The sequence below is a fragment of the Artemia franciscana genome, unplaced genomic scaffold, assembly GCF_032884065.1.
Source record: "Artemia franciscana unplaced genomic scaffold, ASM3288406v1 PGA_scaffold_32, whole genome shotgun sequence".
NCBI lineage: Eukaryota > Metazoa > Arthropoda > Branchiopoda > Anostraca > Artemiidae > Artemia > Artemia franciscana.
The window spans coordinates 2,313,788-2,374,735 of NW_027062665.1; the positions used below are offsets into that span (position 1 = coordinate 2,313,788).

At 34.8% G+C, this 60,948-nt stretch overlaps 1 long non-coding RNA gene across 1 annotated transcript; it reads left to right on the forward strand.

The window, feature by feature from the left end:
• The first annotated feature begins 29,005 nt into the window (after positions 1-29,005).
• On the forward strand, positions 29,006-59,767 carry LOC136041627 (uncharacterized). Its single transcript, XR_010621072.1, has 3 exons — positions 29,006-29,055; positions 56,386-56,572; positions 59,613-59,767. It is a non-coding gene; the product is annotated as an uncharacterized LOC136041627 (long non-coding RNA).
• Positions 59,768-60,948: the final 1,181 nt, after the last annotated feature.

Genomic DNA, 60,948 nt, shown 5'->3' on the forward strand with positions numbered 1-60,948 from the left:
CAGAACGAGTTTCAACTCCAGTTAGCTGTCTAACACCGTGAAACACAAGACTATCAAGTAATGATTCTTTTTCGCAAACGTCTAATTTAGTTTCAAGCCTGTGCAGTATTTCTTCTATTTACACAATTTTCTTTTTCAGCCCATTTCACAATTTCACAATTTCTCGAATAGTTGAAACTTGGGGCTAATTTCAAGGGTAGAAGCATCATAAATTTGACTCATAATAGCCTTAGTTGACTCCTAAAGTGAGTTTGAGCTAATCAGCTTTTCCTTAACTTTTTGAGGAATAGTGCCCATTAAATCATTTTTGGATTTATCCAGTTCAGCTTGAGTTGCTACAAGTTGCTGTTGAATCGGACTAATGCTGCTAGTTGATAAGGCTATCGAGCCCTTAGGTTTGCCTGAATCACTTCCTTTCAGCGCAAGTTACATTTAAACAGTCGAAAAATATCAGGCGTCGAAGCAGGCTCGTAAAAAGCTTTTTGTGTTTTGTAAAAGAATAGGACCTGCTTTATTAAACTACTAATTACAAAAACTATGGATTATTCATGGATTATTCATCATAAAATCAATAGTAGAATACAATATAGACTGGCTTGCCACGTGTATCTTTACTAGCTTTGACGATTCTTACCGACAAGAGAGGATAATCCTTAAATTTTGCAAGAGTGACTGGTTTAAAGACATGATTAAGACCAGAAATAAAATAAACAGCAAAAGACCTATTTAATCTTTTAACATTAAATTAAAAGATTTAAAATATTTTTAGGATTAAATTTAATAATTTAAGATTAAATTATTTAATTTAACTTATTGCTATACAACATTGTACACAATTTCAACAGTTGCACAATGAAATGGCAAACAATATAAGCTCGTTTTGATCTATAGAGGTCAAAAACTGAATCAGGATTGAATCGTCCATTTGATATTTGGTCATTGAGGTCACTGCGATACAATAAGTGCCCATTTACATATTATACTCCCTCAACTTCTCCCGCTGTTCGTGCATAATAATATTTATTTTAGGCCAATGAGAAGAAAGAATCAGTTTAACCTACCAATAAAAGGGTTCAGGGGTTAGCAGCCCTCTTATTATATAAGATATTTTTTCTTAATTTTGAGTTTTAATGAGGATCTTTACTTTCAAATAATACCTACTCAACATAAATAATTTTACATGAAGACTGGTCTGCAATGTTTTCGAGGAATCGGCACAGTCATCTAGTAATAGCTTGTAAGTGTACTGTTCAAAAGCAAATTAAAAATACTTCTGCAATATATGAGGGGAGTCCTACTCCCCTTAGTATCCATGTTTGTCCCGGGTCTAAATATATTCTTCCAAAGAGGGGGTGCTAGATGTTAATAATTTTTTAGACCAGACTGTTTTTCCGTTTACGAAAAATTAAGCAAGGGGAAGACGGGTTTTAATTTCGACAAAACAGTGAAAAAAAAGATAAAATATAAAAATAAAACCGTACTTTAACTGAAATAATAATAGCATTCCAAATATTTCGACCCCATGTCTGGGATCCTTTTTCAACGGAAAAAAAATTACAAACGACAAAAGAGAGAATTTTTTTTTAAACATAACACAAAAAAAACAAGACAACTAAACACGCACACACACACACACACACAAAAATAAAATGAATAAACAACGAATAAAAAAGAACAACCCATATTATAAGCAAAACTCCAAGCACTGATGGTTATTGTTTTTTTCTTTTTTTCTTTTTTCTAAACATCATTTCCATCATGTCTTATGTTGTATACAGCTTCAAAAGCAGAAATATTCGATAGAAGCCTCCTACGAGGAAATGCTACATGAAAGAACTCTACCGATAGGTAATGTAACCTCACGTACAGTAAAGGCTCTTAGGTAAAAACTTGACCTACTCGTTCTGAGAACACGTTGAGCATATCACAAGGAATTCTAATCCATCTTAAAACTCAACATCTCAGGACCGAAAAAGAAAAATTCGCTCAATCTGTCCCTCAAAATTTTGTAGGATGACGACCACCATCTGTACCAAGTGTGATGGGGCCATTAGTGCATCGCATCGAACGAAAAGGTGCATCCCATGTGGCAGCAAGTTATCAATTTTGACTAATTCTCCCATTTCTATATTCTTTCATGTGCAGCCAATACAGTGTTAAAAATTTATCTGGTAACTCTGCTCCTTTATTTCGTCCGGCATTCAAAGTCGGAGTCGTAAAGTTTACGTAGCGACAGTGTTTAGGCGACTTTTAGGGAGCGACAGTGATAAAGGTTAAAGAATGAATCTCGGGAATAAAAGTTCTTACCCGACTGAATTTTACCCAGCATCGTACTTTGACGCCTGTTTACTTTGCTATCGGCAATTTGACATTTGATATTTTTGCCTGTTTACTTTGCTATCGGCAATTTGACATTTGACAGCTTGCTAGATTTGACATTCCTTTCCACATTTCTCAGAACAATACTCAAATTGTAAAATTACATTTAAGTTCTGTGACAATTTAACTTAGCAAAATAGAGATTAGAAATTATTAACAGCACTGACAGTATTGGGTCTAATACCTTCATTAAAAAGTTAGAATATTAAAAGAAAATTTGAAAATTGTAGCAATGAATCTGCAATGCATTAAAATCATGTCAAACTTTCTCAGAACAAGGCATCTAATCAGCATATCTTATTTTCAGGATTCATTTTAACTCAAAATAAAGTTTAAAGTTTGTGCTAACTAAGCCTATGTTAGTTAACTAGGCTAACTAGGTACGCTAGTTAGCTTTAAGATCGTACGCCTGCTTGCGACAGAATTGTGTTTTCTTTATCCCCCTCCATTTATTTTACTGAACCTAAAAAGCACAAGCATTTATCAGTAGGGCCGTATCCAGGATTTTTTTCAGGGGGGGGGGTTACAAAAGGATTTATCAGGGGGTTTTACAAATAAAAACTTATAAAAACACATCAAAAATGAGCTATATTCATTTTTGTTACGTTTTTACGAGTCGAACAAACATTTTGAGGGGGAGTTTAAAACCCCTAACCCCACCGAAAACAGCCTTGTGTATCAGTTTATGAGTGAAATAAAGGAACCAACTCGCCAAGTACTTTTCCTTTTCGAAATCACCGTTACATTCCACTCTTATAAGCTTCCGTGCTCTTTGGCTCATAACGTAAGCTGAATTGGGTTAGGTTTGGCATGCAAACTAATCAAATTTGAATGTAATGCTGGTAAATCAGCATTTGCAGTGACTTCTTTATTAAATTACAAAAAAGGAAAAACAGGTTTATTTTAACTGAAATAAAGAGCGACATTAAAACATAAGACGAACAGAAGTTATTCCGTATATGAAAGGGGCTATCCCTTTCTCAGTGCCTTGCTCTAAATGCTAAAGTTTTTAATGGTTTTTCAAATTTGAGCTGTGAGAAAGATGCAACCTTTAGCGAAGAGAGTGAGGCGTTGAGAAGGGGATAGCCCCTTTCATATACGGAATAGTTTCTGTTCGTTTTAAGTTTTAATGTCGCTCCTGACTTTCAGTTAAAACAACCTGTTTTTTTATTTGAATTCTGAACGTTTTTGAGTTAATGCAGATTTTTAAGTTGGCTCAACATAGATGAATAATTAAAACAGAATTTGCATATCAATTTTACTTTTTTTGGCTGTATGGCTATCTCAAAATTTTGATCGGATTATTTTGAGAAATTAGGGGCGGAGGATCCTAGTGGTCCTCTTATTTTTTTGATCACTTAAAACGCGCACTACAAGTTCTAATTTTATTTACAACATTTTTATTAGTAATAAATATACGTAACTTACGAATTAACTTGTGTAAAGCACTTCTAGATTCGTATATTCTTATTACGTATATGAGGGGGTTTGCCTCCTCGTCTATACCTCATTCTTTACGCTAAAATTCGAAATTTGTTCCAGTTCTTTAAGAATGAACCCTGAATCACAAAGGGTTTAATTTGAATAAATAGCTCTTTTGAAAGTACTGAGAATTAGCGTAAAGAGGCAGGCATTGACGAAGGGACGAACCCCCCAAGTAAATAATAATATATGTTCGTTTTAAGATTTAATGCTTCTCCTTACTTTCAGTTGAAAAAACTTGTTTTTTATTTAATTTCTGATAATTTTTAAAAAAATGCTGGGAAATTCGGCACCTCTTTCATGGAAAATTCCCCATGAAAAATTTCTCCACGGAAAGATCCTCCCGCGTAACTTTCTCCGTGTCACCAGAAAAAAATCCAGAAAATCCACCATGTCACCAGAAAAAATCCCCCTGAAAACACTTGTATACTTCCTAATAACCAATACTATATGTAAGCAATAGGCAAGGTTCACAACTTGCAGTCCTTCCCCCCGGGATTTTAGGGGGATTACGTCATCCTCAAAGACATAGTTATTGCATTTTTCGACTACGCTGAACGAAATTACTGTCTCGAAATTTTGATTGGGTGACTTTTGGGAAAAAGTGAGCGTGGGATGGAGCGTAGCTGCCCTCCAACTTTTTGGGTCACTTAAATAGATATGTAGAAATTGGAATTTCTGTTCAAATGAGCTCTCTCCCTATATTCTAGAACCACTGGGTCGCTATGATCACCCCTGAAAAAAAAAAAACAAAAACAAAACACAAACAACCAAATAAACATCCATCCGTGACCTTTCTTCTGGCAAAAGATACAAAATTCGACTTTTTTGCAGATAGGAGCTTAAAACCTTCACAGTAGGGTTTTCTAATACGCTGAATCTGATGGTGTGATTGTCACTGGATTCTATGACTTTAGCGGATGTTTTTCCTTTTTTTCGAAAATAAGACAAATATTCTCAGGCTCGTAAACTTGATCAAACTTATCTTTTTGAAATCAGCATAAAAATCCAATTCTTTTGATGTATCTATTGTTGTAAAAATTCCATTTCTCAGAATTCCGTTTACTATTGAGTTGGGTCGCTCCTTAAATATAGTTTGTTACAACCAACTGTTTGATGGATTGCTACCTCTTTAATGGATATTTAGGTAAGTATAAAAATTAACCCCTAAGAACATTTAACACTTATTTCTTATGGTATGCTGTACATAGGACAATACCATGCTGTAATAATGCCCTTCCAGGCTTAATACTATAAGTAATTTCCGTAATTTTGTGTTTTAATTTTCCTCCGTGTTAAATTCTTTTTTCATGGTCTTACTGATGGAAAAAATGTCATCTGATCTTTAGCATATGTAATTATACTTTTTAAGGATTCTAAAATTTATTTTTGTACTTGTCTGTTATACTGCCTATGTATATAGAAGCTAAGTAGAACTGATTTCTTCGTTAATTTCTTTCAGCTTAGCATGAGACAAAGACAAGTGACAGATTAGATGGGAAATATATAATTTGGGCTATTTATTTGCACATTAGAGGGGGAGCGGCTAGGGTGGGGCAAAGTATTTGGACAGTGGGAAATTGGAAAAAAAAATTCTTATTTATAACATGCAGAATAATTGTAGCTAACACATTTTGTATGCAGACCCGCTATACTTTACCACCAACCCCATAATGTGCAAATATATAGCCCAAATTTGTTAGTAAAGTATTTTATGTTCATCATATTTTTTTTTATTTCATTAGGAAGGGGCGTCAGAGAAACAGGTTCTACTTTCTATTTAGCTTCTATATACATAGGCATAATATAAAAGGCGCTATAATGACAAGTACCTTTATTTTTACAATAAACGACAGTAAAAGAAATGTGAAATTTTAAAGATTACTTATACTTTTATAATTTTCAATTACTTATATACTTTTATGCTAAGCAATTAATTTTACACTATGCAATTACTTATACTTTTCTTATTATGTAAGTGTTCAAAGTTAAACTTGTGATTTAGCTGAGCTTGCAAAGCTTAGACCACTTTTATAAAAATAAAAATTTTGCTTTTCAACTCAAAAAAATTAACAGCCACTTATTCTAACTATTAGAAATATGAAACATTTTTATTTTTGCCGGAATGAGGGTTTTTCTTTGTGGCATCTCTTTGTAGACGCCATAACATATTTAAAGGTCTATTTGATTATTCAGGGAAGTCATAAATAATGCGTGGTCATTAAAATTTTTATCGTTAAAATAAGTGGATTAACAATTTTATATTTATTGATTGAAAATCTAGAATAATTTATCCTATTGCTTGGTTATTATAAATACTGCTATTATTTCTCTTGTCATTTTAATAAATTGATAGTGGAGTTAGGCAGGATCGCCACCCCTAGTGATTTATCACTATTTCTAGTTATTCCTTATATTGCCCAAACAAACAAAAAACTAAATTAGCACATAAATCACTAGATTATTGAAGAAAATCACTAAAAATCACTGAAAACTAGTGTTTTTTCACTGGGCAGGAGCCCTAGAGTTAGGTCCAATAAACATAACGAATAGGAGCTTCCTGGAAACAGAAGCTTCCGGTAATCGGGACCGGGTATTTTTTCCTTCCCCCGGGGGTATAAAACTGGTATTGAATGAAGTTCCCCGTCAGTCTTGTATTAGATTTTGAAAGGGATACAAATCGACTTAAAAAATCGATATGTCTCAAGGCTGTCAACAGGTAAGGCTCTTTGTATATACTCCCCCCTAAGAAATAAGGGGGTATTATAATTAAATTTAACCTATTATGACTATCTATAATAGATAAACCGCTAAAAGCCCAACATCCTCCCTCATAAAGTAGTTTTATCACCGATAAATTGATCTGACTTTTATCACGTCAAAGTTTGCTTTACTGTAAGAGCTAGATTCCTGTTAAACCGGTTTGAAGCATATACCAACAGCAAGATTTAAACACAACTTAGATAACATGTTTCAGATTTTGGGCTTAAAGCGAACAGCTGGTGTTGCAATAATTGTACAAAAAGGTGCATTTTTACCAGTGGGTAAACTAAACCCTCTATTAGTGCTTAACCAGGTCAAGAAGATCACAAATAAAGATGTTTTTATATAATTGACACGTTATTTTCTACCTTAAATCCTTGATTTTTGAGTGGGCGACCGAAGTCCTGTGTAATTCTATTTTGAACAGTCAACATGAAACATTATTTTTAGTTAATTGTCGAAAAAAGGGTAGCTTTTAACATCATTGTATGTTAAACTCCAACTCAAAAGTGAATTTGAAAAAATGAGTAACATTTTAACGAAGAAAGCGTTTTTTTTTTTTTTTTACTAAAATTAAGAGATTGTAGTTAAATTTGATAACACTTTTGAGCGAGGGTTCCTTTGTAGGAAATGGGCCGTGTGTCTTTTTCACTGTAATAATGAATTATAATATGAGCCCTTTTCCCCTTAATAAGCTCAGATATAACCCTAGGCTAAAACCTAAAAGTTGACCGTTAGTTTGATTTTTTTTTCCTCTAGAGTGCCCTATTTATTTTATATATTTCACAAAAAAATTGCTTCTTATAAACAGAGTAACCTAACTCTCAAAAAACTCTAGTCCAGCTACTTTCTGCTATCTTGGAAAGGAGTTAGTTTAAGAAAGTAACACTTTCAGAGAGGGGTCTACCAAGTTATCTTAGGAGGCTATTTGACGTTCATACCAAGCCTATTTTATCGCTCTTTAAGGAAATAACTGCAAATCAATGTACTCAGGTCCAAACGAAATCCTGCATTCTCAATTGATTGCTGCATTGTCATCTGGATTTCAAATTCTTGACCTAGAATTTCTATCCTCACTAAAATTCACAGGCAGCTGAATAATACCAAATTTTTTAGTGTTTTTCCATATCAATCTTTATCCTCGCAAAAAACACCGTCGGATATCAAGTCACTCTCTGTCTTGGATTTTCAAAATAAAACTAATTTGGGACCTGGCTTCACTAGCTCGTGGTAAAGGGGCTCATAACAGTTGGTATAGTCCAGAAAAGAGCTAATGTACTTACCGTTTTCCAAATCATCTGATAAACTTTTAGTTTTAACTTTTAACAATGATGAGTCTATATCCCCATAATAAACTTTAACTTGCCCCTTTTTCTGAAATTGCTAATATGGGACTGCCAGCGGTAATGTTTTTATTTAAAATGACACTTCTTTTTTCCTATTAAAATGGACTTTATTGGAGTCTATGATTGTGAACAGTGTGATACGGGGATATGAACTGATTCGGGTCATTTTTGTGGTTTGTCACACCGTCACAACGACGCTATTGCTCATACTTTCACACATCTTACCAAAAGCTGACTTTGCTTTAAGCCTTAAGATTTCTTTTTCAAGCTTTGTTTTTGCCTAAGATCGCTTACTGACAAAGGTATTAATAAAAGTCTTCATGTGTGGCTGTTGGTAGATTTACCAAAATCTTACCAAAAGCTGACTTTGCTTTAAGCTTTAAGATTTCTTTTTCAAGCTTTGTTTTTGCCTAAGATCGCTTACTGACAAAGGTATTAATAAAAGTCTTCATGTGTGGCTGTTGGTAGATTTACCAAAATCTTACCAAAAGCTGACTTTGCTTTAAGCCTTAAGATTTCTTTTTCAAGCTTTGTTTTTGCCTAAGATCGCTTACTGACAAAGGTATTAATAAAAGTCTTCATGTGTGGCTGTTGGTAGATTTACCAAAATCTTACCAAAAGCTGACTTTGCTTTAAGCTTTAAGATTTCTTTTTCAAGCTTTGTTTTTGCCTCAGATCGCTTACTGACAAAGGTATTAATAAAAGTCTTCATGTGTGGCTGTTGGTAGATTTACCAAAATCTTACCAAAAGCTGACTTTGCTTTAAGCTTTAAGATTTCTTTTTCAAGCTTTGTTTTTGCCTCAGATCGCTTACTGACAAAGGTATTAATAAAAGTCTTCATGTGTGGCTGTTGGTAGATTTACCAAAATCTTACCAAAAGCTGACTTTGCTTTAAGCTTTAAGATTTCTTTTTCAAGCTTTGTTTTTGCCTAAGATCGCTTACTGACAAAGGTATTAATAAAAGTCTTCATGTGTGGCTGTTGGTAGATTTACCAAAATCTTACCAAAAGCTGACTTTGCTTTAAGCCTTAAGATTTCTTTTTCAAGCTTTGTTTTTGCCTAAGATCGCTTACTGACAAAGGTATTAATAAAAGTCTTCATGTGTGGCTGTTGGTAGATTTACCAAAATCTTACCAAAAGCTGACTTTGCTTTAAGCTTTAAGATTTCTTTTTCAAGCTTTGTTTTTGCCTCAGATCGCTTACTGACAAAGGTATTAATAAAAGTCTTCATGTGTGGCTGTTGGTAGATTTACCAAAATCTTACCAAAAGCTGACTTTGCTTTAAGCTTTAAGATTTCTTTTTCAAGCTTTGTTTTTGCCTCAGATCGCTTACTGACAAAGGTATTAATAAAAGTCTTCATGTGTGGCTGTTGGTAGATTTACCAAAATCTTACCAAAAGCTGACTTTGCTTTAAGCTTTAAGATTTCTTTTTCAAGCTTTGTTTTTGCCTAAGATCGCTTACTGACAAAGGTATTAATAAAAGTCTTCATGTGTGGCTGTTGGTAGATTTACCAAAATCTTACCAAAAGCTGACTTTGCTTTAAGCCTTAAGATTTCTTTTTCAAGCTTTGTTTTTGCCTAAGATCGCTTACTGACAAAGGTATTAATAAAAGTCTTCATGTGTGGCTGTTGGTAGATTTACCAAAATCTTACCAAAAGCTGACTTTGCTTTAAGCTTTAAGATTTCTTTTTCAAGCTTTGTTTTTGCCTCAGATCGCTTACTGACAAAGGTATTAATAAAAGTCTTCATGTGTGGCTGTTGGTAGATTTACCAAAATCTTACCAAAAGCTGACTTTGCTTTAAGCTTTAAGATTTCTTTTTCAAGCTTTGTTTTTGCCTCAGATCGCTTACTGACAAAGGTATTAATAAAAGTCTTCATGTGTGGCTGTTGGTAGATTTACCAAAATCTTACCAAAAGCTGACTTTGCTTTAAGCTTTAAGATTTCTTTTTCAAGCTTTGTTTTTGCCTAAGATCGCTTACTGACAAAGGTATTAATAAAAGTCTTCATGTGTGGCTGTTGGTAGATTTACCAAAATCTTACCAAAAGCTGACTTTGCTTTAAGCTTTAAGATTTCTTTTTCAAGCTTTGTTTTTGCCTCAGATCGCTTACTGACAAAGGTATTAATAAAAGTCTTCATGTGTGGCTGTTGGTAGATTTGAGAACTCTATGAAACTTTTTTACCTTGAAAACATCCACCACAAAAGTAAGTTGTGTACGGCAATAAGCTTTTGTTTTGAAGGTTCCCAGTGCATACCCCATCCTCTAACAATGAAATACTATAGGGGCTAAGGGAATCCCTAGGCACCGGTCTATTTATGCACAGGAATTCCACCAATTTCCATTTTCCTCAACAGGTGGCAATGTTGGGGAAATAGAGAGCACAAAGATTTTCTAGCCATTTGTAATTCTCACACGGCAAAGAGAAGTGAGACATTGCCGACGGATCAAGGGAATTCATATCCAGGAATACCCATTCAGTTTTTCACCGATGCTTTGTGCAATGTTTTAGAAAGGGTATTAAGTTTTAGTTATCTAGGAAACTTAAGCAGGTGTAAAACCAAATTAAGGGATAGGCTACTATGCGTCTCCAGATTTTCAAAAGGGCGTATATTATCGAAAATTGTTGAGAAATATTGTCCAACATATAAATAGTAAACCAAAATGTGGATTCTTATAAGAATTAAATAAAAAACAAGTTTTTTTCAACTGAAAGTAAGGAGCAACACCAAAAGATAAAACGAGCAGAAAATGTTACTTATATGATGGGGCTGCCCTCTCCTCAATACCTCGCTCTTTACGCTTATTTTTTTTGAACATTTAGAAAAGCTTATTCTTCTAATTAAACATGTTTTTCAGGAGTCTAAGTGTGTTTCAGGAGTCGTTCTTAAGGAATTGGGACAAAAAGTGAAACTTTAGCGTAAAGAGGGAGGTATTGAGAAGAGGGCAGTCCCCCTCATACAAGTAATAAATGCTCGTTGTTTTAAATTTTGATGTTGCTCCTTACTTTTGGTTGAATTTTTTTTTAATTTATGATCGTTTTTAAATAATGCCGGAATATCCGGCTTCCCTCCAAGGAAAATTTTTCTCCCCACGGACAATCCCTCCATGGAAAGTTAGTCCCACGTAGAATACACCTCTCTCAGCCGGTAAAATTTCTCTTGGGCAATTTCATTTTAGCTGAAAAGTCTCCCCAGAAAATTTCTTGAGGACCGTTCCAGGTGAAAATTTTCATGTAAAAAAGCGCACTCTTAGCGCACTTTCATATGAGAAAGACTTTCACTTGGAAAGAATATTTTCAAATCTTGCGAGAACTTTTCCTCCGAGGAAAAGTTTTCTCACAAATAAACCGCCCCTTAATAGAAAGTTGCTCTCGCAGAAAATTCCCTCTGGACAATTTATCCCGAGAAAAACTCTCCCATGGCGAATTTCTCCCGTGACAAATCCCCCTTCCTACGGAAAGATGTTTCAGACAAATCCAACCCTATATAAATACCCCCCCCCCCTTGGACAATTTCCCTTAACATCTCCATGTATAAAATTGAGTCAGCGAACAGAAAATAAGACTAACAAAAAGAAATTCATATATGCGTTCTGGCGAATTTCCCCAGAGTAAAATTTCCCCTGGAGAGTTCATCCGCGGAAACTTCCTTCTCCATGGAAAATTCTTCCAGTGAAAAATCCTCCATCAGAAAGTGTACCCCCCCTCCGCCCAACCCCATAAATGTGTGCACACTTCCCAAAAATAAATACCATCCATAAACACTGGGTAAATTTTCTAACTTAAAGACCTCTCACCAGGGGCTCTGAGGGGTCATTCTATCTCCAAAGGCATGGCTATTGGGTCTATGCCGAACGAAATGACTGTCTCAAAACTTTGATCCGACGACTTTGAGGGGAAAAGGAGGGAGGGTGGGATGAGGGCTTGTTGCCCCTCAGTCTTTTTGGTCACTTAAAAAAGGCACTTTAGCTTTTAAGGTATGAAATGTTATTTCTTACCATTGCAAAAGACTGTGTGAATAAAAACTAACAGAAATTAATTAAACAAAGAACATTTAACATAAGAAGTTTCTCAAAGAAATGTAAAGAGCTACATTAAATCAAAAATTTGAAGATATAAGTTAAAATTTTTAACATAAAACTATCACAAATTACCATCAATAAACAAATGAAACACAAAACGAACAAAAATTGCAATGAATAACTAAGTCAAACCAAAATGCGCAGAAACCAAGAGGACGCCTCCCCATGCCTTGTAAGGAACAGCATATAATTATCACTTTACTGAAAACGATAAACATTTTAAACAATATATTTTGAAACTGTTCGTGGTAACGAACTGTGAGTAAAGACCGATCCGGCTCAATAGTAAACAAAACTCTAAAAAAATGAATTTCGATGCCAAAATACACATAAAAAGAATCAAATTCTTTTGTTGATTTCAAATATATAAGTTTCATCAAGTTTATTCTTACCCATCACAAGTTACGAGAATGAGAAAATTTTCCTTATTTTCGCAAAAGAGGGAAACACCCCCCTTAAAGCCATAGAATCTTGATGAAAATCACATCATCAGATTTAGCGCTTCAGTCAACCCTACTGTAGAGGTTTCAAGTTCCTATCTGCAAAAATGTGGAATTTTGTATTTTTTTTTTTGCCAAGAGAAAGATCACAGATGCATGTTTATTTGTTCTTCTTTGTTTTTTTTCCCCAGGGATGATCATATCGATCCATTGGTCCTGGCAAAATTATATCAAAACCATAAAAATGTGAAATATCGCAAGAGGGCTCATTCAAACGAAAATTAAGTGACCAAAAAATTAGGGAGCAACTAAGGCTTCTCCCAGGCTCATTTTCCCCCAAATTCATGGGATCACAATTTTTAAGATATCCATTTTATTCAAGATAGTCGAAAAATCTAACATTAGTAACATTAATCCCCCACAATCCCCGAGGGAAGGACTGCAAGTTATGAACTTTCCAGATTGTTTACATATAGTATTGGTTCTTGTGAAGTATACAGACGTCTTCAGAGGGGAATTTTTCTAATGGGGGTAGGGAGGGGGTTGGGGGAGAGGGGGTTATTTGGGATCATCTTTCTATGGAGGAATTTTTCGAGGGGGAACGGAATTTTTCCACAAAGAGATTGTTGGATTTCCCAGGATTATTTAAAATTCCATTTTAGAAATTAAATTTTTAAGAAACAAGCTTTTTTTTCAACTGAAAGTAAGGAGCAACAGTAAAAATTAAAACGAACAGAAACTATTAACTTTATGAGGTAGTTCGTCCCATCGTCAAGACCTCGCTCTTTCGCTAAAGCTTTTTTTGTACTTTCAAAACATCTATTTATTCAAATTAAACTGCCTTTGTGATTCAGGGGTCATTCTTAAAGAACTGGAACAAAATTTGAACTTTAGCATAAAGAGCAAGATATTGAAAAGGGTGTAGACCTCCCTCATGTACGTTATAATTTCTGTTTGTTTTAAGTTTTAATGTTGCTCCAGGCTTCCAGTACTATATATATATATATATATATATATATATATATATATATATATATATATATATATATATATATATATATATATATATATATATATATATATATATATATATATATATATATATATATATATATATATATATATATATATGTCAAAAATTAAAAAACATATGATTTTTCCATACATTACTTGAAATATACAATGTTTTCAGTAAAGAGCAAATTATGTGCTATTCCTTACAAGGTATGGGGGTGTCCTCTTGGTTTCTGCACGTCAAATATATATACATATATACCCCCTCATATATCTATCCTCATATATATATATATATATATATATATATATATATATATATATATATATATATATATATATATATATATCACGATGAAAAACATACTACAATAGGAGTAGTATTGTTCGGCAATATAACTATCTTTTTAAACATTATGGCAACCTAAATAAAACGTGCTTCATAAAAAAAAAAAAAAAAAAAAAAAAAAAAAAAAAAAAAAAAAAAAAAAAAAAAAAAAAAAAACAGTTGACTTGGCTCAGAGTAACACTGTTTAATACGATATATCTTCAAAAAACATAATAATTTACGCTTAAGTCAGAATATAAGGTTTTGTCACGAAAGCTGCCACCATAAAAGGATTCTGGCTTAAATTTAATATATTTAATGTATATCTGCTTTGCATATAATTACTTGAATTGACGTCAGTATGACGTGTTTTTTTCTAATTGCGCCAATAACTGTCTAAAGAACATAAATTGAAAGTTTTCACTCTAAGAATTTAACATTAAAAACAGTTAAAAACTCAAAAAGGGATTTCTCCTGATTATGTTTAATTTTACCTGTTAAGTTATATATCATTGACTATATTTCTACGTTAGCGAATTGTTAGCTAACATTTATAAGAATTTTGTTGTAAAATTAAATATAATGTTTACATTATATCTGTTTTAATTGGCTCTCCTTTTGCAGTAATGTTAGCTTATTGTAGCATTGTAGACATATATGCTTATAGGCTCTTTTTTTCAATTCATCTCTAGTTAAAAGGGTGATGCTAGGTTACTGTATTGTCTTTCAAGAGCGTGGTTACCCCTTAATTGGGTAATTCAAACTCTATTTTTAACTGAATTACCTTTTCAGTTTTTCACTATTTTTTCTCTATATGGTTTGGTTTGAATAATAATAATAAAAAATAAAAAAAATCAAAATTCTTTTTGGTAATGAATCTTAAGCAAAGAGCGCTCCTCAGTAACTGCGAAAGCATAAGAACCTTCGAAGTATTTGATCGAAACAATAAACATGAAATATTTTTTTAAACATTAATATCAAGGATCAGCTGTTTATAATGATTCCAAATATGTGCTGATGCTTGAGTTTGAAATTAAATAGCAAAACATGTTAGTACATAAAAAAGTTCGCATTATTATAGAAAATAAGAAAAACAACCTAAAAAGAGGGTGTTGCCAAAATTAAATACGCCATCAAATACAGCATGTCTGAGTACTCACGAGCCAATAGCCGAAGCCACTATAATAATAAATATGTAAGTTTGTATTTTCCTCGGAATGGATGCATGTTTTGTATTTTGAATTTATTAATTTTTTTTTCACCAGGAGTAGTTTCGTTGATCCAGTTTCTTACCCATGAGAAAGCTTTAGTCTTTTAATATTGTGAAGTTTAAAGCTGTCAAGTATATCGATTATACTCAAAGTTAAATTAGATATATTAATATTGTTCGGTAACATTCAACATTCCAGCCTATCTTAATAACGCCTGGGACTAGAAATTCTTTGTTGATTTTCTTAATCCTAGGTACAACACTTTGTCTTGAAAAAAGCTTTAATGGTTTTTTAATTTTTATAATTACATAGTGTGAAGGTATTAGATATAGTATTGTTTGATAATAGAATCCAAAAGTATCGATACTGCTCAATAATATACGTCCAGCCTTTTGCTATTGCTCCGTAAAACTGAGCAAAATTGATTTAAGATCAACCAAGTGTTTTCATAAAAAAAAGCTTTTTCTGAAAAATATCGAAGCCCTGAAAGAAAATTCAAGTCCCGAAAAAAACCTGTTCTTTAAAAATCTTAGTCCCGAAAAAGAAAAAAAAGATATATCTTTAAATTTATAGCTTTTTATTCAAATTAAAAAGCCGGAATGCCAAAACAGTATTTTGAAAATGCATTTAGTTTTTGAGGGGGGGGGGGTATGGGCAAGGAGTGAAAACGGAAAATGTTCAGAATCGAAAGAAATAAGATTTATCTCAGGGAGCAAACTCGGGATGCCTCTTGAATACTTTAGTTATACACTCCGTACATTTGAATATTGTCTTTTACTTTCCCCTGAAGTCCAGAATAATTTATGGATACAAGTCAAAAATCACCTTCTTAACAATCTTAAAAAGTTTTTAATAGCTCTTTTCGACCTGGCAGCTGGAATCTTCAAATTTTTATCTTAATAATTAATAAAGATTTGGTGCAAATTAGAATTCATTGAAATTTCCTTCGGACTGACCTTGCAAATGTGCTACGTACCTAGGTACTACTTACTAGGTACTATGTACCACGTACTACGTATCCTACGGTATCTAGATGACAGTATCTACTATAGATTTCTGAAAAAAAATGTGCTAATATTTCTACCTGAGTATCGTTGTCTCATTTATAAAACAAGCTTATTACTTCATTTAACAGTCTAGAAAGCTCTGAAAAGTGGTTAGGGGTGTTTTATCTGTCGTATTCATTATGCCTTATACTACTGTTACCTTAGAATATTGAAACAAACACATTCAAATCGTTGGCTCATACCCAGGCGTATGCACAGAAGTGCAAAGAGGGAATTGCCTTTCCATTTCTAAAATAATAATGCCTGATAAAATTTTCAAGATTTTGAAGAAGGACTTACAAAACTCCACTAGATAACAATCCATTCCCATGCGGTGGACAATAAAGTCGGCCAGCGCTGGATTGGCCGGCGGCCGGGAGTGAACTGATCTCTGCTCGACAATTTGGGACCTGTTTGATCCGGCTGACAAAAGCAACTTTATAGCAAAAAATATACGTCTTTAATCCATAGACCAAACCTGTCATCACTTTTTTGCTTTTTTGGTTAACATATGTTCAAAAGGAACAAGTAATTGGGACCACACGTCAGCGGTAATACATAAATGGCATTGAGTAGAAACAAATACTTTCATTAGTATAGATAATTGTTTAGTCAGCTAAACCCTCCTTATAAAGAATCCTTATTTTATTTTTGTTTTTAAGCAGGACTACGGTTTTGCCTTTGCTATTTTTAAGCATTAAATGTTTCAAATGACGTATATATTCTGGAGCTAACCTCGATAAATTGGTGCTGCTGCATAAACTGATAGGAAAAATTCCAAATAGGAATAAGATTTTTAGTATTTAGCTGGATGCAGCTAAGTTCATATTCTGTCACATTGAGTGCATTATGAAATAATCGTGGATAAAAAATCAAAAATTCAAAAATCTAAAAAAAATTGTGACTTCAAAAATCTAAAAATAAAAAAAGAATTATTGCACAGAAGAAAATTTTGACGCTAGAAAAAAAAAGATTTGCTGTTAAGCTCGGTAAATTTAATTGACGATTTTAGAGGGCCAACAGTGAAGATGACTTCGAAAAAAAAAATGTCGACAATCCTGGATGCTCAGCGTAAACTTGGAAGAATATCTTTGTGTTACTGAATCTCCTCATTTATTAACCATTTTCAACAAATGAATACTGAAATATGAAATATTCTTTCTACAAACTGTCATTAGCACATAAGTGAAATAATTCACTTTATTTAAGAGTTTTTAGCAGGAGTTTCACAATTTTTTTTTTACAGTTTTTTCACACGAGGAAAAAAGTCCATGTAACCCAGGAACTGCGTATAGTAAGAGAGCAAACCTAAGAACAAATTCAAGAAAAATTATGTTTTTCCTAATCAACTCCAAAACAATATGTTAATCCTGGATATATAAAGTTTACTCAAAAACATGGTTATTGAATACAAGTTTTAGACACAGACTTATTTGGAAGAAAGAGAAATTGCTGGATATAAAAAGTGTTTGACTTTCAAATATATACGTACTTTAGAGCAACAGGCTATTTTGAATCTTAAAATGGACTTTTTAAACTTACGAAGAGAATTAACACAAGTTAAGTGGGCGTATGCTGAAGTTCTCCAGAAACTACCCTCCTTTGGAATATTTGGATTTTTACGTTTTTGGTAATTTTTTTTTATTATTTCTTCATAACTGGTCTGCTATTCAGTTTTGCTGATTTACTAAATGTTCCCACCTCTCTAAACTTGAGAATTTACAGGACTCATGATCAATAGCAAATGCATATATGGCAGTCCTCATTCTTGAAATTCAATTGCATACAAATGTGCCACAAATGCAAATACACTGAAAACACAAAACAATAAAGGAGTTTTTGTACAGTAAATTTAAACCATTTAAGGACACTTTTTATATTATGAAAATACAGCATTTTAGGGAGATTTCACGATTATTTTGTTGATAAATTCAAAGTAAGGCCACCTTGACTGTGTTAGGACAACAAACTAGCTTAAGAATTTGTATCGTAAATGGAAATTTTTATTATACAGAGACAATAAGCGGATTTCCACAGTTCATGGTTTATTTGTTCTTCATTTCGAATGACACTTCAGTGTGTCTGTATACTCACTTTGGACTCCCAAATCAATCTTTTTTTTACTTGGCTTTTGTGTTTTCAGTAAAGTTTTTTATACCTAGTTTTCTATAATCCTACAAACATAAGGAGATGTCATCAGCTGGCTTATATGTCCTAGTTTGGACATTTTCGTTCGTTTTAACTTCCAATTTCGCTCTTTACTTCCCTTACTTTTTTCCAAGTAAATCTTCGCCTGTTTCTCGTTAAAACATTGTTAGTTACAAATCTCAGTCTCCCACTTGCTTGCAAAATCTGTGGAAAGGGTAGGTCATAAATTTTTGAATCATTATTTGTCTCCAATTGCCTTCAAATGGAAAACAGGACTAATACACTATTCAAATTCCCCGTATTGCACGATTGTCTGCTTTAGTTCTACCCTAGGATGATAGACTACCATCAAGAAGTGCAAATACTCATTCTTATACAACTCTGAAAAAGTTATGCCAGTTTTCCCCCTCACGGAGACTATCTAGCTCTTAAGCCTTTCATCACAAAGGGATTAAAAAAGATTTATAGGTTAAATCCCCCTTATTCATCCTGCATAGCTATGGATTTTTTGAACTAGGAAGAAAACGTGAGCTCTTCTTGATTAAAAATTAACTGCACACTGAGAATTAGACTTTTAGGATTGGCATCTTACATCGATTTTCTTGATATTCTAGAAATAACTATTTTTTAAGAAAACTTACAATTTTTCAAAACTTAAGCATAATTTTCAGTGTCCGTCATAAAATTTTTGATATTACACCGTATAATCTGACTTCGAAACAAATAATTTCTTATTATCTATTTTTAATAGGCTACCAATACAGCTTTGTACTTTCATAGTCCCTATCAATCAGTTCTGACTTCTGGGTCCAAGTTTACCTTCCCAGTATAAAAAAATACAATAATACGAGAGGCATTCCAAACATATGGGGAATTTTTTTCAAGGAGGTAATGGTAGCCGTTTTCTATGACTATAAAGAAGTTGTGCTTGGAGACTTTTTAGAAGGTTGAAGGGATTACTGGATTCCCCTAAATTATTCTTAAAGGATGGAAGTATCACTTCCAAGTATCAGAAGTCATTTATCATTGAAGGAGTCTATGTAGAAAAATTAATTACAATAATGAATGTCGTAAATCCATTGTATATTGAAGGATCAATTGTAATAGAAAAATTAATAAAAACTTGCAAATTTCTGCTTATTTTTTTAATGCTCTTACACTATCAAACGTCTCTGTTGGTCCAATTTAATCTATTGATATTTGTAGGACCATAATTACGTTAATCTACTATGGAGGCTTGGAGGAGGAGTATAAGGGAGGTGTTCTTCTAAATTTCCAGATGATTGCTTTGTACCATAATTATTGCAAAAGTACTGTTTTATACTTCCATGCTTTTCCACATAAGAAGTGGCACCAAAAGTTTTGTTTTTGTGCTATATTACGCTTACACATGGCAGGATAAAAAGCACGTAAAAATGAGCAGCAGCTTTCAAATAAGCCATTAAACATAACTCTAAGAAGTTCTGGTAGCCCACAAACTCCAGTTTTTGCACTTGAGACATTTAGTACCGTTTTTAGAGCCAGTTGGAGCTTGCAGATGATGAAATTTATAGTAGGAACATGGATACAAGCATTAGCTTTTATTTAAGCTATTAAAAATCATTCTACGATGTTCTTGTAGCCCACTGACCCCAACCCTTGAGAAATGGCGCAAAAAGTGCCATTTTAGCGCCATATGGCACTTGCAGATGCTGGAATTTAAAAAAAGCACGTATATTTGAGAAATATCTTTTCTCTTAGCTATTATGCATCTTTTGGTGATGTTCAGGTAACCTGCTCATCCTGGTTGAAAAAAAAACGGGAGATACATCAGTGCTAGCCATGCGAAAAAGTGATTGTGGACTATGATCTCCCTTTATAATGTTTTTGACTATGCTGATTCTACTGATTCCACGTAATTTTTAAGGGGCTTAAAACTTTTCTGAAATAACCACAATTTTTTTTTGCAATAGACTTTTACTTTTCAGATAAACCGAAATAACTATTGCTTTTCCTGAGTTACTGTGAAATGGTAGTTTTTTTTTCACTGGGTAATTTTTTTCTAAGTGTTTCTTTTAACCTTTGGTTACTATTGGTCTCCATGATATATCTTTTATCCGAATTATTGATTTTTCGTTAAATTTTTCATTTCGCAAATTGAGTAATCGATATCGGGACAATTTTAAGTGGACTGCTATGATAAATACATTTTCAACAGATAGAATACATGCTGCTTCTTTAATTTTTGGCTAATCACTACTGAGAGTCAGAGTTTTGAAGACATCTTATAGTCAAATGCGAGGAACAAAGAATTTTTTTTTCTTGGTGTTTCTTTTAACTTTTGGTTAATATGGGTTACCATGATATATCTTTTATTCAAATAATTGATTATTTCGCTAAATTTTTCATTGCACAAATTAAGTAATTGACATCGGGACGATTTTGAGTGGACTGCTACGATAAATACATTTTGAGCAATCGACATCGTGTAATCGACATTTTGAGGAATCGACTTCGGGACAATTTTGAGTGGACTGCTATGGTGAATACAATTTCAAGTGATAGAATACGTGCTGCTTCCTTAATTTTTGGCTTATCAGGATTGAAAGTAATAATTTTTGAAGAAATTTGATAGTCAAACGCGAGGAAAAATAGCCATGGTATCTTCACACACAACACGATCCAGACGATCCATTTACACAGTACGATCCCCACAATACGATCCAGCAGAGTTATTCCTTTATCATTATAAACATCAAAGGAAGGGTAAAACCGAGGAAGAAGAAAAGTAGCCTTCACTACCCTATTTTGGAATCTTTGAAGTGAGCAGAGAAGAGGTTTGTTAGTACCACCCCAACTTCATAATAAATAAACTTTTAACATCTGGGAGAATAAATTAGTTATTCCGGCGCAACATTGAAGACTGGCAGAGCAGAAGGGAGTGCTTACGAGTTACATGGGGCTTAGAAATGACAAGAAAAAAACTGTCAAGATACACACCAAGAAATTTCATCATAGTAGCATGCAGTATCACATCGTTCCCATAAGTTTGGATGATTGGCTCCTGTACGCCTCTCATACGATAAGGGGTCTTGAAGCATTCAACAGCACATTTCCGGCTGTTGGGAGATGGCAACCACCATTTGAAAATCACCAAGCTTTTACTTTATCAAGAAGACCTTGTTTTACGGCAGTGGCAGATGGCAGGTCCACTGCAGCAATAAAAAGTTATCTTCGTCAGCATAAAGAATAGCGTGCAAAAGGCAATGAAAACTATCAATAAGATCATTAATATAAATCAAAAACCTAAGTGGTCCAAATGCAAAGCCTTGTGGGACATCTTTCAATGTTGGTAAAGTAGAGGAAAAAGTACCATTAATTGAAACATACTGGTATCTCCTTGAAAGACAAGACCTAAACCATTCAAGTGGGACTCCATGCTCTCTAAATAAAGATACTACCTGGAAACTTAATTTCAAATGACTTATTTCTCGGTCTGAATTTTCTTAAAAAGTGTTTCATTAGTTTAAATATTTCACCGATATAAAATGGTTACTATTTTAATTTTACAGACAGTTAACAACAGAGACTTAGCTGTAACTGCAACTTTTTTGCTTATCTCTAATCTTGGAAAATAGGCTAGTAGTTAAGTGTAAAGTCAAAATTAAATTTTCATGGCAACTGGCACAAAACGAAGGGAGGTTTGTATTGAGACATCGATTGGAATATTTGCATTTTTTTATTTTAAATAGTGTTTTGTTTCTGAAGAACATTGCCCTCTGTCTTCTTTCTGATGTGAGCTAGGAATTCTCCGTTAAATTGAAATATTTGGTTGAAGCACTCACCTTAAAAATATGAAAATGGAAATGACGATCCCACAATAATTTTTTATTGTTCAGCCCCCTCCTCTCTAGATACTTATTGGAGGGGCTCCCTTTTTTTTTGGTGGATGACTATTATTCTCGAGGCATTGATAGAGGAGCACCAATTTGAAGTAACAAACCAACCAAAACGAATTGTAGTTACAAACTGTAAGTAAAGAGCAACCCTTGTTAAAAGAAACCAAAATCTAAGAAACACTGTTTGGTTACAATATATGCAACAACATAATTCATATAGGTTACAAATTTGAGAAAATTTGTTAAGAGCCTTAATTTTGAAAAAAACATGAACGAAGTCATATATATATATATATATATATATATATATATATATATATATATATATATATATATATATATATATACACTTCAAGATCGTACACATGCCATATCTGCTCCAGTAGTGGTTGTTTTGTTTTAGAATATATGATGCATGCGGAATTACACAAGAAATATATTTTTGAAAAGAAAAATTAGATGATTGTCGTTATGTTTTTAATCGTTTTTTTCTCTACGGCCCATGTGACATTAATAAGTAATGTCACACCACTTACTTACCATGTAATGGTAAGTAATTAATTACCAATACATGGTAAGTAATTATCATGTGACATTTCCAAAAGATGTTTGAAGCAATTTTATATTACCAAGTGGACAAATTAACAACCTAGATTGTCAAATGTGACGAGACCAATCCGAGTAGTTAGGGTGAATGGTATTGAAAAGTGTCAAAGGTAATGATGAACGGAAATGAAGAACAAAGAAATATAAAGTGAGAATACCAGTGTCAGCAATAATTGGCAACAAGCCGAAAACACAAGTGAAAAACAAAGAAACATTTGGTTCGAAGATAAGCGGAATCAAGAATCAAAAACAAAAGTGAAAATTGCCTAGAGGACAATTGCACATCATTGATCATTTACGCTGAAAAGGAAAGTATTATTAATTAAAGGAGCAGTGACTCCTAAAGCACTGCAGAACTAGAGTACAGGGCCCCTTCAACAGTCCCTTTATTAAGCTGAAAGGAATGCGTTATTTTACAAGTATTGAAGAAAACCTCGCTAAAGGAATGCACCACTTTCAGAACCAGCAAGACCCTAGCCTTTTCTCTTTATTAAGACAAAAAATTGCTATTTTCAGCTATTGCTATTTTATGGCCGAGGGGGTCTTCAAAGCCCTCAAGACTATCGAGAGGACCCTGGTTTTCCCCCTCTATTATTAAGCTGGAAAGAAACCTATTCATTCTTAGGATTGCTAGTACCATCAAACCTCCCTCTATGAGTAGTGAAAAGGTTCCCCACGCAGAAAAACAATAATTTTTCACCGCTAAAACATGTTCACATGTTTTAAGGATGTTTATTATTTTTTATGTATTGGGTTGGTCTCTGGGGCTTACCCATGAGGCCTCTAGATGTCTTATGACTCACTTGGTTTTATGTTGTAAATTTAATTGTGTCTCAAAATGGTGCGCGGAGGATGGAAATGGTATCGTATGGCACGGGATTCGTTTTTTATTTATTTCTGCCAAGGCTGGTTAAGATAACTATTTATTTTTAATTTTTGTGCATATTTAGTGTTGCTTGAAGGTAGCTCAATTGCATTCGAGCTATACTCTCAGCCTTGAGTTACCTAATATTTTGTATATATTGGTTATATTAAAAGAACCTTGAACCTTGAACCTCCTGAGGGCCCCTTATTACTGCCTTGTAGTACGGAAGTGGCCTCATTCCCCCCGCTTTATTATGGAAACCCAAAAGGACCTTGGTCTTTGTATTGTCGCGTGTAGGTGTTTGCTACCTCATTGAATGTCTTCACCTTTTACTGAGAGCTTCTTGCTCAGAACTTTCCTGAAACGCAAATCAAATTTTAGTTTTTCATGAAGTAGGTGTACCTAAAAAATCATCATTTTATCATAATTTAAGAAAGTTTTAAATTTGTTTTCCTAAAAAGAACATATATGGTTAAAATGCATCTTAGTTTTCGTCCACCATCAAATGGGCCCATACGTAGGAAAAATGCGGTTGTTATATGGGACTGTGGAGGGTAAAGACTAGCAAAAGATTTGTAACCCTTTGCTCTATGTGATATTTGAACTTTAATAGGAATTAAAGGGGTCTCCTCCTCAACCTTATCAAGTGAGGTATGGCAAAAGTGGAATATTTGACGGAAAAATTTGAATTGAAAGATATCACAGACAATAAATATTTTCTTTGTCTTTATAAGCTTTTTTTATTCTTTCTATAATATATTATAGTAGAAGAAAAATATTCTTTACTGCATGGAATCATCACTAGAAATGAATCAATTTAGCTAACATCTCTTAGTTTTAGCGTAAATAATATGTTTTTTTCCCTTGAATTTTCACTCCTTTTTCACAGTTAGCTAATGGCAAATAGCGCTTACTTGATCTATGCTCTCCTTCCCTGACTAAACATTGACTAGTTAAATTTGACCTAATCACATTTTATTATGAAAATAGTAACCATAACCAGCTCCAGCCGTCTCGCAAATCAAAGATTTATTGTAGAAAAAAATATCTCATCAGTTTGATGAGAAGGATATTTATAAATTGTGAACCACTTGTTCAGGTTAAGCGCTAATCAAGGGTTTAATTTAGCAGACAAAATGGATGCCCCCCCCTATGTAATTGTGTAAAACCAGCTATTTTAGTGCAAATATTTAACCCTATGTGAAAATGACACGTGCCCACAGCAATTAAGGTTTACCCTGAATAAGGGACAGATGGTTAACATATTGGGAGCTTTAAAATGTGTAAGAAGTAATGAAAAAAGTGCTTTTAAGCAGACAAGGTTTTTTTTAGTAAGGGATACAAGAAAATTAGATAAATGTATCACTGAGAGAACCATACAATATCAGGAGGGCATGGGGTCTATTTTTTTAATTACATATAGGGAATTGTGCTAACTCAAACGAGCATACCGTCCCCCATTTTATGGTTGGGGTATCCTTAATATGCATAAAGGCCTGCTTGCATATAAGCAGAAATCTAATTCTTTTCAAATTTCTAGGTGTGTGTGCATCCATTTAAGAAAATTGACTTGTATGTCCCTGATTTAATAAAAGACTGATAAAAATGCTCGTTTGATACCCAATTTTATACCCAACAAGAACAAAGGAAAATACCCAGTCCCACTAAAAGAGGAATCTTTTGTTGCTAGAAAATCAATAGACTCGAGACTGTATAACGTTTCGTCCCTTGTTCCTGGAATTAGCTGAAAAATCCTTTATTTGCCAAAAAAAGTCTCTGTGGGTGAAGCAAAAAAATATTGGGTTATGATCAATTTGGACCATGTCCCTACTTGGGGCTCTGAAGGTCTATTCCTGGCCTTCGCAGGTTTTTAGACAATCAAAGAAAAAACTATGACGCAATATCTACGTTTGCATCTTGACTAGTTGATCCCCAAAGCTCCCCCCCTACGCTCCTAGCTTTTTAAACAATCAACGAAACCATTACGTAATTCATGCGTTTGCACCTGGACTAGCGGCCCTCTGAAGGTTTTTACCTGGCCCTCGTAGGTTTTTAAGCAAAAAAAAAGTTTTTATATGGCGTCTACCTTTGCATCTTGACTATTAACCTCGAACTGTAACTAGTCCTATTACGGTACATCCAAAAAACATTTAAATAAGGAAAAAACGTCCTATTATGTAACAATCTGCTCTCCTATACCATTATATAACGATGACACCAGCTGGATGTCGTCAGAATGGTGGTGTATGTGTGTTGTCGGAATAGTGAGATGTGTGAGTTGTCAAATAGATTGACCCCTCACTACTCGTACTAGAGAGCCCTAGTGTTGAAGATTCAAGCTCTTATCTGCAAAAATGTGGCATTTGACTGTTTTACCAGAAGACAGATCACGGATCTGTGTTTATTTGTTTTTATTTTAACAGGGATGATTGTATTATAATAATGGTCTTTGGAGATCGGTAGAGGGGTATTCAAGCGGATATTAAGAGTTCAAGTGCCCATTTGACCGACCAAAATATTAGAGTTTCACCCCCCCCCCGCTAATTTTCTCCCCAAAGATGTTTGGTCAAAATTTTAGATTTACATTTTGTTCAATATAGTTGAAAGACCAAATTACTATGTCTTTAGATGTAAAATGACCCCGAGATGCCTCTAAGACATGAAATTTGCCCTTTGCTTACGTATAGTCTCTGTTATTGGGAAGTATACATGTTTTGAGGGGGGTTGTGCTTAAGGTGGATTTCTATAAGGAAAATCTGTCTTGGAGAGAATAATTTCATGGTTGTAAATTTTCCAGGGGAAATGTTCAACTGGGGGGATTTTACTGAGTTACTATTTGCAATTCTTTGTAATTGTCTTATATATTGTTTGCCAAATTTTTCATGTGAAGATGTTCCAGGGGAATTATCCAGGGCCTATTTTTCGCGCTTTTTGATTTCCAAGAAATACTTTCCACGGAAGGGGGTATTTTCGGAGTGTTCGAGAAACCAATTAGAGGTTAAAGTCTAGCGTAAATGAAAAGATTCTAAAGAGAATTAGTCTGGTTGAATCGTCTTTACAGGGAGGGGGGTATTCTCACCAAGGATGGAACTACCAAGAGAGAATTGAACGAGCGCGGGGGGGGGGGTGTTATTTACGTTGGATGGAATTTCCGCGGAGGAATTTTCCGTAAGTAGGAGGGGCATATATCATGAAAGGCCAGCCAGATTAACTGGCATTATTTGAGCACTGAAAGAAATTATTCCATGCATGGAAGATTGCATTCTTTTAGTATAAATCCTACAATGACAGAAGAAACAGTCGAGGAAGCTGCTCAAAGAGTTAATTAAAAGAGAAATTTTAGTATAAATCCTACAATGGCAGAAGAAACAGCTGATGAAGCTGCTCAAGGAGTTAATGCCAAAAGGCTGCGGCTAATAGAGAAAGTAAGAAAAGAAAGCGTGCCAAGGAATCACAAGAACAGCGTGAAAACAGGCTTGCGTCTCAAAGAGAAATTACCAAAAAAATCGTGCCGAGGAATCACAAGAACAACGTCAAAATTATCGCTTGGCATTCAGGTACAGCCCCGTTGATGATTATAACTTGAATAGATGTGTTCAAATCCAAGGCCTTGAAATTTAATGGTGAAACAATGGGAATGTTTTGTACATCAGGAAAAGTTAAACTTCCTCAGCTTGCTGCACCACCCGAGCCATTGAAGACTTTATGACGTTACAGACCGGGACACCGGGACACAAGGAATATAAATGACGACCGGGACACTCAAAGAGAAATTACAGACCGGGACACAAATGACGACCGGGACATAGGGAATATAAATGACGACCGGGACACAACTACAACGGGGACGCTGGAAGGGCACAGAGGGGATATATAAATGACGACGGGGACACAGGGAATATTCGATTAGTAATTACCATCAACAAAGCTCAAGGGCAATCATTAAAAAATGCAGTATAGATCAGAATACGGATTGTCTTCCCATGGACAATTATATGTTGCATGTTCAAGAGTTGGTAAACCTGACAATCTATTTACACGCGCAGACAATGGGACAGTGAAGAATCTTGTATATTCGCAAGTTTTACGTAGTTAAAAACATCTAACTAATACCTAGTTACATATAACATAAGGAGTGAAAATAAAAATTCTAGTTAAATAGAGTAAAATAAAAATTCTAATGTAATGATGGTAAAAAAAAATAACTTACAGATGAAATGATCTTTTTTTTATCATTTAATAAAATGCGTCATAGAAAATAATATTTACATTGCCATACGATTCTAACGAAAGAAAAGAAAAACGTTACGGGGTACTTTCAAAATCAAAATTTTGATGTGTTTGGGACGACAGCCAAAAAAATAGTTTTCTTCAACTTGAACTAGTAATACAGTTTTATGAAATAAAACAGAAAATTTGAAAGTATCTCTGACTTAATTATATAATGCCTTTACTACTTTAACAAATCCCATCCCAATTTTAGAATCAAGCAAATGAGGGCAATTAAAAAATTTTAATTACTCATAGGAGCTACGGATCACCCAAATACTCACTTAGTACTTACATTTTTACATCATCAAATGCATCTTTTCGATTTCGATGTATAAGATTGATATTCATGGCAATATATAATACTCAATTCAATTCAATTTATTTATAACCTGTCAAAACAAAAAGGGGCACAAATACCCTTAAAGATAGAGTACAACATAAGGGAAAAAAAGAAAATAGAAGAAAATTTGTAGACTGAACAAAAACAAGTAAATTAAGAACATAATCAAAAGATCCATAACGTAATACAATCATGATAGAAAACACATATTAATCTAAAAATTATAAGAATCATACCTCAATCGTAAGATATTAAAAATTGAGAAGACCAATCGTTATTAAGTTTATTGGCGAAAGATTTAAATCTTTTGCTCTTTTATCAATAATTGTAGATGGGACGATGAGTTCAGATTTTTGAGACGAAAAATAGTTACTAGTTCAAGGGAGCATATGTAAAAGGAATTTAGCAAATTTATAGTAAATCCAGTGAACAAGTTTTTTTGAAGCAGAAAATAGTTGCCAAATACGAGACAAAGCAAAAAGATGAAGCACCGTTAGACTATTGTAAAGTTTAAAAAGATGGAAACAACTAAGGTGTGTGATACTAGAAACAAGTGACGCATAAGCTTATCATTGTCTGTTTTTTCAAGATTTTGGATGACAAGCTTAATAGTTTCTTTAATTGAATTTCAAGTGGGCATTCCTAGGTAAATAAGGTTTTTAGAGAGAGGGGGGTACAAGTTTCAGTAAGTTGGAGGGATTTATCATAGCATATTTTGAGGTTGAAACCAACAGCAACAGTTTTATCCACATTAAAACTTAAACCAACCTGCTGATATTCTTGTTTTAACTTCAAGAAAGAGCTTCACAACCGGAGAAAGTACGACTCAGATTCAAGATATCATCAGCATAGGTAAGTAAAGACACGTATATTATTATATTACTATTATTAAGACAAATAATTGAATTGCTGCCTCATAGATCATGCTTCTCAGAGTAAAGTAAAACTTCCAGCCGATGGTAAAAAAATGCAACTTACATATTAAATTGTTACCTTTATTACATAGATTAATGTAAATACCATCCAACAGTTAGAATCGTGCATACCAGGGTAATTAGAAAATTTTAATTACTCATGGGAACCATGTATTAACCAAATTACATCACTCGGTTATATGTACTTCTTGTATTAAATGATATATTACGAAATTGACGAAAAGTTCTTTTACCGTGGTAAAGACAGTACTTCAAATTGTGCAGATTGATTTATGTTTTTGAATAACACACAAATTTACTGACATGAAATTGTTTGCAATAGCTTCTGGTGGTCCGCCCTGTTGCAAGAAATTAATAAAGTTTCTAATAACATATTTCTAGGCTACAAATCTTGCTGAAGCAATTAATTAATCATTATTATTTAACCAACCTGCAAGTCAAAAATGATAGCTTGGGCTAGCTTCCTCTATTATTGTAATTTTACAGTTACGATCAGCTATTGCTTGGTAATCCTCGTGCTGCATTACTGTAAGGGCATATTACTGTAAGGGCATATCCCGTGCTACATTACTATAAGGGCATATTACTGCAAGGATATGCAAAGGCATATACAGGGTATTTGCTCGAAAGAAGGGTGTTTTAAGAAAAGAAACTTTAAAAAACGTTTAAAATATTTGCACATATGCATTTTTGTCACGTTCTTAAGAGTCAAGCGCAAAGTTTGGAGAGATCTTAAACCCTGAAATCCCCCTCCCTTTTTGGATGCGACCATGACAGTAATTTTAACAAGGCGATGTATTTTTCTTAGGAACTTAGAGGGTGATTTTAAAACTTAAAACGAAGTGAAACGGTCTTTCAAATCAGGGGGATAGCACCCCTGCTGAAGTGTGACTTTTGAATTTTTGAGGAAAGGAATGTCTAATACAAGAGCAGTATTATAAAGTTTAACAACATTTATTGATTAAATCAAGGTCGCAACTACATCTGCTTTCTAGTAAAGAGCAAACCACGGCCCATATTAACCGAAATTTCAAGATCATGTTGAAAAAATTGCAGAGCAAAAAAAATTACTATCTTTAGCAAACCCAAGAATGATAACTATTATTTCGATTATTCACAACAGTAAAATGTTACTTTAAAAAGAAGTTTCAAAAAAGAGCGGGAAACCCTTCGAAAGCAGTGTCAAATTGAAATGAAAATTATACCACTGGGATTATCATTGCCAAACACCCCCTTTAGACAAATTTAAGCCCCCCCCCTCTCAACCTTGAAAAACATGGAACATGGACTGTTCGCATGGAAAGCACTAATGTGTCCCCTTTTCTTTTTTCTCCGTCCCTATTGGTTGCACTGGAACATCATAGAGAGCTGTTTCATGGTACATTTGAGTTCATTTTACATCGGCCCTCTTTTTATCAATTAGGGTTGATGACAGTAGCCACGTGACAGTCAAAAATTCCACTTTGGATTACATTTCAGCAGTGGAAAGGCTGGAAAGCAAGAAAAAGGTATAATCCTAATTTTCATTGCGGAAGACCTTAAAACCGAAGCTCATAATACCCTATCTTGCATAAATATCCTCCCAGCCCCCTTAATATGTTTAGTAAAGTGTCTACTGACTATAAGAAATGTGCCAATTCAAATGCTTAGGCCTGGTAAGTGGCGTTAATCCTTGAAAATTTAAGGGAGAGAGTAAAAAATATATTTCAATATTTGGGGGGACAGTCAGTAAACTGAAAAGAAGCAAAAATGACAAAAACAGATATTTCAGTAAGGATCTCTGTGAAGTCGTCTTCAGTGCTAAAAAAGCAAAAAAAAAGTTTCGTTCTCTACTCAATACCTCGCTCTTTACGCTAAAGTTTAACCTTTTGTTCTAGTTGTTTAAGAATGACTCCCGAATCACAAAGGCCGTTTAATTAGAATAATAAGCTCTAATAAAAGTTATAAAAAACCTTAGCGTAAAGACCAATGTATTGAGGAGAGGGTGAGCCCCCTTATTTAACGAATAATTTCTATTCGTCTTAAGTTTTAAAGTTGCTCCTTATTTCAGTTAAAAGAACTTTTTTTCTAATTTAATTTCTGATCGTTTTTAAATGATACTGAGAAATTCCACTCCCTCCCCCCACCAAAAATTCCTCCATGGAAAAATCCTCCCAAGGACCGTACCCCCCCTACACTAGAAAAATCTCCCTTGAATAACGTCTGTATACTTTCGAATAGCCAATACTATATGTAAACAATGAGCAAAGTTCATAGCTTGCAGCCCTTCCCCCGAGGAATGTGGGGAATCAAGTCATTCTCAAAGACACAGCTATTAAATTTTTTGACTATGCTATACAATGACTATCTCAAATTTTTATCGGGTTCCATTGGGGGGAAATGAGCGTGGGAGGGATGCCTTTAGTATTTCTGGTAATTTAGAAAGAGCATTTGAACTTCTGATCTCCGATCAAATGAGCCCTCTCCCGATCTTCTAAGATCAGTAGCTTGATACGATCACCCCTGAGAAAAACAGACAAACAAACAAAAAACAAAAACAAGAAAATAAAATCTGTCTTCCAAAAAAAATGCGAAGTTCTTCATTTTTGTACATAGGAGCTTGAAATCTCTATAGAAGGGTTCTCAGGTATGCTGGATCTGATGGTGTGATTTCACTAAGATGATTTGATGTTTTAGGGGGGGGGGTGTTATCTCTCTTTTTCAAAAGAATTGGTAGATTTTCTCAGGCTCGTAACTTTTGATGGGTACGATTAAATCTGATGAATTTTTCATATTTCGAATAAGCATTAAAATTTGATTCTTTTGATGTATATATTTTCATCAAGAATTTGTTTCTTAGAGTTTCGGTTACCATTGAGCTGCATTGCTCCTTGCTTACAGTTCACTACCACAAACTATTTGAAAGTACCATTTTTCAATATACTGGGAATAGCTTGTGGGCTGGAGGTAAAATATGTAGATTGAGGCTATGAAGAATAAGGGAATAGCAGAGGGACTTCTAATTGTGTAATGACGAGAGGGACAGATAAAACATTTATATCTTCAGTCCACCTAAACATCTTTTCAATTTAACCCCAATTCTAATTGAGATTTAATTAACTTTTGTGCGCTGATTTAAAGCACTTGAGCAAAAACAAGCTGCCAGATATTCCTAAACTGAACTAAAATATAAAAAGTTTTAACTGGAAACAAAAAAGATTTATTAAAAAAAAAATAATTCAAGAAGATTAATTTTCAAAAAAAGGAGCTTTTCAGAAAAGTAATATGAAAATTTTCTTAGCAAATTTTCCGATCCACCATTTTCCACAAAAAGATTTTGTATCCTATCCACCTAAACTGTTGATACTTTTTGCCAATGTGGAACTAGGATTTATTTTTGGTAGAGTAGCGACGTAAACTGAAATATATTTATCTATGGTATGACTGTGAGAATTGAATTGGAGCATTTAGTGGCGTCTGGGGTGAAGTGACCATAAAATTTTGATTTGGATAAATTTAGAGACAATGAATGCATCCATTTTACCAAAAACACTTGCCTGGAGAACAGCCCAGAAGATCAAATTAAAACTTTTGGATTGTTGGGGGGAGTGTGAAAGTGCCAGTGTGCTTTAATTTTTCCAAAAATTAGTAAAAAAAAAGTAATAGTTGCCTTTTTAAGTGACCAAAAATTGGAGGGCAAGAAGGTCTCCTCTACCACCCTTTTTTTTATCAAAATCGTACGATAAAACTATTAGAAAGCCACTCAGCAATAAAAATTATTATGCAAATTTTGTTTAAATTATTCTTATGCAGTGAGCCAAAATCAAAACATGCGTTAATTCAAAAACAACCAGAAATAAAAAATAAAAATAAGTTTTTTAACAGAAAGTAAGGAGCGACATTAAAACTTAAAACGAACTGAAATTATTCCGAATATTAAAGGAGTTATCCCTTCCTTAATGCCTCGCTCTTTACGCAAAAGTTTTTTGTTGTTTTAAAAAGTAGAGCTGAAAGAAAGAGTCGAACCTTAGCGTAAAGAGCGGGGTGTTGAGGGGGGACAGCCCCTTTCATATACAGAATAATTCCTGTTTGTTTCGAGTTTTAATGTTGCTCTTTACATTCAGTTAAAAACTTGTTTTTTTTTATTTAGTTAAGATCAAGGTTTAGAACGGCTCTTGAACCAAGCTTTTGATTGAACAGAAATTCCTGGATAATATCCTCGAAAAAAGCCTTATTGGAAAATTTTTAAAAGATATCAATCTGTGATGAATCACAATGGAACAAAAGAATAAATATATATCAGAGGAACCACTCTGCTCCCTTTATTTCTGACGCTTTCAACTCTTTTATTTGCGACTTTAAGTTTTCTCGCTGTGGTGTGGGAAAGATGTCATTCTGACAACCTGCGTACTTGGTATGTCTTTAACTGAGGTAAATATCTCTCTCAAGATTCCATGAAAATTCAAACTTAATACTTTAGCAGTTCTTGAGGAATTTACTTACTTTTGACGACCGGGATGCCCGTGGTGTCTACTGATTTGTTTCAACATCCTCCACAGCAACCCCTTGATTTTTTAACTTAATACCCTTAGGCGTTCCTGGGTAGTTCCATCTCAATGTTCTTCCGTCATTGAGATATTTTACGCAGCCATTTAAGACCCATAATGAAGACAGCATGATTGGATTACGTTCACCATCCTCTTCAACATTCTCTGAAAATTTTAATCAAATGTCGTAGCTGTTCAATGGGATAATACAGATGCGTTCTTTTGATAATCAGGATTATCAAATCCTGATTATCATCAATACTTTAATCAAAAGTACCTTTTGATTTGATTTAACATCCGCCTCAAAATTCTCTGACAGTTTCAATTTAATGCCCTTACCATTTCCAGACATTTATTTGATACCCTCTTTTCATCACCTGAATGCACATAATGCCGTTTGAATTAGTTCAACATCTTCCATAACAATCTCTAAAATCTTAAGGTCAATAGCCTTAACCATTTATGATAAATAGCAGATAACTCCTTTTGACAACCTGGATGCACTGAACTCTTTTAATTTATCTAAAAAACAGTAGTAGCAGTATCTGTAGTAGAAGCAGCGAAAGCAGTCACAGTAGCAACCGGAGTAGTAGAAACAGTAGTCGCAAGTAGTTCCAGTCGTAGTCACAATAAGTCGCAACTGCAGATGTAAGCAGTGGCAGTTACAGCCACACTTAGTCGTATTCTTAGTTGCAAGTAGTGGATATTGCAATTGTAAGTAGGTGCAATCACTATCACAAGTTGTCACAATTGCAAGTAGTCACAGTCGTAGTCACAATAAGTCCCAACTGCAGATGTAAGCAGTGGCAGCCACTCTTAGTCGTATTCTCAGTCGCAAGTAGTAGATGTTGCAATTGTATGTGGTTGCGATCGTTATCACAAGTGGTCGCAGTTGCAAGTAGTCAAAGTTTTAATAGCAAGCAGTCTTTGGCATTCATGGTCACAAGTAGCTGCAGTCAGAGTAACAAATAGTCACAGTCAGAGTAGAAAGTAGTTGCAGTAGCAGTCGCAATAGTAGCAGTTTCTTTATATCTGTCAATTTAAAACCATCGCACATCTTATGCTAACATTGCGAAATACACTTACAGCTGCGCTAAAATACAATAGTATATATATAGTGAGAAAAACTACTTTCTTTGTCAAGATAGTATTATAACGCATGTGACCCTGTTTATGTAATTCAGACGTCTTAAAAAACAAATTGCTGAATCATGTAAATTTCAAGTATAATAGGATTGATAACTGCAAAAAAAAAAAAAATTCTGGCTTGAAATTGCGTACAGTAATAGATTTTCGCAATTCATTTCAGCCAAATATTCCCAAGATAAAATATAGTGGTTACACAGTAGTAAAAACCTATTTTCATTGTCTAGCTAGTCTCATAACATAAATCCTATTTTCTTATACGCATTGGGAGTATAAAAAAATTACCAAATCATGTAGAAGTTCAAATATTACAGAAACATCGGTGGAAAAAAACTATTCCAGATTGAATTTGCGTTATAAAAATTTGCCACTCATATACAGGCACAAGAATATTTACATTGTAGAAAAAATAAACACTTTTACTTTCGTATTATTACCACAATGCAAATTCCATTTATTTTTTGTGTATCTTGGAGGTCTAAGAATTAAACTGCTTAATCATGTCGAAGTTCAAATATTACAGGAAGAATAGTTGCAAAAAATATTGTAGCTGGATTTGCATAAGAAATTTTTGCAACTCATTTGATTCATATAATTTGTAGTTATATTATGTACAGATTTTAAGAGCGCTCCATGACAATACATTTTAGTAGCCTAGTCGTTGTACAAGAAGTAGGGCAATACTACATGACCTTTTTATTCCCTTGGGAGACCAAATTTTTCAATGGCTGTTGCGAAAATTCGGTTTATAGATGTATCGTAAGCTGATATGGGTACATGAAACTATTTCTGGGGATGGAAGGGTTGCTGGGCTATTTCCTGTATTTTATGCCCTATTTTATACCCTATTCAAGGATATAGGATATTTGCTATATCCTTTATTCCCATTACCCTAACATGAATAAAGTAGGGGTGCACTTTTTGATCTAGAACAGGACACTCTCCTTGCAGGGCCGTACCCAGGATTTTCGTTCGGGGGAGTGGGTTCTTACAAAGAAAAGTCTTTCCATGGACTTAGTCTAACGGTCAACCGTACAGACCGTTAGTCCACCCCTTGCAAACGACGAAGCGTCCACTAGGCATCCTTTTATATCTTTGAGGGTTTTTTTTCTTTCTTTTCTTGGTATAGCATTAGCAAACCAAGTATTTATGTACATCTTTGTGATACCTTGGATGTGAAGGAAGATTTGTTTTGTGAGGAAGAATTAGCAACACTACTAAAAGGATTAAAAAGTAATAAGGCTGCAGGTGCTGATAGTATGATAAAAGAGTTTCTGAAATATGGCTCTGAGGTTAGAAATAAGCTACTGAAGATTATGAATATGATTTTTGAAAAAGGGGAAGTACCTAATGATTTTAGAAATACCTTACTTAAACCACTGTATAAGATAGGTGACAAGAGTGAGTGTCATAATTGTTGAGGCATTAGTCTGGTCTCTGTAGGTAACAAATTACTTATTAAGATGATACTTTTTAGACTGAGAGATGCTGTAGACAAAGTTTTAAGAGATAAACAGTGCGGTTTTAGAAAAGGTAGAGGATGCGTCGACAAAGTTTTCACTCTTAGGTCAATAATTGAGAAGTGCCTTCTTTGTCAAACACCTTTGGTCCGCAGTTTTATCGATTAGGAACAAGCGTTTGATTCTGTTGATAGAAGAGCTTTAACAAAGGTCTCATCCTTATATGGTATACCAAACAAATAAATTAAAGTGACTAGTGCTATGTACGAGAATAATACTGCTGCTGTTAACGTATGAAATGAGGCTAGCAACTGGTTTTGTATTGAATAAGGATTTAGGCAGGGTTGTGTTTTATCCCCCTTTATATGGATCATTTGCTTGGAATTCGTCTTAAGGAGCACAGGAAATGCAGTTGAAGACCACAGAATCAAATGGGGAGGAAAAACGCTCCTGGACTTGGATAATGCAGATGATTTAAGTATATTAGATGAAAGTGTGAGTAAAGTGAATAAATTTTTAGATGTTTGACGAGTTCTGGGTGCTAGAATATGTTTGGAAATTTATTGTTAGAAGACTAAGCCACTAAGGCTAGGAATAAGTGAAGATGAAAAGGGGACGTTGGGTAACGAAAAGATTAATCAGGCGGGCAGCTTCACTTACCTTGGTAGCATTATTAGTAAAGACAGTGGGAGCAGCAAAGATGTTAAAAGTAGAATAGCTAAGGCTCAGGGTGTTTTCACAGTTAAAAAAAGTTTGGAAGAATATAAATATAAATCTGCAAGTCAAGAGTAGAATATTGGAAGCTACAGTGATGACAGTGGTCAAATATGGCTCTGAAATATGGGCGGTCAGAAAAGTGGACGAAAAGTAACTAGATGTTTTCCAGAGAAATTGCCCACAGATTGTTCTGGGTATCCGGCTGACTGACCGTATTTCAAACAGTAGGTTGAACAAAAAAAGAGATTAAATCCCACTTTCTAGGGTTATAATGAAAGAAAGGTTGAGATGGCTAGGCCACGTTCTGTGGATGAAACATGACAGATTGCCGAAGATTGTCCTTTTTGGCCAACCCTCTGTGTCTACGCGGAAAGCAGGTCATCTTCGCCTGAGGTGAAAGGATGTCATAAATAAGGAAATGGGAACTTCCTGGGAGGGTGTAAAGAGGGAGGCCTTGATTAGATTAGGTTGGAGGTGGAGCGTGTGTAGCCGTGTTGATCTCAGGCGGCTTAATGCTGCAGTGAGTTATTATTATTATTAGCAGTAGTAGTAATAAATGTACAGAGCCGAACAAGGGTTTTTTAAAAGTAAACTAACTTCGGTACCTACATGCAAACTAACGCTTTTTAATCTAGCACAGCATCCCCTTCTTGCAGTGCCCTACCCAAGAGTTTTGCTCAGAGGTGGGGCTTACAAAAAATTATTTCTGTGGACTTAGTCTGACGGTCAACTGTGGAGACCTTCAGTCTGCCTTTTGCAATCGAGGACGTGTCCACTAAGCATACTTTTTTTTTATCCTTGAAGGACTTTTTTTTTTTTTTACAGTTTTGCATCAGAAAACCAAGTATTTAAGTATTTATGTGCATGTATCTACAGAGCTGACCAAGAGTTTTTGTCTATTAAAATAACTACAGTACCTACAAACCTAAAACTAAACGACAATTTTTACTCCCTGAAAAAATGTCTATGTGAAAATCAATGTCTCTATGGATGGCAACTTTGACTAAAACGCTCAGCCTTTCTCGTATCGTTAAATTTTTAGCCACGTTTTTAACTATCTAAGTATAGAGAACATTCTTTCCTGAGTAGCAGTACTGACAGGCAATGCTGCAAAGACAGTCAATAGAAGAGAAATATTTGTAAGAAAAAAAATGTTAAGTCGCATTCGTGAAGAGAAGATACAGAGCAAGAAGGTATTACTATGATAAGAAGTTTTTCACATTTGCTATGCCAAAACACCAGCCTCTTGCTGCAAGCAGTCTGGCTCGTGGAGGATATCGCCAAACGGCTCAAGGAAAGACTCCAACTTCATGGTTTTGGGATCACTTGATATAATTTTCGAATGGACAAAGATGCTGAGATGAGGCATCAAATTTTGATGAGTTCTAAACGTTACTTAAGCTCCAATATGAAGGTGTCTAGAAAAGGAGTGAACAGTGACGTTCTATATTGCAAAAGAAGATCAGTATTGTCAAGATGAGATTTCCTCCCACCTCTTGTTCTTGGGCGAGTCATTTCAAGCCGTAAAGTAGTTGCAAAAGAGTGAGCTTGGTAGAAAAGAGGAGCAAATGCGGAAACAGAATCTTGTCGCATTGTCTTTCCTCTAGAAAGAACAGTTTTTATGTGTCTACAAGTGGCAGCCAAGACGCAGTCAACCGACTGAAGAGACTTGCACAAAGGCAGCGTCAGGCAGAAAAGTTCTTTTACGACATGGATACGCATTACGATCTGTGACTTGTTCATGACACCCAGCATTTTTAAAACTTTCGCAGACATTTCTGCGTTGCTGTTCTCCTCAAGAGCTTCGACAGAACGTAAAATTTGCTGGTGAAGCTCAAGAAAACGCATAACCGGATTAGGCGCTGTACCAATTTTATTTTGCAGAGTCCGGCCAGGCTCTTTCGCAAAGTCAGCTGGAGTTTATTGAACTTTTCTTTCAAATTTCTGGTTCTGAGTGGCAAAACACTGCAGAATATACAAATTTGCGATAGGGTCCAAAAGATATGCTTAAAAGCTGGAATAGGGCAAACAGATGAAATGACAAGGTTAAGGCTTTGTGTGCTACAGTTAAAGTAAAGTGCCTTTGGATACTGATGGCGTATAACGGCCTGAAGGCCACTTAGATGGCCACTCGCTGCTACCGCACCATTATACCCCTGGCCAACCATTTTGCTTAGGTCAATGGTAAGGCTTTCCAAAATATGCAGAACAGCCCAAGTGAGACCTTGTCCAGATAGATCCATAACTGGGAAAAAATCAAGAAAATCCTCGTGAAGATTTCCAGCAGAGTTGTGGCAGACGGAAAAACACAGCTGATCCATACTGAAAACAACACGCCGTTTCGTCAGCAAGCTCCAAAAATCAAGGTCTTGCGTCTCCTTTTTCGACAATGGACTTTTGAAGAATTTCTTCACAAGTGGCAATCAGATCATTCATTTGCTTTACAACCCCCTAAACATTCCCTGATTATTTCAAATTGTTACACTTAGCCTCAGTAGTAGCCGAAGCAGTAATGATAGTAATAGTAGCAGAAGTAGCAACAGTAGCAGTAGTAGCAGTATGTATAGAGTGTCTTTTGGTTAGTTCAACGTTCCTCGCAACATGCCCTAAAAATTTCACAAAAATACCCTTGGCCTGAGTAGAAGTAGTAATCTTGGCAATCGCAATAGTAGTAATAGTGGTACCAATTACAGTGCCTTTTGGTTTGTTCAACAGCCCCCTCGACAAAATCTTTGTCAATTGATCATACGCCTCATCATTCCTTAAAGTTCCAACTTAGTACCTTCAGTCATTCCTGAGTTTTCCCCTTTTACAACCTGTTTGCGTATAATATGTTTTGGTTCAGTTCAGCATTGTCCACAACATTCTCTGAAAGCTTCAATTGAATGCACTTTATCTTTTAGAACACCAAAGGTAAAAAAAAAGTCATCTTTACCCATAACAAATACTATGTATAAACAATTGGCAAAATGCATAGTTTGCAGCCCTTACTCTTTGGGCCGTGGAAGATTAGCATCCATAACATCCCCAGAGGACAAGTTACAGGACGTTTCAACTAGGTTGAACAAAATGGCAAATTCAAACTCTTGTTTGGATGTGTTTGGAAAATTAATGGGCTTGAGAGGGGAACTGCATGCCCTCCAATCGCTTTTGACTCTTATAATGGGCACAAGAACTTCTAATTTCCAATCGAGTGAGCGACTTTATAAATTTTCTATAATACTACTATGCTGCCTATAATACTGCTTATATGCCCCATTGAAAAATTTATGCATATTATTTTTCTTTTTTTAGTTAAAACTTCGGCTACGAGTCCCCTAAAAGTTTCATCTTAATATCTTTAGCTTCAATAATTACAGCAATCGTAGTAACAGTATTAGTAGTAAGCGCATGTTGCCTTTTGGCTAGTTTAAAGTCTGCCACAGTATGCCCTGAAAGTTTCCGAGGGGTAACCATCTAGGGAGGGAATTATCGGGGAGGGGTATTATACAGAAACTTTAAATGTACAAACAAATGAAAAATCTCATTAGGCTGCTTGACGGGAAATTATCTTGATACTGTAAATACATAAACAACTAAGAGATTTTTGTTGAAAATCAAACTCGAGACCGTGCACTACCAGGGTCTTATCCTAACCTGAATGGACAAAATTTAATGACAAGGACCGCTAAGAAACTTATATTTAGGCACAATATAGAGTATTTGCATATATAAATATAAATTAATTCAACTAGAAATTAATCTAGCTAGCTTATCCTGAAAATGTGAGGGTTTTATTTATCTGTCGAGGCGCCCAAATGGCTCACGGATTGCAAAATGACGTGGCATCCTTCCGTCCACAATTTCAAGTAACAAAGCATCAATATAAAATCTATGGAGCTTCAGAAACATTTTCTGCTGCCAGAATTTTTTTTCACGTTTAATTTTTTTCTACATGGATATTTTCTTTGCCAAACTAAACACCGAAAAATCCCAGGTCAAGGTTGCAAGGCTTTAACTGCATCCGAACTGAATAAAAACAATTACGGCTGCTCTGTAAATTGACGCTGTTTTTACCATAGAGGGAAACACCTTTATTTCTATTAGGCCTTCATTCTCCTCTTTGGGTTTGGCCAGGATAATCTTAAAATAAAGATTAAATTTTATTTAATCTATTCTATTTGAAATAAAGGAAGGGAGGGGGGTGAATTTTCTTTTAAGGAGGCCATATCGTATGGCAATCCGTGAGGCAATACTCCAACTTAATCCTCAAAGTCGCTACTCCAAAAATAGATCCAGCTTCCACATTGGTAAAAAGTATCAACGGTTTAGGTGGATTGGATATAAAATCTTTTTGTGGAAAAAGGTGGATCGGAAAATTTGCTAAAAAAAATTCCTGTCACTTTTTTTTAAATTAATCTTCTTAAATTAATTTTTATGTTTTCAGTTAAAATGTTTTTATATTCAGGTTAAGGTTATGAATATTTTCTAACGTGTTTTTGCTCAAGTGCTTTAAATCAGCGCAAAAAAGTTAATGAAGTCTCATTCAGATTTTGTCCCTCGGCTACACCCTTCTTCTTCACCACCTAAATCTAAAAAATTCCACTCCAGCCCACAAGCTATTGCCAAGATACTGAAAAATGTCACTTTCAAACAGTTTGTGTTAACGAACTGTAAGTAAGGAGAAAGGCAGCTCAATAGTAACCGAAACTCGAAGAAAAAAAGTCTTGATCACAATATGTACATCAAAAGAATTAAATTTTTATGCTTATTCAAAATATGTAAAATTCATCAAATTTAATGGTACCTATCAAAAGTTACGATCCTGAAAAAAATGTACCAATTTTTCTGAAAGAGGGGGAAAACACCCTAAAAACTTCAAATCATCTCAGTAAAAATCAAACCCCAATATTCAGCCTAACAGAAAACCTTACCATAGAGGTTTTAAGCTCCTATGCACAAAAATGTGGGATTTTTTTCTTGAGAGACAGATCACAGATGGGTATTTATTATTGGTTTTTGTTGTTTTTTGTTTGTTGGTTTTTCCCAGGAATGATTGTATCGAACCATTGATCGGTATGAGGCTCATTTGATTTGAAGTCGAAAATTCTAGTGCCCTTTCTAAGTGACCAAATATATTAGAGGTCAGCTAGCCCCCTTTCCACGCTTATTTTCCCCAGTGTCACCCGATCAAAATTATAAGATAGCCATTTTCTTAGCATAATCATGAAATTTAATAGCTATGTCTTTGAGGATGACTTGATCCCCAAAGTCCCTGGGGGAAAGGCTGCAAGCTTTGAACTTTGCCAATTGTTTACATATAGTATTGGTTATTGGGAAGCATACAGACGTTTTCAGACGAGATTTTTGCAGTGTAGGGGGAGAGGGCGGGGGGTGTATGGGGGTTAAGTGTAAAGAATTTTTCGTGGACTAAGTTTCCGTGGGGGAGGGAATTTCCCATGGGAGCGGGACTCTTCAGCATCATTTGAAAAATGATAAGAAATTAGATAGAAAAAAATTTTCTTATACCGAAAGTAAGGAGCAACATTAGAACTTAAAACAAATAGAAAATATAACGTATATAAGGGGGGTTGCTCTCTCCTCAATACATTGCTCTTTACACTAAAGTTTTTATAACTTTTAAAAGAGCTTGTTATTCTAATTAAAGAGACTTTTGAAGTAAACTCGAACAGGGCAGCAGCTGGGGTGTATCTTCTGCTCTGTTCGAATTTACTTCAAAAGGTTAGTTTTTATTGTTTATTTATTGAAGAAGACTTGGCAAAGATCTTTACTTAACTATCTGCTTTAGTCATTTTTGCTTCTTTTCTCTTCAATGTCTGTCCCCCAAAATACTGAAATATATAGTTTGCCCTTTCCCTTAAATTTTCAAGAATTGTTCCAATTGTCCAGCCTGGGCATTAGGACTGGCCTATTCCTGTTAGTCAGTAGGTAAAATAAGAACAATAATAAGGGGTCCGGGAGAGTATTTATGAGGGACAGAATATTATTAGCCACAGTCATAAGGTCTTCGGAAATTAGGAAATTTCCTAATAAAAAAAAAATGTTGAAATCAACATGGATTTTCAATAATTTAAAATCGTTAGGCTATCTTAGAATTTTCATTCTATAGCAACGTGACCCTTTGTGTGGCAAATCGTAATCTGGTGCCAAAAAATGGCTGAAAATACTCCTTTGCTTTGATACAATTTTTTGGTGTTTAATAAACGCACTAGCACTTTTTATTGCCGATTGAATGAGTCATCATCCGACAAAATGAGGAATTGAGCTATTTTCTGAGGCCGCATATTTGATAACGATAACCCCTGGGGAAAAAAGTAAATAAACACACATACATGATCATTCTTTCTATGCTAAATTTGATGCTGCAATTCCTGTTAGTGCTGTCTTAAGGGTGTTTTACTCCTTTTCTAATATCAGGTAAATTTCCTCTGGCTCGTAACTCCTGATGCGTGGCTTTAAACTTGATGAACCTTATTTTTTTGGATTTACAAAAAAAAATAATTCCTTTTAATGTGCATTTGTAACCAAAACACCTTTTTTTCTCATAGTTTTAATTACTATAAACCCAGGTAACTCCTTGCTGACGGTTCGTTACCACAGACTATATGTTTCTAAAGCTCTTCCTACTAGTTGGTTAATTGTTTGGAAAGGCTAAGTAGTAACCCCTCCTCTAGTCCAGTTTGCCCTCCTTCTCAAGCCCAGGGTGACAAAAGGGAGAAGGAGCTTGTTGCTGCTTGAGAAACAGCAGAAACGAGAGTTTACCGGGACCTTTATTAAATTTAACTTCAACTAGATAGATCTCAACTCTAAGTTGGAACGAAAAAATTTAAGATGGAGGAAACTCTTTATTTTACATAAGAAAGTAAGCTACTTTCTTTTTTCCTTCCCTGTTATGATTATTGGACCCCCAATCGTACAAAAACGGAAAAAAATTAAAAGAAAAAAAAATAGACAGTATATATAGTACAAATAGTACTTATCGTAAGTATATTATAGGAATTATAGGCATAATATTTCAAAATCCCTTTTTTCATTTTTTTTATTTATCTTACATAAGGAATTGTTTCACGAGAAATTATCTCAAGGGAAAGATTATCAGGCTTATCAAAGCTAAAAAAAAAAAAAATAAGTGAACTAATCAAAAGTAATATTGAAGAAAATATGAGAGACATTGTTAAAGCAAGGATAATTATGGAAGGAAGGATACAGGATGCTCCTCCCCAGCATACGTGTCTAAAAACCCTGCCATAACTGATTATTATTATTATTTATGGAATTATAGTGGCTTCCACCCAGACACATATGGAGAAGAAAGATCTTTCAGGCCTATATCTTCCCCACCTCCCAAAAAATAACAAGTTATTGGGACTCCTATAACTTCTAATGTTCCAAATAAATTTGCCAAGTTTTTGTTTTGTTCGAAGTCAAGCTCCAAATAAAATTTATCCCCTTCAAATATATATTCTACAGCTGTCTGTGTTGCTTCAGCAATTGTCGTCAGTGTTACCACGCGGTGACAAAAAACACTAGATTTTAGCAATTTTCTGGTTATTTTTGGGATTTTCTTCAATAATCTAATGACTTATGTGAAAAGTTAGTGATTTTCTTTTTTGTTTAGATACTATAAGAAATCACTAAATATAGTGATAAATCACTAGGTGTGGCAACCCTGTTGTTAGAAGACCATTATACTATTTTAATTAATTAACATAAAGAATAAAAATTTCAAAAAGAACCGTTAATACTACCTGTCGGTACAATTAGCAAGTCACCGTTGCAACACTTTATTGCATTTGAAATACCGCTTCTTATCAAAACTTGCAGGTCTTCCGCAAACAGTTACTAAATAGGCTGCACAAAGAATAAAATGCATAATTTTTACGCAACATGGTAAATAGAGTAACTGCAAATAATTCCAGGCCTTTTCAAGTTGGCCTATTTAATTTCCAAATTTGATTTTTGTTCTCATTCTGAAAAAAAATGACTTGTGTCCCGGTTCTCCTTTGTGACTGAGACTCCCTTCCTAACTAGCCGAAATTTTTTTAAGGTCTGAACGAATTTCAATGACAAATTTCACCGAATATCTGGAATTGTAATTCCAGGTATGTGCATATAAAGGCTTTGAATCTCTACAATGGAGTTCTTTGATTGTTTTGTTGTTAGGGAGGGGGGAGATGCCCCATAAGACGTATTTTAATGCCAAAGCATCCCGACTCTCACTGATCCTTTAGATAAATACAGAATTGGTTCTAAGGGAGAAACGAGTGGAGGATGAAGGTAAGAGATGATATATAATTCTCAGGGCCTTATACAGATCTATATTTGGGAGAGGATTTTTATGGGAAGGAAGGTACAAAAGAAAACATTGAAAACTTATCAAAAATGTGAAATTGATATCTAATCCCTCTTAGTTTCCGGGAATATTTCTGGTCTTCGCTGTAATTGTGAAAGTAGAGCGTAACATTAAAATCCAAAATGAGCAGAATTTATTCCGTAAAGGAGAGGGACTGCACCTACCTCATCCCCACTTCCACCTTATGGTGGCAGAAACTTCGGAGGATGCTCCTCATTACGTCGAAATTCAGAGTTCTAGTCCTTTTTTTATCAGTCGAAAGTGATTGTAGACCTACCGACCGTGGTAGGGGGGATATTTTCTGGGTCGTATTTTTTAGGGGTTGTTTTCCATGGGTATTTCCTGGGGGGTTAATTTTAGGGTGGAGGGGGAAAATGCCATCTCAAGAGTGAATATGATTTTGATATCATGCAAACTTTTGGTACTTTGTATAGTTGTATTCTATCAAAAAATATGGTTACTATTAAATCACTCTGTAAAAATTTTCACCAGAGAAATAAGAAAATTTGTTGTTTTGGATTTGCAAGAAGATAGAACTTAAACATTATTCACATTTTGCTTAACTCTTTTCATGTTCATGTGCAGAGGAGGGAAATTGAACAACCCCCCATCCCTTCCCCATATAATATTCGGGTTTTATGGATTTCCTCCGCGGCTTTCATTTATTTCGTTAATTTGGTACGTTATTTTCTTTAGCATGATCCTACTCTCAGTTCCTGTAATTTTTATAATTCAGCTGTTAGACATTTTTTTTCGTTGAAGGGGTCACTCTGCCTTCCAACTCCAATTACCTCCCCGCCAAAGAGATTTTAGCGCTGGTCGAAATACATTTTCATGATTAAATTCCTCAAGAGTAGTTGATCATGCTTTTGATATTTGACCAGGAAAAGATATAATACATCGCTAAGCTTAAAAGTTAAAGAAAAAAAGAAAATTGAAATTCGAGATTCGAATACAACAAATAATGGAACGCACACGAGCAATAAAATATATGCAGGTAAAATTTAAACAAATTTAAAATTTTGGTGAACGTTCCTAAGGTACATCTGCAGAGGACTTAATTTTAGCTACTCTCCTTCCTTTACCCAAAAATATTGGGATTCAAAAGATTTTCTCCGCGACTATTATTTATCTAATTTTCTTTAGTGTGACCCCTACTCTCAATTCTTGTCATTTATGTAATTCAACTGGGTTTTTTTCTTTGAAGATGGTAGGTAACTTTTCCCCTCTCCCTTCCAAACAATTTCCATTATTTGCCCCGCAAACAGAAAAAAGCGCCGATTTAAATTCCTTTACATGACTTAATTCCTCAAGAATAATCGGTTAGAATTTGAATATTAGAACAGAAGACATATTTTTTCGCTACGATTAAAAGTAAAAAAAAATAAATAAATAAGAATTCCAGAAATACCAAATAATAAAACTCACACGAAACATACAAGTATGTTTAGGTAGTATTTAACATTTTGCTGAACCTTGTTCGGGAGCAAGTACTGAGGAACAAAATTGAGTCACTACCCCTCCCTTTTCTCAAGAAAATTGGGGCTAAAGATAACCTCTGTGACTATAATTTACTTCATTTAGTTGGTGTCATTTTCTATTGTTTAACCCCTACTCTTAATTCCTGTCATTTTTTAAATTTATTTGTTTTGTGTTCATTGTTCAGAGGGGAAAGGGGTCTTTTCCTCTCCCTTCCAACTCAATTTCAATTACCTACCCGCCAAGCAGATAAAAGCACTGGTTGAAATACATTTACATGACCAACTTCATCAATAATTATTGGTCATATTTAAATATTTTAACGGGAGGAGACATAATGTGTCACCACGATCAAAAGTAAACATGAAAAAACATCCTCTAGAGACAAAGTAACATGGGTTTTTGTTTTCTTTTTTGCGTCACTTTCACTTTAGTTGAAAAGAAACATTACTTAACCACTTATGATAAAATTTACTTCAAATAAATTTGTGGTCTTTCTGAAGGCTTTGAAGTGCCGACAAATACCACTAATAGGAATCAATGTTTACCTAAATATCTGTTGTGGGCGTGACAAATTTTTCCCATTAACAATTTTAGAATCACCTGAAAGAGGGCAAATACTTCTGCTGGCTTTAATCTTACACTGCCAAAGCTGTGAAAAGGGTATCAACTCGGAAGGGGAACGACACCCCTGAAAGTCTTTAAAATCTTAGAAAAACATGAATTTATCCCCCCCCACAATATAATCGGTTTTTTCTGGAAAAGAAAATGGAAGTTGAATTTAGTGTGCCACCAAACTAACTCATCAATTCTAGTAGAATAAAGACAAACGCTTTCAAATTAGGTGGAATAGCTATATCAAACGTCGTTTCTCACTTTTTTTTTCCATGTTCGACTTTTTCTTTGTATTTTTCTTCAGTTTTGATTTCAAATTTTATTATTTTATTTAATTTGATTTGGTTTATTTGTAAATTGCATATAATTTACGCATTTCCTCATATTCTGAGCCACCATCATTATTATTTCGGCCCTCTATGATACTAATTTTGAGGTAACATTAAGCTATAAGTTAAGCTATCTTTAATCAAAACTAGAATACAAAATAATACAAATTCAATAGGAGGTATTATAATTAGAAATAAAGGAAATATTCCACTACTAACGCAATAATAAATTATCAATAACTTTTAAAAAATAAAAATCTCATTATTTACTTAAAACCCATATGTTTGTTTAAATATGTTTCTGACGATGCAAGAATATGTATTAGGCCACCTCCCCTACTAACCCATTTTATGCATAAGAATATATAACATATAAACTAAAAATCGGACACAATTCACAATATGCAAGGAGAAGTCATCTGATGCGTATCTGCCAGAGAAAAAACCACGATAAAAAATAACTTTTGTGGAGAATTTATAAATAACATCCTAACCACCCGAAACATCCATACCATGTAGAGAAAATAAAAGATAAACTTTAAAATTGAGCTTTGAAGGTCATTTAGTTTATTAATTAGCTTGGAATTATTTTTTCATTTTATTGTCCAGTTTTGTGTTGAATTGGAATATCATGGTCCGAAAGAGTAATACCAAAAATTTTATTTTGTCAGTGAAAACCGGAAAAGAAGAAACATCTGACCAAGAAATATACTTGAGTTTTTTTTTTTAGTTTTCCCACATTGCTAGAATTTTATGGGACAACCACTGCAAAATGGTATCAAAATGAAATTTTTTTATCAATGCACACGCAAAGATGCTATACATAGCCACTCTCTAGTCTCTAAGTTACAATTATAATCAATCTGATACCTTAGGAAAAAGGCTGAAGCTTTTCCATCTGGAAAAAAAAATAATAGACTGGCTAAAATTAATCGTCATGTGATTAGTATCCGTCCACAAACAACTGCACTCCATTGATTTTTGCGTTTTTTGAACCAGTTTGATAAAATTCTTATTAACACCCGATGACAGTCTCCCCTATAAAATCCTTTAAATGTTTACCGGAGTTCGATTCTGAACTTGGGTCATGCAGAAAATTTCTGAGGGTAAGAGGCTATTACAGCGACTAACTGGTTTGATCAAAAATGAACTATACATTTTTGATTTGAAAAATAAATAAAAGATTTGAAAAATAAATAAAAATAAATAAATAAAATAAATAAATAAATAAAGAGATCCATTAACGAGCTTTGGGTCACACTGTAAACTTGTTTTATTTAATCTCCTAGCTTCACACCAGTAATTTTATCTTTTTCTGTAGATTTTCAATTCTTCTAGGCTAATGTTTTAGCCTATCACAAGTTCAGCCAAGTTTTACAACGAATTTGACTAGCAAACCATATTTTCTTACCATTATTGGAATCATTTGAAACTAAAAACATTAATCATAGTTGCAACAAAACCCAAACTAAATAGTATTGTTTTTCAAAAACGGTGAGAAACTAAACACTGACTATAATAGGCACAAAAGAATTTGCCCTGAATCTAGGTGGCACTAATCAATTTTGAAACTAATACAGCCAATTCGACAGTATTTTCCTACGATTATTGGAATCATTTATCATAGGCAGCACAATAGCGCTCCAAGTGCAGTGGGTACAATGTATTTTTTTTTATCAAGGTACATCGTATAGAAGGACTTGAAGAGGAACCTCCAAAAGGAGCTAATTCAATTTGAAATTGAAAGTTCAAGTGCCCTTTGCAGAGTCAAAAGTGATTGGAGGGCAGCCAGCCCCCCTTCCATAACTATCAATTAAACAGACATATCCAATCAGATATTTTAGAAGGCCATCCCCTTCCGCATAGTGGAAAGGCGCAGTAACTATGTCTTTTGAGATCTCCCCCCCGAGCCCTCATGCCAAAGGCTTTAAGTTATGCGATTTGCCCATTGTTTACACATAGTATTTGTTATTGAGAAAGGTGGGTATGTTTGACCTTTAGTGTCCAAGAAGTAGAAAGACAACCAGGTGAACCTTTTACAGAATATTGATGGGAGGTCTGAGGGGAGGCAAAAGCTTTGAAAATTAAATCAAATCACGTTGTCTGTACGGGTTATCAAAAGGATGTAACTGAAGGATGACTGAGTTTATTAATTTAGAACTTAAAGGAAATAATAAGGTGAGGGTCAATTGTCTAAAAAGGCATTATTTGCGCGCTCGTACTACTACTAGTGCTACTACTACTATTACTGCTACAACGACTACACCTACTAGTACTACTGCTATCACTACAACTACTGCTTATGTAGCGAGCACTACCAAGGTCGAGGGTATTTAACTGAAAACTATTGGCAGCCTAACAGCACTGTCTAAGTAAAGAGCGATATGGGAACAATGTATTATTCATGTTTTTTCACTAAGACACTTCGTATATAAGGAATTGTCATAAAAAATCTGAACAGATTTCATTCGATTTTATTTTAAAGGTTCCACTTACCTTTTTTAAGTATCGAAAGGGATAGTAGGGTAATCATCCCACCCTCAACACCCATGCCCATCAATTCCCCATACACATGCAATCAAAATCACGAGTTCACTACTTTGTTCAGCATAGTTAATAGTTCAAATAGCCATGTCTCTTCGGATTCCAGCCCCCACAACCCTCAGGGCAAGGGCTGTAAGCTATACAATGTGCCCATTGTTTACATATGGTACTCTTTATTGAGAAAGGTGGGTATTTTTGACTTTTAGTGTTCAAAAATACGAAGGACAATAAAGTGAAGCTTTCAGAGAATGTTATGGGGAGTGTTGGACTAAACTAAAAACATGTTATGCGTATAAGGCTTATCAAAAAGGCGTAACTCAAGAAAGACTGAGTGATTTAAGTCGGAACATTCTGGAAAAAATAAGGGAGATAACCAATGGACCAAAAAGCCAATATTTGGACGTTAGCTTTGAGTGTTTGCCAAGAGATACTGCAAATTTGTATAAGGATCCTTGTTTCTCGTGGCAACCCCTTTCAAGGAGATCATATAGCCTTCTTGGTCAAAACATCTAAATATTCCCTCGTATCTATCAAGAAGGACATATAGTTCTTCAATGTCTTCATTAAAAGACACAAGTTTCGGGATCAATGGTCTGATTAGGTTGGTTGGTGACTTCTGAGATATGGCATCATCTCTACCACTATTGAGTGAATCGATTCACTGCTAGTCTAGACTTTAAGGGGCCACACATTCAGACTGATTTTTGTTTCGAAATGCTCCAGCAGAGCTGACTTGCTTCCTGACTGACGTACAGTCAGTCTGGCTTCTGAGATATGGCATCATCTCTACCACTATTGAGTGAATCAGCTCCAGCAGAGCTGACTTGCTTCCTGACTGACGTACAGTCAGTCTGGCTTCTGAGATATGGCATCATCTCTACCACTATTGAGTGAATCAGCTCCAGCAGAGCTGACTTGCTTCCTGACTGACGTACAACATTTTGATAAACAGTAATAATGTCAAATATAAGAGGTGCATATGGCAGAGACTCATGGAAAATCATGTTCTTTAGAAGGTGTCTCACCAGCAATGTCAGCAATCGCTAAATCTCCTTTGATAATTTGAAATTCAACATTGATGAAACAATTTACAGAACTAAAAGTTTGGGTTTTCATTTTCTACTTCTCCAAATCATTTTTCATGATCTCGACTTTCGCAAAAGCAGCTTCGTATTTGTCTTAGTACCAACCAAGCGCTCTTTTTCCAATTCCAATCAGTTAAGACTTGTGGATGTTGAACAAATCATCATCACTGCATCGAAAAGGACTGAGCCTGGACTACAGAACATACATCACTTTAACAACAGCTTTGCGCTGCTGCCGGATGAATGCAGGGTGATTTTTGTCGTGACTGGTGTCAAACTCACTTTGAGGTACAACGCTCAACATGTCACTGTATGTAGCTGAAAGTGAGGTACGAAAAGAGAGAGAGAGAGAGTTAAAATCTACTTCAAGTGCTAACTAATGATCAACATCAGATTCCATTCTCACACCTTCTAATGCTTGCTGATCGCCCAAATCACTAAATATCAACATATCTCTTGTATGGCTCCCTGACTACTTGTAACATTACTAATTAGACAAGTGCCAAGAGCTCATATGGCACTTGTGACGAGGTTGGAACCTAAAATTAGACACGGTACTAGAGTTATCGATTTCATCGTCCCAACACGTCAAGAAGCACCGAACTCACCAAAGCACTATAAATCCATCCAACTACCCCAAAGAGATCGGATCGGTCTGCTTATGTCCATCACGTATCTATAAGTTTTGCTTATTCTCAAACTCGCCAAAAATCCCCCCCAATTTCCCAAAGAGAGCGGATCCGGTCTGGCTATGTCAATCGCATAACTAGAGCTTGTGCTTATTCTTCCCATCAAGTTTCATCCCAATCTCTCCGCTCTAAGTGTTTTCCATGATTTTCAGTTTCCAAGATCTCCATTTCCCCCCTATACCCCCTATGCAGCCGGATCTGATCCAAATTGAAAATGGAGCATCTGAGACATGAGATCTTTCTGTTTATCAAGTTTCATTAAGACCAAATCACCCATTTGTAAGATAAACATACCTCAATTTTCACGATTTCCCCTCCATCCAGCCCCCCAGATCGTCGAATCAGGGAAATGACTTTTATCAAGTCAATTTGTATGGTTCTCTGACACGCCTACCAATTTTCATTTTCCTAGCACGTTCAGGAGCAACGAACTCTCCAAAGCACTGGAAATCCCCCATCGACTTCCCCAAAGAGAATAGATCCAGTCCGGCTATTGAATCAAGTATATAGGAATTATGATTATTCTTCCCACCAATGTTCTTCCCGATCTCTCCACTCTAAGCATTTTCCAAGATTTCCAGTTTTCCCCCCAACTCCCCTAAATGTCACTGGATCAAGTCTAGATTTAAAATAAGAGCTTTGAAACACAAGGTCTTTCTAAATATGAAACTTTATTAAGGTTCGATCACCCATTCGTAAGTTAAAAATACCTCATTTTTTCATTTTTTTTCCGGATTAACCGAGCTAATCCCCCCAAGTTCCCCAAAGAGAGTGGATCCGTTCTAGTTATGCCAATCATGTATCTAGGACTTGTGCTTATTCTTCCCACCAAGTTTCATCCCAATCTCTCCACTCTAAGCGTTTTCCAAGATTTCCAGTTTCCCCCTCAAACTCCCCCCAATGTTATCAGATCCTGTTGAGACTTAAAATAAGAGTTTTGAGACATAAAATCCTTCTAAATATCAAATTTTATTAAGATCTGATCTCCCGTTCGTAAGTTAAAAATTCCTCATTTTTTCTATTTTTTCCGAATTAACTTTATAAATACCAAGTGCCAAAAAAACTGAAAATAAAAGCCAAAAAAGAATTCAAATGGCATTTTGTCCTGTATTTGAGTGACACTAAGTAATTTTTACGGCAAGTGTTGGAACTGAGTGGCACAGACGGTAATAATAGTGAGCGATATATCTCAAAGGAAGGGATGGACCCTGCGAACTTATTCTTTAGTTTGAAATGTTGATCACGTCGGGCTGGGGAATTTTGGGTAAAAAAGAGCATTCTAATAAACAGCATTCTGATTATTACAAATCCAACGTGTCTAAAAAAAAATCTGTCCTTTTCATTCTATTTTACCAACTATTTTGCTACATTTCTTATTTCATAACAGAAGAAAATAGCTGTTTTTTTCAGTTCAGTCTTTCAACTTTGTCACTACTTTACTTACACAGTAAAGATTAATTGTAAAACCGAATAAATGCAAAAGGAATATTTCTTTGGAATGGACTCTTGTTACAGCACTCATCATTTTATTTTCTATAGCATTATGACACCCATAGACTATAAAAGTCGAGTAATCAGTAAAATTTCCTCTTTTGTAATGTCCTAGTTGACTTTTATCTCGAATAATCTAGGACACAATAATCTTTATCTTTTGACGCCAGAAAACCATTCATACAGACTAGTCATTTGACAAGCTTTCCAAATGGGCTTTCTACAGAGAGAAGTCTATTATAATTTTTGTTTTTATTACATGCTTCATAGCTTCCTCAAGAATGATGGTATACCGCTATTCTTAGGTATTAAATCACTTTTCATCACATCATATATAAAAATTCATGCATGATCTATTCAATCTCCCCTTGGTATTAAAGGCTGAATAATTCGTTATAAATAGAGCCTGATAAAAAGCTTTCCTGGAAAAAATTCTGTGAATTTTTCCTTTTTTTCTTATTTTAAAAAATTATCTTTTCCTATTTTGTGACACAATCGTGTTATATATTACAATGAGGTTCATATCCCTGGGATTTTTAAAAACATGGCATGTGTTTAAAGGTAAGAATATAAAATTATGTCCATTAAATCTCCCCTTAGCATCCATCTCTGATTAAAATCATGCTTGGCTATGTTGAAAAATAAAACTGTAAAAACATCTCGTAATAGTCGAAGCAGACCACTAACTGTTATATTCCTAGTAGCATGTTAATCAATATGTGTATATACTCTAATGAGCTGCCAAAAACGCCGTATCTCAGCAAAATCATCAAAAGACTCCAACATTTGGTTGATATCTCTAAACAAATACCTATGGGCGTTCTCAGAATATTCAAACTTTAATTGCAATTTATTGCCGACGTAACTATATAAATTTAAAGTAAAAAAGAAAACAGAAAAAAACCTTTGGACTTTGAACAATACCTATATGAATACCTTTTTGGTCTCTAGTCACTTTTTGTACACATTACAAGTGCACGCATGCACACATGAACACACACACACACACACACATCCCCTCTTCCTTGCATACGTTTTCCCACAAATACCCCACCCACTAATAGAAAGTTTCTCTAGGATAAAATTCCCTCTGGAGAATTAATCCCGTCGAAAACTCTCCCATGGCGAATTTCTTCAGCGAAAAATCCCTCCGCCTACAGAAAAATACCCTATACAACTCCAACCCAGTAAAAATTTCCCTCAGACAATTAACCCATAACATCTCCACATGTAAAATTGAATCGCCTAAGAGAAAATAAGACAAATGAAAAGTAATTCCTATATGAATTCCGGCAAATTCCCACAGTATAAAATTTTTCCTGTTAAGTTCACCCCCTGGAAACTTCCTTCCCCATGAAAAATTCTCTTTGTACAAAATTCCTCAAGCAGAAAATCCTTCCCTCCACCGAAAAACGTATGCATACCTTCCTAATAACAAATCCTATAAGTAAAGAATAAGCAAATTTAATAAGTGAAACACATTTCCCAGGGTTTGTGGGGAAGGAGGTAAAGTATCTCCAAAGGCATAGTGGTTGGATATGTCAGCTATTCTGAACAAAATGGCCACATCAAGAAATTGATCAGAAGACTTTGAGTTGTGGGGAAGGTGGGAGGGGGTATAGTTGCTCTCCAATTTTTTTGGTCACTTAAAAAGGGAACTAGAACTTTTAATTTACGTTCAAATGAGTCCTTTCCCGATACTCTAGGACTATTGGTTTGACGTGATCACCGCTGGGAAAAACAAACAAAAACAAACAAGTGAACAAACATCCGTGATCTTCTTCTGGCAAAAACAAAATACAAAATTCCACATTTTTGCAGATGGGGGTGCTTAGTTCTTTTTCTGAAAATCAGGAAAATTTAACTCAGGCACGTAGCTTTTGATGGGTAACATTAAACTGAATGAATTTTTATATTTGGAATCACTATACACCTTTACAGCCAATTATTATAAGCCAATTCTATTTAAATATTAAATAAAAAAACAAGTTTTTTTTAACTGAAAGTAAGGAGCGACATTAAAATTTAAAACGAACAGAAATTACTCCGTATATGAAAGGGGCTGTTCCCTCCTCAACGCCCCGCTCTTTACGCTAAGGTTTGACTCTTTCTCTCAACTATACTTTTTAAAACAGTAAAAAACTTTAACGTAAAGAGCGGGACGTTGATGAGGAAGCAGCCCCTTTCATATACGACGTAATTTCTGTTCGTTTTAAATTTTAACATCGCTCCTTACTTTCAGTTAAAAAGCTTTTTTTTTAATTTCTGAACGTTTTTGAATCAATGCATGTTTTGATTTCGGCTCTCCGCACAGGAATAATTAAAACGAAATTTTTATATTTTTTTTTTTGGCTAAATGGCTTCTCATAGTCTTGATCGAATGATTTTGAGAAAAAAGGAGTGGGGGGGGGGGAAGCATAGCTGCCCCCCTATTTTTTGGTTACTTAAAAAGGCAACTAAAACTTTTAATTTTTTACGAATGTTTTTATTAGTAAACGATATACGTAACTTATAAATTAGCTTACGTAACGAACTTTTGTATTCTCATGTTTTTATTACAATTATGAGGGGGGTCACCCCCTCGTCAGTACCTTGTTCTTTACACTAAAGCTTAAATTTTGTCCCAATTCATTAAGAATGACCCCTGAATCATAAAAGCCGTAGAATAAATAGTTGAAATTACTAAAAATACTTTAGTGTAAAGGGCGTAGTATTAGGAGGAGGTGAGCCCCTCATATGTGTAATAATTTCTGTTCGTTTTAAGTTTTAATGCTGCTCCTTACTTCCAGTTGAAATTTTTTTTTATATTTCAGATCGCAGGAGACTTTAATTTGTGACTTAACAGACAGTTCATCGCCAAGAACCCAACTCCTTCTGAATTCCCTCCCCCCTTCCTACTCAGTTGCTGATAAAACAGAAACTTTCACGTTTATTGGTGTCCTGTCAGCGACTTCTAACCTTGATCATTTTATTGCATCTTTCCCCTGTGAAACTGTCGAGGTAATTAGTGATGGCTTTTATTCGGATCACCTTCCAATAAAGTTGAAAAAATGCCCCTAAACAGCCAGATAAAAAGTGGTTTTATATAAAAGACTGGAAAGAAGTTAACCGCGAGATGTTTCGTTTTGAATGTGACAGAATATTAAATAAAATGAAGGTGCCCTTTCATTTGTTGTGCACGCGCTCAGTCCTTAGTGAAAAAGAAATAGCCATCGGACTTACCACCTATCTAGCTAAAATTAACCATGCATTAAAGTGTGCTGAAGCTTCAGCTGTCCCGTGCAAGCGTATTAGGAAAGGCTCTCAAGTTCAGGGTTGGTCAAAAAACCCATCCCTTATTTCCGCGTGCGAGTCTTCTAAAATTTGGCTGAATATTTGGAAGGATTGCGGCAGGCCTAAGTCTGGGACTATAAATGGTTTGCGGCTACGTTCTAAACGTTTTTTGCTAAAGTGTTAAGAAAACATAAGGTTGATCTTATTGAGAAAAACGCTCATAAATTGCAGAGAACCCTTCGAAGCTCTGGAAAAAATTTGAACGCCCTTGTGAACACATTAGTGCAAATAATATTCCTGATCCTGAGTGGATAAATTATTATAAGCATGAGTTTTCTTCTCCCTGGCCTGCTTTTGAGTCAAAATTTGAAAAAGAATTAAGTGCTTGTCTGAAAAAACACGAACCTTCGACATTTATAATTAAGCCAAGTGATGTATCGTTTTATTGTAAAAAACTAAAGAAAAGAAATTCCGCGGGAGTTGATGGAATTACTGCCAGACATTTTGATTATGCAAGTGCTCTTCTTTTTAATCATTTATCTCTACTTTTTCAAATGTCTATTGAAAACGGAGTTGTTCCTTATCAATTTACAGTTGGTCAAATAACCCCCATCCCGAAAAAAAAGGCAAAAAGGATTTTACCGCATGTAATTCGTTCCGATCTATAACAGTTTCTTGTACTATTTTTAAATTGTTTGAGTCAGTTATTTTGGATGAAATTGTTTCTAAATGTTATGTCCCACCCCACCAGTTTGGTTACCAAAAAGGTATTAGCCGGGAGCATGCCCTTTTTGCTTTAATGAATGTTCCTGCTGATGCAGAAAGAAGTAGATCCCATGTTATCCTTTGTTCTTTAGATGTTGCTCGTGCTTTCGACTCTTGCATTTTTTCCCAAGTTTTATTTGAAGCGTATAAAAGAGGGGTAAATTTTTGTATAGTAAAGTGCCTTCTGTATATGAACCATCACCTTAAGGCGAAGTTAAAGGGGGGATCTTCCCTTTTTGATATTTTGCAAGGAGTCCGTCAAGGTGGCCTTACCTCACCTTCTTTATTTAATAACTCTGTTTTAAATGCCCAAAATTCTCTTAATTTTAGTTGTCTTCACCGTGGATTTAACTTGTCTTTAATAACTTTTGCAGAGGACGTTTTGAATCTAAGCCGTACTTTTAGTGGATGTGAAAACGCGTTTAATCAGCTTTACAATGAATATAAAAATATTGGGCTTTCTTTCAATGTTGAAAAAACTGCTGTTGTAGCTTTCAATTTTAAAGAGACAAATGGCCCTATTTTTTTTATCTTTAGACAATTTTCAAGTCCCCCTTTCTCAAAAATTAGTTTACCTTGGAATGCCTATTGGAAAAATATGAAAGAAATTGTGAAATTATCCCTTGAAAATTTGAAGAAAAAACTGAGAATAGCTTATGCTTCAATTGTATCTAATATTAAACACATTGATAAATTAAATCTTGCGAAAATTTATAATAGCCTAGTTGTACCTCATCTCCTTTCTCTTCGTCCGGTTTGGCAGTTTTTTAGTGAACCTCACAAACTATCTGTTCGTAGAGTATATTTTTGTTAAGCTAAATTCCTTCTCAGTTACCCTTCTTGGACTAAAAATAGTTACTTAATGAACAAATTCCGCCTAGTTTCTCCTACATTTATTATTGATAAAAGGCTTCATGATTTTCGTTCTTCTATGTCGATAGTGTCTCACCCATGGTCAGCATTACTTATTTAATTGTTTGTTTGTGTTGATTGGTATTTATTTGTAGCTTTTTTTATTGTTTTTTCTCTTGTTACTCCATCTTAAGGGCGTTTCGCCCTCTTCTTTGTAGATGGGTTATAAATAAATTGATTGATTGATTGATCTATTTATTTTTTCATTGTTTTTTTAAATAATGCTAGAAAATCCTGCGCTTCCTTTATAGAAATTTTCTTCCCCCATGACATATTCCTCGATGTAAAGTTCCCCCAATATATCCTCCTCTTCCCAACCCCTCCCCCATCCAATAAATCCCCCTGAAAACGTCAGTACACTTCCCAATAACCATTTCTATATGTAAGCACTGGTCAAAGTTTGTAACTTGTAGCCCCTCCCACGGGGACTGTGGGAGAGTAAGTGGTCCGCAAAGACATAGTTCTAAGGTTTTTTGACTACGCTGAATAAAATGGCTATCTCAGATTTTGATCCGTTGATTTTGGGAAAAAATTAGCGTGGGAGGGGGCCTAGGTGCCTTCCAATTTTTTGGTAACTTTAAAAGGGCACTAGAACTTTTCATTTCCGTTCGAAAGAGCCCTCTCGCAACATTCTAGGACCACTGGGTCGATACGATCACCCCTGGGAAAAAAAAACAAACAAAAAAACATATAAACAAATAAACACGCATCCGTGATCTGCCTTCTGGCAAAAACTAAAAAAATCCACATTTTAGTAGATAGGAGCTTGAAACTTCTACAATAGGGTTCTCTGATACGCTGAATCTGATGGTGTGATTTTCGTTAAGATTCTATGACTTTTAGTGGGCGTTTCCCAATTTTCTAAAATAAGGAAAATTTTCTCAGACTCGTAACTTTTGATGGGTAAGACTAAACTTGATGAATCTTATATATGTAAAATCAGCATTAAAATACGATTCTTTCAATGTAGCTATTGGTATCAAAATTCCATTTTTTAGAGTTTTGGTTACTATCGAGCCGGGTCGCTCCTTACTACAGTTCGTTACCACGAACTGTTTGATCTATTGATAATTAGAATTCTTGTTTTTAGTGAGCTGAACTCCAAAGTTGAAGCCTAGGAGGAATATTTAGCGCTGACGAGTGACGACATATGGAATCAATTGTTTTTCGTTATATTGACTTCATTTAACAGTTTTATTGCACAAAGTCTATAACGTAAGGAATATTTTTATACTACAAAAAGCACAGATGAATAAGAATTTCAGTTTTTTTTATGTTTTTCCATTATCTTTCCAATGGTACATGCCCATCCGTATAAATGGCCAAATTTCTATTGTAGTATCGAGGTATTCGTCGGGGTCATGTTGCTGAAAACACCTGATTAGAAGAATTAGAAAGACAGTTTAACAAAAATATAGAAAAAAGAAAAGAAAACTTTTTCTTTCAAAGAAGGAGAAGAAGAAATTCTAAAAAAAAGCCAACTGAATAGCAAAACCTTCACTGTTGAAATTTTAGTACTATTATCTTGGTGTCAATTGTGGCGCTGCTTGCCAGTATAAGTTGCCTTTTTATTATTCGGAATATCGACTTAGCTTGATCAATTTTTCGCATATTGTCCCTAACAAAAAGTAATTTCTCAAAAGGTCCTGATTTTTTTGAATGTCCACTCTTTTTTTGGATTTTTTTTTCTCCTCTCTTCTTACTGACAGCTTTAGAAAAAATTTACTTTGAACTTTAGAAATCTCCTACTCTCCTTCTTAAAACGATTAAATAGCAGCTGAACCTGGCACATTTCCAAACACCATATGCTGAAAAAAAAACAATCCATAAAAAATAAATTTACAAGGAAAGAAATTTCCTCAAGGGACACCACTCCTCAAGGCACCCTGTAGCACCGTTTGCAGTCATGGTTCTAGTTAGGAAAACTCGTGAAATGTCCACTGTAACGCCCTTATGAAGCCATACATGCAGAATTTCCTTATGGGGAAAAGGTTGGACGAAGGAGACTTTGAAGGAACAAAGACCCCCAAACAATCTCACAACACCAGGTTTTCATAACAAAAGATTCCCGCTCCCCCATGTAAAATTTCTAAAGGAAAATACCCCTGGAAACTATTCTCTCTATGGCACATCTCCCCTTGGGAAATCCATCCCATCCATAGAAAATTTTACCTTCCCAAGATTTCTCCAGGTACCCATACAAAGCTGGGTCGACTCTGGGTGAGCTTACAGAGTCTTGCCACTAACCTCCGTTCCAGCCAAATAGCCAGCGACACCAGGAGCCAAACCGCTGTCGTCACGGACAAAGGGTTTCAAATCTAGCTCACTAGCCACTAACAAATATGTAGTTCAGACATATCACAAATCTCTACTAACTATATGAAAATATAGGTCAAGAAATTAAAGAATGTATTGTGCTTTGAATA